Source organism: Emys orbicularis, chromosome 11 (genome assembly GCF_028017835.1).
Source record: "Emys orbicularis isolate rEmyOrb1 chromosome 11, rEmyOrb1.hap1, whole genome shotgun sequence".
In the NCBI taxonomy this organism is placed as follows: Eukaryota; Metazoa; Chordata; order Testudines; family Emydidae; genus Emys; species Emys orbicularis.
Genome location: NC_088693.1, coordinates 43,978,308 through 44,050,396, shown reverse-complemented (window position 1 = coordinate 44,050,396; position 72,089 = coordinate 43,978,308). Strand labels below are relative to the sequence as shown.

Here is a 72,089-nt window from a genome sequence, read left to right as displayed (position 1 = left end):
CAGAATTCCACTAGGAGTAATATATTATATAGAAGGCATATAAATTGAGAAGTGTTTTTATTTTATTTTTCTGAGTTTGGGTACTTTATGACCTATATCAGATCCTTATTATTATTTTCAAACAGTTTTTATATCCTATTTCCTTATTATTTCTGCCATGTAAGTATGCACCCAGGATGTGTGGTATCAGTAAGTATAGTAAATAAATAATGCTTATTCAACCAGACCCTAACTGATTGCCAAAATATTTATTTTTAGTAGATGCTGTTTATACAAAGACCTTTCCTTATATTTAGTGCCTTAAAATGACAATCAGTTTTTAATTAGATGAAATTCAGTGAAGTCAATGGCAAAGCTCCCATTCACGTCAATGGTGCCAGAACTTCACCACATATGTCCAAAGTTCATCTTAGAATTAGTTTTTACAACTATGTTTATAAAAGGCTTAAAACATTGACCAATTTTTCATGCTACCACATTAATAAGTTAGCCTGCATGTTCTCATTAGGAATTTTATTCACAAATAGAAAAAAATAAATCCAACTTTGAGAAGATAATGGAGCATGTACTGAAAAGTAGCATGGTTTATAGAGAATGGATCATGCTAGACAACATGATTTCATTTTTGACATAACTACACAATTAGAGCCACTCTCTTAATTCAAATTCCTCCTTAAAGGGTCTCGGTAAACTTGATTTTCCCACAAATTGATGCATTTCAATTATTTTAGTTTCTAATAAAGTACCTTTCATAGATTCATAGATTCTAGGCCTGGAAGGGACCTCGAGAGGTCATCGAGTCCAGTCCCCTGCCCTCATGGCAGGACCAAACACTGTCTAGACCAGTGTTTTTCAACCACTGTTCCGCGGCACACTAGTGTGCCGCGAGATGTTGCCTGGTGTGCCGTGGGAAAAAAATATTAAACCATGCTTGAATGTCGGAACTGGTTACTAAAATTTTTGAATCCCACCACTGATGTTAAGGACTATAAATAGCTCCGGTGTCACTGTTACACTAACAGGAGGAGGACAGGAGGAGACATCGCAGTAGATCGCCGATGAGCAGAAGAGCGCCAATGGATCTGGATTTGGAGGAAACATGAGCAGAAGAGCGCTGACTGATGGATCTGGATGGAGACATGCGCAGAAGAGTGCTGAGTGTGACGGACAGCGGCTATCTGGAGGAGACAAGCGCAGTAAGTACTGAGTGACAGTGAGATACTGCAGTGATGGACAAGTTTTTGAAAAGGAAAGAACTGGACTCTGAACAAAATTTGGAGCCAGATGAGAGCCCAAGTATGAGTGGGGATCAAAAGAAAGCAAAGATGGTTAGCTCAAGCAAATTCTCTGGCACAAGGCAATATAGCGAAAGCTATATTTCATTTGGATTTACTTTCACCGGAGATGCAAACAAACCAACTCCACTGTGCGTGGTGTGTGGTGAAAAGCTAGCTAACAGTGCTATGGTGCCAAGCAAACTTAAACGCCATCTCCAAACGAAACACCCTTCGCTTCAAAACAAGAATGCGGACTATTTTGTTCGCCTGCGTGAAAACACGGAGAAACAGGCAACTTTCATGAGAAAAACCACAAAGGTAAATGAAAGAGCTCTTAAAGCTAGCTATCAAGTTGCTGAACTTATAGCCAAGTCAAAAAAGTCGCACACTGTGGCAGAGACATTAATACTTCCCGCCTGCAAAGCTATTGTAGAGGAGATGCTCGGACCTGAAGCAGCTAAGGAAATAGCCAAAGTCCCTCTCTCAGACAACACAATTTCCAGACGTATTAATGACATGTCTGCAGACATCGAAAGTGTGGTTTTGGAAAAGATCCGTATCAGTGAGAAATTTGCATTGCAACTTGACGAGTCTACTGATATCAGTGGACATGCTCAACTCTTGGCCAATGTGCGTTTTGTTGATGGTGATGCAATTAGAGAAAACTTCTTTTTTTGCAAGGCATTGCCAGAAAAAACAACAGGAGAAGAAATTTTTCGGGTCACATCAGAATACCTTGAACAAGGAGGACTTAAGTGGGAAAACTGCACAAGTGTCTGCACCGATGGAGCTGCAGCCATGGTCGGGCGCACCAAAGGCTTTGTAAGCAGAGTGAAGGAAAGAAATTCAGATGTGATTGTTACGCATTGTTTTTTACACCGTGAGGCCCTCGTAGCCAAGACTTTACCAGCAGACCTAGTTCATGTGTTGGATGATGTTGTGCGCATGGTAAACTTTGTAAAGTCACGACCCGTGAAAAGTCGCATATTTGCAGCTTTGTGTGAGGAGATGGGAGCGAAGCATAAAACCTTGCAGTTTCATACGGAGGTCCGGTGGTTGTCGCGTGGCAAGGTCTTGGTTCGTGTGTATGAGCTGTGGGAGGAACTTAAAGTATTTCTGACAAATGAGAGGTCAGATTACGCAAAGCTGCTTGCAAGTGATGAGTGGTGTGCAAGGCTGGCATACCTGGCAGATATATTTCATCATCTGAATGAACTGAACACACGAATGCAAGGCCGAAATGAAAACCTGCTTACAAGTACAGATAAAATAAATGGATTCCGTTCAAAGGTGCAACTCTGGCATCAACACGTGGAAAGTGGCAATCTTGAAATGTTCACACTCACCAAGCAATGGCAAGGTGTTCACACTGCTGCACTGTGTGAGATAATAGTTAAACATTTAAAAACTCTCGAGGAGAAGTTGTCATTTTATTTCTCTTCAGTCTCCACTGAATGCCTTGACTGGGTTAGGGACCCTTAAAGCTCAGCATCAGTTGGTGGAAAGGACATGACTTTACAGGAGCAGGAGGAACTAACTGAACTGAGACAAAATCGTGGTTTCAAGCTAAGATTTGCTGATCTACCTTTGGACAGTTTTTGGTTGGATACTGCCAAGGAGTTCCCCCTTCTGGCAAACAAAGCTATTTTGACATTGCTCCCATTTTCCACTACATATCTGTGTGAGATGAGCTTTTCAAGCATGATTGCTATAAAAACTAAATACAGAGAGAGACTGAGAGCTGTTGACGAAGAGCTACGTGTGTGTCTTTCTTCGATTCCAGCCAGAATATCAGCTTTGTGTTCAGCCAAACAGGCCCAGGTTGCGCACTGAATAAAGTATTTTATAATTTTTCATATTTCTGTTTACTTACTATTTCATAATAAAGTAATTATAAAATACTTTCTTTGTGTTTATTTGATTCCTATTCAAGAGAATTACTTTATATATAGTCAATATAGGCACAGAGTTAAATTTTTTAACATTTTCTAATGGTGGTGTGCCTCGTGATTTTTTTCATGAAACAAGTGTGCCTTTGCCCAAAAAAAGGTTGAAAAACACTGGTCTAGACCATCCCTGATAGACATTTATCTAACCTACTCTTAAATATCTCCAGAGATGGAGATTCCACAACCTCCCTAGGTAATGTATTCCAGTGCTTAACCCCCCTGACAGTTAGGAACTTTTTCCTAATGTCCAACCTAAACCTCCCTTGCTGCAGTGTAAGCCCATTGCTTCTTGTTCTATCCTTAGAGGCTAAGGTGAACAAGTTTTCTCCCTCCTCCTTATGACACCCTCTTAGATACCTGAAAACTGCTGTCATGTCCCCTCTCAGTCTTCTCTTTTCCAAACTAAACAAACCCAATTCTTTCAGCCTTCCTTCATAGGTCATGTTCTCAAGACCTTTAATCATTCTTGTTGCTCTTCTCTGGACCCTCTCCAAATTCTCCACATCTTTCTTGAAATGCGGTGCCCAGAACTGAACACAATACTCCAGTTGAGGCCTAACCAGCACAGAGTAGAGCGGAAGAATGACTTCTCGTGTCTTGCTCACAACACACCTGTTAATGCATCCCAGAATTATGTTTGCTTTTTTTTGCAACAGCATCACACTGTTGACTCATATTTAGCTTGTGGTCCACTATAACCCCTATATCCCTTTCTGCCGTACTCCTTCCTAGACAGTCTCTTCCCATTCTGTATGTGTGAAACTGATTGTTCCTTCCTAAGTGGAGCACTTTGCATTTGTCTTTGTTAAACTTCATCCTGTTTACCTCAGACCATTTCTCCAATTTGTCCAGATCATTTTGAATTATGACCCTGTCCTCCAAAGCAGTTGCAATCCCTCCCAGCTTGGTATCATCTGCAAACTTAATAAGCGTACTTTCTATGCCAATATCTAAGTCGTTGATGAAGATATTGAACAGAGTCGGTCCCAAAACAGACCCCTGCGGAACCCCACTTGTTATACCTTTCCAGCAGGATTGAGAACCATTAATAACTACTCTCTGAGTACGGTTATCCAGCCAGTTATGCACCCACCTTATAGTAGCCCGATCTAAATTGTATTTGCCTAGTTTATCGATAAGAATATCATGCGAGACCATATCAAATGCCTTACTAAAGTCTAGGTATACCACATCCACCGCTTCTCCCTTATCCACAAGACTTGTTATCCTATCAAAGAAAGCTATCAGATTGGTTTGACATGATTTGTTCTTTACAAATCCATGCTGGCTATTCCCTATCACCTTACCACCTTCCAAGTGTTTGCAGATGATTTCCTTAATTACTTGCTCCATTATCTTCCTTGGCACAGAAGTTAAACTAACTGGTCTGTAGTTCCCTAGGTTGTTTTTATTTCCCTTTTTATAGATGGGCACTATATTTGCCCTTTTCCAGTCTTCTGGAATCTCTCCCGTCTCCCATGATTTTCCAAAGATAATAGCTAGAGGCTCAGATACCTCCTCTATTAGCTCCTTGAGTATTCTAGGATGCATTTCATCAGGCCCTGGTGACTTGCAGGCATCTAACTTTTCTAAATGATTTTTAACTTGTTCTTTTTTTATTTTATATTCTAAACCTACCCCCTTCCCATTAGCATTCACTATGTTAGGCATTCCTTCAGACTTCTCGGTAAAGACCAAAACAAAGAAGTCATTAAGCATCTCTGCCATTTCCAAGTTTCCTGTTACTGTTTCTCCCTCCTCACTGAGCAGTGGGCCTACCCTGTCCTTGGTCTTCCTCTTGCTTCTAATGTATTGATAAAAAGTCTTCTTGTTTCCCTTTATTCCTGTAGCTAGTTTGAGCTCATTTTGTGCCTTTGCCTTTCTAATCTTGCCCCTGCATTCCTGTGTTGTTTGCCTATATTCATCCTTTGTAATCTGTCCTAGTTTCCATTTTTTATATGACTCCTTTTTATTTTTTAGATCATACAAGATCTCGTGGTTAAGCCAAGGTGGTCTTTTGCCACATTTTCTATCTTTCCTACCCAGCGGAATAGCTTGCTTTTGGGCCCTTAATAGCGTCCCTTTGAAAAACTGCCAACTCTCCTCAGTTGTTTTTCCCCTCAGTCTTGATTCCCATGGGACCTTACCTATCAGCTCTCTGAGCTTACCAAAATCCTCCTTCCTGAAATCCATTGTCTCTATTTTGCTGTACTCCCTTCTACCCTTCCTTAGAATTGCAAACTCTATGATTTCATGATCACTTTCACCCAAGCTGCCTTCTACTTTCAAATTCTCAACGAGTTCCTCCCTATTTGTTAAAATCAAGTCTAGAACAGCTTCCCCCCCAATAGCTTTTTCAACCTTCTGAAATAAAAAGTTGTCTGCAATGCAGTCCAAGAACTTATTGGATAGTCTGTGCCCCGCCTCATCCACCTCTTCCACCTGGTTAGGTGGCCTGTAGTAGACTCCTAGCATGACATCACCCTTGTTTTTTACCCCTTTTAGCCTAACCCAGAGACTCTCAACACTTCTGTCTCCTATGTCCATCTCCACCTCAGTCCAGTCATGTCATTATATTTTTAGTAATTCCTTATAAATGGTGTTCAGGGTTTTTCTGCTCCCCTGTTGATGTTTATACGGGTCTTTTTAGCAAGTGAGAAAATGATTATACAGAGGAACAGTGAAACCAAATTACAAACAAACTGCTGCCAAACGTACAAAGTACATAAACTAAAAAAAGAGTGGAAAAATATTATTTCCCCACTAATATTTTTCATAATCTTAAGTATTACTTGTAAATGCAGTAGGTACAAAATAAATTATTATAATGCTAGTGGATTATTAGAATGCAGTAGTTAATATATTTTAGTAAAGAATAGTATATCTCAGCGGTTCTCAAACTTTGGTACCGGTGACCCCTTTCACACAGCAAGTCTCTGAGTGTGACTCCCCCCCCCCCCCCATGAATTAAAAACACTTTTTTATATTTAACACTATTATAAATGTTGGAGGCGAAGCATGGTTTGGGGTGGAGGCTGACAGCTCGCGACCCCCATTGAATAACCTCACAACCCCCTGAGGGGTCCTGACCCCCCAGTTTGAGAACCCCTGGTATATCTTATCAATTTTTTAAAAATTAATGCAAGCTGGTTGTAGTAGGAACATTGGCTTAAGGACAATAAAGAGTAATGTAAAGTGATAATATATTAATTGGGGGAATACAGTAAAGATTGGTATTTGATCTGATTTAACATCTTTATTTATGATGATCTGAAGGAAGGAGTTAACAACATAGTGATGAACTTCAGAGGATATTAATTTGAGAAGAGCGGCAAACCCCAAACCACACCTCCCAGAGGAAGACTAAACAGTTTTAAATAAGGGGGAGAAACCTGGAAAACAATTATGCCAGAAGAGATGTGTGGTGACAGTAGATAGCAAGTTATGAGTGAATATGCAATATGAGATGGCAGCTATAAAGGCCAGGGCAATTTTGAACTGCATAGTCACAGGCATTACATCACATAGCAGGAATATAACAGTCCCTTTGTAAACTGAATTCATACACTGAATAACACTCTTGAAGGATGTAAACACTAAGTAGGGAGAGTAATTATTTAGAATTGTAAAGGAGCTCCAACTAGGAACAACAGGAGGAAATTAGAAAGGGCTGAATATCAGGAAGGTTCCTTTCAGTGAGTTCTATTATAAGCCGTGGAAAAGCCTTTAGAGAAGCAGAGGAGGCATTCATATTTGGGACCTTTAAAACTGGAGTGGACAAAATTAGAAAAGGTACTGTAGGCTTTTGAAAAGGATCAAGTGATTAACAAAATCCCATCCACCAGCTCCTTCACCTAAATGACATATATATTACTGTTCCATGAATCTGACAAACTCAGGAAAATACTCCAAAATAAATAAAATCATGACGTGGAATTTGTGAACTTTAAAGCCATAGATTTTGCCTCCTCCTATTGCAAGTACACTATTAGTAATAGAAATAAACATTTAAAACTGGTAGTGCATATTCTTTCTTTCCACGGGTGGATGGACAGCAGCCATTATGCATATACAAGCTGTCTCCTTTGCATTCATTCTGGCAACTGACAAGAGTGACCAACCATTTTACAAATTTCAAAAGCAGTTTTTGAATCACTGGAGGGAAGAAATAGAAGTCAGTTGGTAATAACTAACCTTGTATCATAGCTGCAGCTTAAAACTATTTCTATATCCCTAAACTCAATTATAATACGTACATAGGCAGATTTATCAAAGTCTTGTGAATGTCTCAGGGTTAGCCAGTTCGGTTGATTCTAGCCCTAATCTTTTGATTAGATTTCAGTCTATCCTAGTAGTCTTGAAGTTACATTTAATGAGAAAATGTAACAAGAGCAGTATTAATTAGAGGAATACAAGAAGTCACTCAGTCTCTTTTTCTTTAGAAGAATCTTATACACAACTGTTTGTGGTGGTCACGAGTTTGGGCTCCACCCCCACAGTATAATGTGCAATTGCCACCAAACTATGTCTCCAAAAACTCATGGTAAAAAATGATAAATTATTTTGCATTATGTATCACTTCTGCAAATGACATGCTGTATATAGACAATGTGGTAACAGAGCAGTGATTTTACATGCGGATTACATCAGCAACAGTAGCAGAGATGGAGAAAAACCTGCTACAGTAAACTGTCATTTGTGTCTGTACATACAGGGTAAGTGTCTGTGCAATTTGCATAGTCAGACAGATGCAGTGTAGAGCCTTAGACTGTTACAGAAATGCTACAATTTTCAACCAGAGAACAGCCTGGTTTTGCCCATGTCCTTCGCCCCAAAGAAAACTAAAAGAGGTTGGCGGCTAATACCAAGCAGGAGTTATGTGTGAAAGAAGCAGAGGTCTCAGATATAAATGAATTTGGAAAATTAGACTTCATTTAGCTGAAAGGAACAGAGAAATGAAAAGAAGTGGGATCTCATGCAGGAACAACCATTACATTAGACAAACGGAATTTTTAAAAGTATGGAACCAGTCTTCCAAAAGTGATGGTATTGTGGATCAGAATCATTGTGTGATTTCACCTGTTTCTGTATTTCATATTGAACCCTTATTTCTGTTTTTATTGACTATGATATTGTAATTTCTTTCAGAATATTTGTAAAAAAGCAAAAACAAGGATGTAAGCATCTTTTGAAAAAAAATGTTTATATAGTAAAACATAGATTAAGAAACAAAAAACACAGACCCGATGTAAGCAAAACACAGTTACTCTCCTTAAGGATAGATATGCGATGCTGGTACATCACACCTTGACCCTAATGATTGGGTCCTCACCAACGTCAGCTAGAGCTGTGTTCTCAGTGACAGTCAGATTCCAACTAACTGCTTTACATCTAAGCTCCCACCTTTTATCTAGTGCCTTTACATCACCGGTCCCCACCTTCTCTGGCAGCTGGCCCATCAGCTGCTATTGTACGTAGACCGTTTTGGAATCTGCAGGTTGTGCCTTCTTTTCTTGTATCTAGTACATTTTTGTTAATTTCTATGCCCCCCCATCTCCACAGTTTTAGCTTCCTTGTTTCCCCAGTGCTGCTAGCCACCCTAACTGGTAGTAATCTGCTAGTTAGTACCAATAGGAAAGGGAAAGCAGCTTCCACCTGCCATTTTGCTAGGGTTCCCCTCCTCAGGACTCAAAACTGGAGAAGCTTTTATTGTGCAGGTGGAAACCCAAACCTCAGCACAGCCTGATTAGTGCCATTCTCCTGAGAAAGAAGAGCAAGCCATTCTCTATCTGAATCCTTTTCTCTCACACCTGCGGCAGTACTACATCCTCAAAGTAGCACCATTACCTTTATGTGAGATGAAATTTTACTCACTACAGTATTTTGGGGAAGGAGTAGGAGGGGAAGCAGGGACTGTGAATTGTTTGTGTGAATGAGATCATAGGGATTCATAAACTAACTATTCAGTAAGCCCTGAATAAGTCACGGGAAAGAGTTCTCATGCACCTGCTAGGTCATCTTTTCCTCCTCACATTCCCCAAGCCCCACTCTCTAAAGGCCAAATTCATCAGACATCAACTACCAGAGGCTATGAGAGATGGAGTCCCTAAGCAGTGCCCAGGGACAGCACTCTGGTAGGAATACCAACACTCTCCAGCTGAGGATGACAAGAGGGCTGAGTTTCTCACCAGGGCAATATCTACCTCTGGTTATTAAACTTATTCCTCTAGCTAGCAGGGCCTGATTCAAGCTCCAATAATAATAATTCTCTACAACATCAGTTACTTTAAGAAGGCTTAAGTCTTCCAACTCTGGCTAGAGGTCTTGTTTAAGTCACATTTTATTTTTATCTTACTATAAGTTAAAAGATATATTATTTCTTCAGGAAACAAAATTAATTTTGTGTTTAAAAAAATAGTAATCTCTTAAGATTTAAAATAGACCTAGCTCTAGAGAATTCAAAACAAGAGGCAAATAATTGAATTTGGTTTCTAAAACTACAGCTATTCTATTTGCTATATTGGGGCACTTCTAAAAGGCTGTTATACAAATCCTCCTGATCTTTAATAAAATATAAATGTAATTTCCTCACAGGACTTGAGCTTCACATTAAAGATAAGAGGTTAAGTATCTGGTGGTTTTTAAAGCTGAACCTTCCAATTCCCTCCCTGCTCCCATTTTCTCTTTTAGTAGCAGTAAGGCTTTAAGCATTAGAACTCAAGCAAGAAAGTTTTTACAAAATTGAAAGGGAGGGGTCCTAAAAACTCACCAGCTCCATCTTCTGGACAGTCACTTTGCCCAGGCTTTCCTCCAAAGCCCTGTCCTTAACTGTATTTGACCTGTTGCAGCCCTTTTCCTGAAAGCTTCCTCTGCCTTTAATTTTATCTAATAGTGCACACACACAAAAAAGTCCCAAATACCTTACTTCTTAATTGGCCATTGTGGAACTCACATTGAGATCATTTGATGACCTTCCCTTAATCCTTCCCTCAGAGAGAAATTTCAAAACCCATTCCCTTCAGCCCCTTGCTGCTGCCATCACTGTAACAAACCTCCCTAGTGGAGGGACATAACAGAATTTCCATTCACCAGAATTTATGAACTACTATATAGTAATGAGTCACAATTGCCTCAAAGTCTATATGGAAGGTAGCTGGACATTGCAAGTTCATATTTACAAACTGGAAAATTATCCCAATCTGAAGATAGTACAATTAAATGCAAATCTTAAAGAAACTGTTAATAAAAATCAGATTTCTGTAACTTCTATTTGTGTTTTTCATTTTTGTCTAAACATAGTCACCATCAAACCCACATTCTGAATTGTCAATAATTCAACACCATTACAGCCCCTGTGCACATGTATTTAGGTTTGCACATTGATGTAGGACCTTTGCTACGAACTTAGTGGACTAGAACCTTGCTGTAGCCAAACATGCTCAACCAAAGAAAGAGGTTGGGTACACTCATTCTATTATTGCAGTGGGTAGGAATCTTTAAGTAAGTGAGGCAAATCAAATTCAGATAAAGAACCACAACCCCTTAGGAACTTTAGGGGGAAAATACCCAAGAGAACCATTAGGGAACAAGAGTGGAATCCCCCATATCAGAATAGCATCCCCCTAAACTTCATCTCCAGGAACAACCATCTCTCCCCACTCCAGTAGGGGAGCAGACTTCAAATTTAGCAGATAACTAGTATACAGGACACGTTTGGGCTCTGCAGGAATTCCACCCACAATCTTTCATAATGATCTCTCAGAAAAAGGTGTCTAGAAAACATTAAAATTCAGGAGAGATAGGAATGCTAAAACAGTTTATCCCCTTCTCTGTATATAAGGCACAGTCCCCTGATTAGGACAGACTTAGTCTACACAACAGTAGTAAAGTTTTAAGAAGTGAGCTGCATGCAGTTTCCCTACCTGAACCAGACGCTAGCCTTCCACAGAGAAACAATCTCTAGTGAGATAAAAATGTTCTGTAGAACTAAAAGCACAGACACTTAGAAACCTTAAGCTATATATATATATAACAGAATTATTTGAGAAAACCTCCTACACACCCAAGAATTGAATCTGAAGGCACCCTGAGAAACCAAAGGAAAGCAAAGATATAAGCCTCCCCCAAACCTAGAAACCAATCTGAAGTGAATCAGAAGCCCTCACTCCCCAAGAAATCTGAAGGTACTGAAGCAAATCACCAGTCTTCCAAGAGTGGATGTAGAACTTTCTCTATAGAAATACACCAAGATTAAGAAACTAAAGGAAAGTGAATTAGGTACAATTAGCATTATGAATGTATTCTGCCTTCATCGGACATCAAGCACTGGGGCTGGAGTAAGGAAGTGACAATGGAGATTAGCAATGCTGTCTCTAGGGGAAAACTCGTGAAAAGAAGGGGCAAGGCTTCCTATGTTGCCGGACTATAACATTAGAATTCACTTCCCTTTAATAAATACTACAGTTCAGTGTGGCATCCTATCAGGGAGAAACTAAAGAACTGTATTTCCTTTTTAGTTGAGGTTAGTTGGTGGGGAATATTCATTATAATTAGGTCTGGCGGGTTATTAAGTTTACTTTTACATTAGTTCTAGTATTTGTCTGTGGACAACGTTGTATTTTTAAAAGTTTCTGAAATATTTGATTATATACTCTGGTAAGCAGAACCCTTCAGGTATCAGCATCTAAAATTAAAATTTATTGCTACAAGAACAGATGAGCAATGGTCTGCCATGGTACAACAATTCCTAAGCTTAAAGAAGATAAAAGGAATGGAGCCAAGATAAAATCAGAAGTCTAGAAAAGTTGTACCAGAACCTTTGAGCATCAGAGGACTTGAGAATAAAAGTCAGTTCCATGAGGCAACTGACCACAAAAGGCCAAATGGTAAATGAGGCAGCCAATACCATAAAGAGCCAGGAGTGTGTTAAGGAAACTGGTGAAAGCTAGGAGAGATACTGAGAGGAGAGAAAGAGAGTTTTTCCAACTACAGTAGAACCTTCAGAGTTACGAATACCAGAATTGACCAGTCAACCAAACAGCTTATCTGGAACCGGAACTACGCAATCAGGCAGCAGCAAAGACCAAAAATATATATAGAGTACAGTACAGTGTTAAATGTAAACTATTAAAAAAATAAAGGAAAGTTTAAAAAAAGATTTGACAAGGTAGGAAACTGTATCTGCTTGTTTCATTTAAATTAAGATGGTTAAAAGCAGCATTTTCCTTCTGCATAGTAAAGTTTCAAAGCTGTATTAAATCAACATTCAGCTGTAAACTTTTGAAAGAACTACCATACCATTTTGTTCTGAGTTACAAACATTTCAGAGTTATGAACATCCTCCATTCCCGAGGTGTTCGTAACTGAGGTTCTACTATACTTTTCAACCACAAGTACTATAGTATGTTCCAATTATGTATTCACATGGGGAAAATTATTTTTTTCAGATATATATTTACCATTTATTTATATTGGGAAGATGTTGATTAAAAATATATTCTAAAGAAATATGCAAATACTAAACCTCATACTTGATACTTTAAATAAATCAATACAAATATATGTAATTTAAGGGGGTATGAGAGAAGTAGTAAGTCTTCTGCCTGTGTCAACTTTTAATAAATGAAAAGAAAAATCTCTGGACATTAACTCTTCAAGTAACACTAAACTGAACTTCACCATTTCATCTTATTGAATTTCTGAAATATTACAGTTGTTTCAGATTATACTAGCCACCTTTGGGTAACCTCTAAAAGTCAAGGTCATGTTATTTATATAAAGTTTAAAAGTTTAATTGTGGTAGGTATGGATATAAGAACAAAGGCTAGTTATTATATATGATAAATATTACAATCCAACCAGGACTACATTATAAAGAAAATATTATATATTTGATGAGACTTTAATCTTTGAGACAGTGTCATATTGCAAGTTACTCATCTAGTGAATAGAAAATCTGTTAGTCATGCAGTGAAAAAAACTAGTTCCACTGAAACTCAGCTATAGATATTTGGGGAATAAATTTAATCAGTTTATTGCACCTTAACTAAGTAATACATAATTTAGAGTATACACTAGTAGCAGAAGAAGAATATTCTATTTTTTTAAAAGCCTACCTAAGCAGGACTTTTCTCTTTAGTCCTCCAATGAGGTTCATGAATATTTCTGTACCAGTATGTTAACATATAAAAGTTACACTGCAGTTTGTTTTTCGACCTTGGAAACGTAATTCACTTTGAGAGCACAGCAAGGTCTTCTGTTTCATTTGCTATTAGTCCATAATATCTGCATTGCTGTTTTATTTGATAGGAATATCAACAGTGCAGACTTCCAGACTATTAAGGTGGGGGTTATAAAATACAACTAAAGGGGAGGAACAGTGACAAAACCCAAGCCAGATGATCATGTTAAGCATTAGAACTTCAGAGGGTGTGGGGGGGGGAGGGGGTGATTTCCAAAACACTGTTTTAAATAATCTACACAAACTCAAGAAGCTTGTTATGATTTTGCAGCACTCCTCACAGATTAAAAATACAGGGCATTCTTTTACTTTTGTAAACCAGTAGGAAAAAAATGAAAAGGTACTGTAATAGTGTAGCAACTTCCTGAGTAAAATTTGATTTACAATTCATGTTAACAAAAACACACACAATTTATGAAGAAACATTTTAAATGGCTCTGCCTGGGGGGGAAATCATGACTTTTCTTGATGGAAAAAATAAATTTAGCTATCAAAAGGGTTTCACTCCATTTCATTTCCACTAAGTCAGTTATATAATATCATGCCCCACTGCCAGTTCCAGATGTTTAAGCTTCATGTAGAGGTTTATCCCAGCCAGTATCAGATCACAACTTTTAAAGCATCCACATCCAGCTCCTTTTATTATATACAAGGATAGTATCTTTCTTCATTCCAAGCTTTGCTGGTGGTATACTGCATGCAGTGAGACAACTTGCTCTATGCAGGAAACATATCTTGACTGCAATGCAAACCCTATTCCTATCATCATCCTTTCCAGCGTCAGCTGGGAAATGCAGACATATAATCCTGCGTGTGTACGCACCCCACCAACAGAAACTGGGAAAGTCAGGCTTTATCCATTGTGATGTATCTATCTCCCACCAATTTGAAATAGACTTGTCCCTATGTACGTGAATGATTGTGTGTGCGTCCCAACCAGTGCGAGATGGAAAACATAGACATGCCCTTGGCTGTGTGTGGCCCTCTCAGTCATCAGTGTGAGCTGAGAAATTCAAGTGAGTGTGTGTGTGTGTGTGTCAGTCCCAGCCTATACATGCAGCCATGGCCTGTATGTGTGCACGCGCATGTCTGCCTGTCTGTCCCAGTCTGAGCCGGCAAATGCAGCCTGGGCCCCATCTCTGCGTCTCTCTGTCCCAGTATGTGCTGATTAAAAAAAATGCATCCATGGCCCCCTCTGTTGTGCGCATCATGCCAGGAGGCGACAATGCAGAACTTCAGAGGCTCAGTCACCTGGATCCCTGGTAGATTTTGTGTTGAAGTCCAGGCAATGAAGCTAACCGGCTCCTTTCCGCTTTTCCGGTAACATGCATCAGTTATTCCCATCCAGCTGCAATTCCCGGCCAGCCTGACATCGACGGGGGGGAGGGGGGAGGACTGCTGCTGCAGCATCCCCTTACCTCAGGCGCACCCTCCTGCTCCCCCCCCAGGCTATGCAGTCACCCGAAATGTGCCCCCCCCCGGCCCCTCCACGCGCACACCCCCAGCCCCTGGCCGAGGAGCCCCAGGCGGCGCGCTGTGCAGGCTGCAGCCCTCGCTGCCCATTGCAGGCACCCACCTGGTAGCGCGGCGAGCTGGAGTCGCTACAGCCGGGGGATGCCGGCGGCGGGCTGGATGGGGATGGGCCCCCTCACGCACGGAGAAGCTGGGGTCGGGGGTCCCCCTCCCTCGAGCTGTGTGCAGGGGGGCGCTGCTGCAGCGGGCTCCTCCGCCGGGCCGTGCTCGCCGACTGCCGGGCGTCTCTGCCTCCCTGCACAGGGCAGCGGAGAGACGAGCTGGGCTCTGCCAAGACGCGGACGCCTGGAGTGCAGCGGCCACGGAGCGGGATTCAGAGCCAAGCCCTTCTCCCTGCCCAGCTGGCGGGAGGCGCGGCCAATCCGGTGACCCTGCCCCCCGCCTGCAGCCCAGCCGCGGGCCACAGGAGGAGGAGTCAGCAGCAGCGACCTGGCCGGCCGGCCGGCAGACAGGCCTGGGCGCGTGCAAGCGGCTTGGCAGGCTGAGACACAGCAAGGCTCGGCTCCTGCCCCGAGGCACAGGTTGTGCAGCGCCACAGCTGTTCCTGCAGGGGTGCGGGGTAATGGCTGGTATTGTAACCACAATAGTCAGAGCGCTTTCACCCCCTGTAACATATTCCCCTTCAGCCACAGCTGGACCATTCCCAGGGGCGGCTCTATGTATTTTGCCACCCCAAGCACGGCAGTCAGGCGGCTTTCGGGGCATGCCTGCGGGAGGTCTGGCTGGTAACGTGGATTCGGCGGCATGCCTGCAGGAGGTCCGCTGGTCCCGTGGCTTCAGCGTACCCGCCGCCGAAGCCAAATTGCCGCCGAAGGCTCCCTAACTGCCGCCCCCAGAGCGACTGTCAGGCCACCCCCCGCGGCTTGCCGCCCCAAGCACGCACTTGGTGCGCTGGTGCCTGGAGCCGCCCCTGACCATTCCAAAGCACCTTTACACGTCACTGCTCCCCACTAGGGGGGTTTTGCCCCTTCAACCCTACTGTGCAGACTAGGCCTGATCCTAGTTAGCTCCACCACAGACCAGACCATTGCAGCCACAAAGTTCCTTCAAGTGAATGATGCTCAACACAGATACCGGGGTCAATCACAGGGATTCAGTTATAGGACGTGGCCTTCCACCTTTTTGCTATCTCCCTTGGTGTTCCATGAACAGGTGTAAAACTCACCTTTTCACTCCTGATCTCCCTCAGCTTTCATTCATTTATAGTTGGGTATGTCTTAGTCCCTCGCTGGTGGCTGGTCCATGTAAGAGGATATGCATCTACTACTGCTAACAGCAACAGGAGTCACTCTTTTACATCGTCACAAAAGTTCATTCTCTCAGCGCTCTAGGTCCTTGGTTCAAACTCCACTGTCACTTCTTGGTTAGTTATAGATCCATCTCTGAGAACATGAGATCAGAGTGACTCAGCTGGGAAATTATCAGAGGGGTAGCCCTGTTCGTCTGTATCGACAAAAACAATGAGGAGTCCGGTGGCACCTTAAAGCCTAACATTTATTTGGGCATAAGCTATCATGGGTAAAAAACCCACTTCTTCAGATGCATGGAGTGAAAATTACAGATGCAGGCGTAAATATACTGCCACATGAAGAGAAGGGAGTTACCTTACAAGTGGAGAACTACTGTAATCAGGGTGGATGTAATCCACTCCCAATTGATGAGGAGGTGTCGATACCAAGAGAGGGAAAATTGCTTTTGTAGTGAGCCAGCCACTCCCAGTCCCTATTCAAACCCAAATTAATAGTGTTAACTTTGCAAATGAATTGTAGCTCTGCAGTTTCTCTTTGAAGTCTGTTTTTGAAGTTTTTTTGTTGAAGGATGGCTACTTTTAAATCTGTTGTAGAATGTCCAGGGAGATTGAAGTGTTCTCCTACTGGGTTTTGTATGTTACCGTTCCTGATGTCTGATTTGTGTCCATTTATTCTTTTACGTAGAGACGGTCCGGTTTGGCCAATGTACATGGCAGAGGGGCATTGCTGGCACATATCACATTAGTATATGTGCAGGTAAATGAGCCCCTGATGGTGTGGCTCATGTGGTTGGGTCCTCTAATAGTGTCACTTCTTAACTCATCATTTATTGGGAGTGGACCACATCCACTGACTGAATTGGCCCTGTCAACACTGGTTCTCCATTTGTAAGGTAACTCCCTTCTCTTCATGTGTCAGTATATTTATGCCTGGATCTGTAATTTTCACTCCATGCATCTGACGTGGGTTTTTTACCCACGAAAGCTTATGCCCAAATAAATCCGTTAGTCTTTAAGGAGCCACCAGACTCCTTGTTGTTTCAGCTGGGAAAGACACCTACTAGACTAAGAAGTAACCCTCACACTCTTAGCCCCCACTGTTGTCCTTATGGTGATTTGTGTTGTCATGTGGAGGATAATGGATTGTAAACTCAAATACTTGGTTGTTTCCTTACCTCAGGTTCCCTAATCCTTCTCTTGTAGCCTGCTTCAGTGGGTCATCACCCTACCTCCCTGACCTCCAAGTAGCCCAAGGTCACCAACCTACACATCTGGGTTTGCCCACTCCTTATCTGTAAACTAGATTCTGGCTGTCCCATACCCTGCTGTCTGCCTCAATGGAACAGTGCAGGCAGTAGGTACTTTAACTTGACTATGCCCGTGAGGAAACCTGGAGGGCAAGATGCAGCTATAGACAAGTTCCAGCAGGGCACGGAGCCAAAAAACAAAATGCTAGGCTATAGCAAAATGGCAAATTCTATGTCAAAAAAATGTTAAATTATGCATCTTAGAAAATTTCCACATTCCATAACTGTGAACCATGGATACCACAGAGCTCTGTTGAATGGGGCAATTCACACCTCTTAAAACTGTTGTTTCAGGCTGTCTGCAGACTCAGGTGGGCTGTACTGCATTGATTTACAGTCCGTTCACATTTATCATCATCTCCACAGTCATAAGAGCCAGAGAAATAGTTTTTTGTTCTGTTTTTTAATTAAAGCTCAGATTCTGGAGCATAATAGTGCTGCCAGGGGTGAATTTCACTGAAAATCCACGGCTGGGAAGGCACTGGGTCCTGCCTATTTTCCTATTTCAGCAGGCCCTAGAGCAGCACCCTTCACCCAGTCCCTCCCAGCCTCCTGCTGGGATAAGGTGTCTCAGAACCAGCTCTTTAGTTCTGCAGCTGAACCTGCAAGTCTCATTGTGAATTCAAGTGAAGAAAGTCAGTGAAATAATTAACAAATATTTTTGTTCTATTTTCTCCTTTCAACATTTGAGGTTGGAAGAATGTTAAGCAGGATTGTTGGGTGGGGGTGCGGTGAGAAGTTAATTAAAGAGAGAAGACGACTCAGCACTCATGATTAGTCATAATTAGGACAGTAACTTTGTCATGTAAATCTAAGAAAAATAACAGATAAGCCATGGTAAGGTAATGGAATTATTCAGTTTTTACCTCCAGCGGGAATGAGTGTGGAGGCAGGGAGATATGGGACCAGCAGCACCATTTCTAACTCTTAAACTCCACCCCACTACCATTTCTAGTCCCAACAAGGGAACTAGTGGGACAAAGAAACTAAAGCAAACTGTATGTAAATTGGCTGAATTTACAACCTTCCCTCTGAACGCTGACTTCTCTAATGATCTTGAAATCAGTCTCAAGGGAGCTTCTCTGCACACTGTTTTTGTACTGATTTAACTATGCCAAAAAACAAACAAAAAATATGCAGAAGGGTATAACAACTCATTTTTATAAAAATGATAGTTATCAACATCTTGTGATCTAGAAAGTACTGTAACTCCTCACTTAATGTTGTAGTTATGTTCCTGAAAATGCGACTTTAAGCGAAACGATGTTAAGCAAATCCAATTTCCCCATAAGAATTAATGTAAATGAGGGGGTTAGGTTCCAGGGAATTCCCCCCCCCCCAACACACACACACACACACACACACACACACACACACACACACACACACACACACTATAAGTTTTAAACAATTTAATACTGGTACACAGTGATGATGATTCTGAAGCTTGGTTGACATGGAGGAATCAGAGGGTGGGATATTTCCCAGGGAATGCCTTACTGCTAAATGATGAACTAGCATTTGGCTGAGCCTTCCAGGGTTAACTCTCACACTCTACAAGTTAGCAGGAATGGAGGGAAGGGAGACAGCATCGCAGACAGAAACACACACCGTGTGTGTGTGTGTGTTTGTTTGAGAGAGATGCGCATTTCCCCTTTAAGTACACTGCCTTGTTAATTAGATCAGCTTACTGAGACTGCAGCCAGCAAGCTCCCTCCATCCTAAGCCCTGTGGTGTGTGTCCCCTGCTTTATGGAAGATGAGGTAAGTGGGGTGCAGGAGCAGGGGGACACCCTGACATTAGCCCCCCCCCTCTTCCTCCGCTCCCCCCGCACAGCAAGCAGGAGTCTCGGGGAGCAGCTCCAAGGCAGAGGGCAGGAGCAGCACATGGCAGTGGGGGGGCGGGGAGGGACAGCTGCAATTGCTAGCCTACTGGGCAGCTGCTGCACAGGGAATTTAGGGGAGCAGGGAGCTGTCGGTCCACCCTGGTTCCAAGCCCCCACCAGCTAGCTGCAACAGGCTGCTCTTCCTGCAAGCAGTGGACAAAGCAGGCGGCTGCCAAATGACGTTGGAAGGGAGCATTGCTCAACTTTAAACGAGTATGTTCCCTAATTGATCAGCAATGAAACAACGTTAACCGGGACGACTTTAAGTGAGGAGTTACTGTATATAAAATAAGGCGCGCGCACACACACACACACACACACTTCTCAGACTTCGGGTACGTCTACACTGCAATGTAAGCCCAAAGGTTCAGGCCCTAATTGCTTTGCAATGTAGATGTAGCCCAACTGGACTCATGCTCTGGAAGTCCATTAAAATTATCCCACCATCCCATAGACTGACTTTTTTTGTCCTCTGGACAATCCGTTTTGGTGGACAGTCGAGTTTTCACGCACTGCATCACAAAGAACTAGAGTGGTCACATTTTAGAAGGGTGCTAGGGATATGAGTGGTTGGACTCAGGCCCACATAATGCAGAGTAGACGCTGGAGCCCCATATTGGGACCCAGGGTTCAACAATTCCTAACCTCAGGTTACGAACAAGTGCAGACACTCAAACCATAGGTTAACAAATGCAGTGTCTTCTAACTCAAGTTCTACTAAACCTGGGCTTACATTACAGTGTAGACATACTCTTAGAGGACTTGTCTACACAAAATTTTTGTACTGATGCAACCATTAGGGTGGATGCAGTTATACAAACATCAGTTTATGTATAGCCTATTTCAGGGAGTGATATAAATATCTTCTATCAGTATAACTGCATCCTCAGGAGGAGGTTACATCAATTTAACTGTATCGGTTTAGAAATCAATGTAGTTTAGAAACTAATGTAGTTAAATTAGCACAAAATCTAGGTAGACCAGCCTAAAACAACCTTATAAACTACTTGAAAATCTGTCTGGTGGTTACCTGATGCCATAAGGATGTATTTTTACTGAGGTTTTCTGCTTATAATTCAAAACACCAACTGCAAAGGTTTAAATATATTATCTATATTCTTATCTCAAGATTGTAACATCTGAAACAAGGAAAATTATACTCTATGTATTGTCCATACAGGAATACGACTGGAGTCTCTAGACATCCTGAAAAAACGGTTACCTACCTTTCGTAACTGTTGCTCTTCGAGATGTGTTGCTCATGTCCATTCCATTGTAGGTGTGCGCACGCCCACGTGTGCAGTTGTCGGAGACTTTTGCCTTAGTGGTATCCGTAGGGACGGCCGTGGCGCCCCCTGGAGTGCCGCACTCATGGCGCGGCATATCAGGCGCCGCCATCACTGCACCCTCTCAGTTCCTTCTTGTCAACAACTCCGACAGAGGGGTAGGAGGGCAGGTAATGGAATGAGCAACACATCTCGAAGGACAACTGTTACGAAAGGTAGGTAACCGTTTTTTTGGAGTGCTTGTTCATGTCAATTCCATTGTAGGTGACTCACAAGCAGAATCCTTGGAGATGGGTTCGGAGTTTACAGCTTTGCAGATTGGAGCACTGCTCTGCCGAAGCCAGTGTCATTTCGAGCTTCCTGGATCAGCGCATAATATGAAGCAAACGTGTGGACAGACGACCAGGTTGCAGCCCGACAAATTTCCTGGATTGGCACCTGCGCAAGGAAGGCTGCAGAGGAAGCTATAACCCTAGTTGAGTGAGCCATCATGACTGCTGGTAGGGGCATATTCGCCAGCTCGTAGCAATAGTGGATGCAGGCTGTGATAAAGAATGAGAGTCTCTGGGCTGACACCGCGCAACCTTTCATCCTGTCAGCTACAGCCACGAACAACTGTGTTGACTTAAGGAACAGCTTTGTTCTATCATTGTAGAAGGCCAGTGCCCGCCTGATGTCCAGGGTATGCAGCCTGCGCCCCTCATCCGTCGCATTAGGTTTCAGACATAGGACCAGTAAGTAGATATCTTGGCCCATGTGGAATTGGGAAACAACCTTGGGCAGAAAGACCGGGTGCGGATGCAGTTGGACCTTGTCCTTATAGAAGACCATATAAGGGGGCTCTGACGTGAGTGCCCCGATCTCCGACACGCGATGGGCCAAAGTTATAGCAACCAAGAAGGCGACCTTCCAGGAGAGAAGCAAAAGGGAACAGGATGCCAAGGGCTCGAAGGGGGAGCCCCATGAGCTTTGACAACACGAGACTGAGGTCCCAAGGGGGGACCGGGTCCCTGATATGCGGGTAAAGGCGCACCAGCACCTTCAGGAACCATGCTGTCATGGGATGAGCAAAGACCGACCTGCCTTGAAATGGAGGGTGGAATGCAGAAATGACTGCCAGGTGAACCTTGACCAAAGACAATGACAAGCCCTGGAGCTTGAGGTGGAGCAGAGAGTCCAGGACGGCCTGCAGCGAGGCCTCCTCTGCACGAATGAGCTGATCCAAGGCTCAACATGTGAAGCGTTTCCACTTCACCACGTAGGTAGCCCTAGTGGAGGGTTTTCTGCAGCCCAACAGAACCCACTGGAAAGCAGCAGAGCACTGCTGCTCCTCCCCACTCAGCCACGCAGCAGCCAGGCTGTCAAGTGCAGCGCCGTGAGGTTCGGGTGCAGCAGGCTGCCATGGTTCTGGGACAACAGATCTGGTTGAAGAGGCAGCTGCAGCGGGGCGGCTGCTGACAGGCTCAGCAGCACACCGAACCAGTGTTGCTGAGGCCACACTGGGACAACGAGGATGATCATTGCGCTGTCTTGCTTCACCTTGAGCAGGACCCTATGGATCAACGGCACTGGCAACTAACTTCAACTATCTAACTACAAAGAAACAAATAAAACTATTTACAAAGCCCTAAGGCTGAAGAGCTCTTAACAAGGTGAGAACAACCGTTAACCACTTGCGAAGCAAGGGAGAGAGGCGCTCCGACCAGCCACCACAGGCAGTAAGAAGGAACTGAGAGGGTGCAGGCACCATGGTGCCTGATATACCGTGCGCCAGGAGCACGGCACTCCAGGGGGCACCATGGCTGTCCCTATGGATACCGCTAAGGCAAAAGTCTCCAACGACCACGCACATGGGCGTGCGCACACCTACAATGGAATCAACATGAGCGAGCACTCGAAGAAGAAATAACAGTTCTAAGGGAAGTATCAATTTCTCCCATTCCTCTCAAGCTTCTAATAAAACTTAAATATTAACATCATTAACTCTTCACTTGCTGATCACTTTAGTAGAAATGTTGAGTTACACTGGGATTGTGGACTGAATTTAACTACAGTAGAACCTCAGAGTTAAGAATACCTCAGGAATGGAGGTTGTTCGTAACTCTGAACATAACATTATGATTGTTCTTTCAAAAGTTTACAACTGAACATTGACTTAATACAGCTTTGAAACTTTACTATGCAGAAGAAAAATGTTGCTTTTAACCATCTTAATTTAAATGAAACAAGCACAGAAACAGTTTCCTACTTTGTCAAATCTTTTTTTAAACTTCCCTTAGTTTTTTTTTTTAGTAGTTTACATTTAACACAGTGCTGTACTGTATTTGCTTTTCTTTCTTTTTTTTGTCTCTGCTGCTTCCTGATTGCATATGTCCAGTTCCAAATGAGGTGTGTGGTCGACCATCAGTTCGTAACTCTGGTGTTCATAACTCGGAGGTTCTAGTGTAGGTTACTGTAATTCCATAGTCCAACCGAACCTGACCCCAGTCTTATCCAGTAAGGCAAACCATGTGTTCCTAAGTAACCTAAACTTAGCAAGAAAATTGATTTTCCTTTATATGTTCAGTCCTTGTTCCAGACCTTTACAGGTTGGATTAACTAGTTTCAAAAGACAGCTAAAAGGACAAAAAATAGTTTCCATTAATATTTAAGGTTAGATTTCATATTTAGAGGCATGTTTTCCAAAGCATAGCTGTAAAATATAATGTAATTATCCATGCAAAGACAATATCAGCATGGGTAGACCATACAATAATGTTAACCGTTTCCATCAACAGATGTCTGCTGACCAAAATTAAAAGTGAGCCTTGTCTCTATCAGGCCTGGGATACCTCCTATTGCCCATCCTTTGTCTCCCCTCATTGCAGCCACCCTGTCTTAGCTGCAGCTCCTTTAAAGCACATCAGCACCACTCCACACCTCTGTGAGAAGGAAAGTTTGTGTCATTCTTGAGTAAAGCGCTTGCTTCCCATCCACATGGTAGGGACCTGTAATGGTCTCCACTCAGGGCCTGGTTAGGAAGTGTGGCCTAGTGATCACAGCCACAACTCCGGACTGCCAAGGGGGTTGTGGGGAGGGGAGCCCGGGCCCTCCCATTCCACTGGGCTCCGACCCAGGGCCCTTTGGGCTACCAGTAACTTGGCAACCAAAATTATTTAAAGCTATCCTCCCTGGGCCTCTTTCTCTCATCTCCACTCCTGGGGTCACCTCAGTCCAAGACCTTCGCCTGGTGGGAAAATCCAAATCACAAGGAAGGAAAAGGGAGTGGCCACTGTCCAGGGCCACAGGATACTTCCCTCTCTGCTTGTCTCTGCAGAGGGTCCTCCCTTTCCTCATGGAGGGCCTCTTTGGGCAGCTGCGTCAGAGCCTTTAGGTTTCCCCGCTGTTCTGCTCTGCTAGAGCTGTGGGCTGCAGGTCTGCTCACCTTTAGCACTGCTTCCCAACTGAGCTAATTTGCTTCCTTTTAATTCCGCCAGCAGATGGAGCATTTGCCGCAGGTGTGGCGGGGCGGGGCTGGCTGAGTACAAAATGAGCCCTTAAGCCCTTGTGGCTTAGTGTGGGGTTTGTTCACCCCATCACAGGACCAAACATATATAGGGATGTTTGAAGTATTTTACTCTGTAGTACTTTCTGATTCTACAAAAAATATATATATCCTAAAACTGAGATTCTGTGCTGTTTTCCTCTGGTGTTATCCATTATATTTTCTTTTGGTTTATATCTTTGTTTGGCATCCATTGCCCCTTATGTGAAACAGAGTCAAGTCCCAGGTTCTTAGAGACAAGCTTTTACTGGAGGTTTTGCAGAGTACTCCTTTTCAAGGTATGCAACACTGTAAGATCACAGCAGCAGTAACAATTCTGAGATGTTGAAAGGATGAAAAAAAAAGCAGACAACAGAGCATAAAGTGGCAATGATTTCAGCAGAGTGAGAATTCAGGAGGCTGAGTCACAGCAAACTAACTGGTAGAACCTGATCACCCAGATTCTCTACTTTACCATGTATCTGCTGGATACAAGATGCGGAAGGAGGGCCACAAAAGAATCTGTTGTAGTTCTGTGCCAGCCTCTTGTTCTTTCAGGGAGCCTGGGAGCTGCTCAAAGTACATATGCTGGCTCCAGCCCCAAAGAGGCCATCTGCCATCAGACTCCCCAATTCTAGCTGAGGAGAGCCAACTGGTTTCTAGTCCCTTTGGGCCAGATCTCAATAAACAGAAGATGGTATTTCTGAAATTCCAGAATCCACTTCATTCTGCACTGCACTATAGGTGGAAATCCATTGAACAGATTGCCCTAAAGCCTTTCTGAAACACACAAATTGTCTGTCTGTCAATAACATCTTACCACAAGCACTATCTGAAAACACTGGAGACCTTTCTCTATAAACTTATTGCTTTGATGTCCAACACTGTATTTCCCCAAATTCTTCTTGATAAATTAAAGGGGATCTATCCCGAGCCATTTCCTTAGGTGGTCTAAAGCTCTTCTTGGGCCCCCAAAAAGGGATTAATGGGCCTTAATATCAGATCTTTGGAACTAGTGCTGGGACTCACCTTGTCCTTTCTGATACCTGTACCCTCTTAACATTAACATTTAATTTATTTATCTTATCCCAGAGCTGATTTACCTGAAAATACAAGCAAAACATCTATAAAAATTACCATTAGATCACTCACAGTTCCAAAAATACCTTCCTTTTAATCTGTTTTTTTGCTTGTTTTTGTTTTTTTCATTCTTGACTGTGTCCAGTAAGTCCTGATGAGAATTTTCTGCTGGTTAAGTTTGACTCTGAGATCATAAATGTGTAAATTTATTAATTTTTTCACATAGCTGTTTCCACCCACTGCCATTAAACGTGTCTGTGCTCCAAGCATTTCTTATATCCTCTATTGAGCATTTCAAGGGCATTAAAAGGAAGCTGTATGGATACTGTTTCTGATATTAGCAAGAATGAACAAACAAGGGTTCCTAAATTCTCTCATAGTCTGGTCCACATCTTAGTAGAACAATTGCTTCATGGACCATTTCATTTCTCATTCACTATCACACAGATCACCTTCCAATCCAACCACAATTGGATAACATCCCTGTAGCAATTATGGCAATTGATTCTGCATAAAATTAAGGAATAAAGTATTTATTGTATTTTTTTCTGAATTTGAATATGATTTAGTAGTGGAAAGGTAGCATCATGTGATCAGCCAACTCTTTATAGTTCATGGATCAAAGCTTGAGAAATTCTGGTGTAGGTGGTCTCAGAAAGGTGATAGTGTATTTCTAAATCAATGCCCAATATCTAATTACTAATTATTCACACATCTGAGCTGCAGATATTGAGTTATAAGTATTATTTTACTTTTTTCTCTCTAGACTAACAGATTCTTTGAGCTGTGAGAATGACGCACATACCAGTCTTAAAAGACTAGATAAACATATGACTCTTGCAGATCCATTATGACCAGATATTATTTTTGAGATTCTATTTTTGAAAGGTAGGCTTAGATCACCACAATTTAAAAGAAAGATGACCCAATATTTATTTTTTCTTGTATTCTGGCAAGATTTATAGTCACAAATAGCAGAATTTCTCATACACTACCCTCATTTTATTACATTTATTCCGTTAATCTTCCATTTGGTTTAATTAAATAGGTTCCAAATTATCTATGATTTTGTTATTTAGAGCTATGATTTAATATTCAGATTTATCATTTTTTTCAGAATCCAGTTTAATTTCCATAGAAAAAAGAGCTATGTAACACACCTTTAACAATGGCAGCATATTTATACTTGTAACCAACTTTACTAGTTACCTGAAACGTTTCTAAACTCTTCCTTTTTGTTGAATGTTGACAGTATTGTTTTGTTTATCAGCAATGTTATTTACATTTATATTTTAGGCCTCTTACTGACTTGTATGTTTGTTTCTATTGTTTATGGAAATCACCAAAGGTTACATTAGTAGATCCAACAAATATTGGGACACGGTAACCCTACTGAGATGAAAACATGCATGGTATATTTAAAATGTTCTTCTGTATATTTAATTTAATCGGTTTCACATCTTCCACTCTTTTGGATAAATGTACTACTACAGCTTCTGCATTTGTTGAGACATGAGTATGCAAAAATTCTCTGGTTCATTCATACCATAGTTTATAAATTGGAAAACTGTTTTCCAGTTTAGCTGTTTTAATATAAAATCCATGTTTTAATAAAATATATAGTTCAAGTCACCAGTTTCACCATCTACAAAATAAATTATTTATACATATTGAAATGTAATTGTCCAGCTCTCATTAATGACATTTATAATGCACCAAGGCCAGAACGGCTGTGCCCTCCACACGCAGCTGCTTTGCGACTTCACTTTAAAGCATTTATAACTGCAGTATATGAAGGAGCAGTTAAATACCAGGCTTGACTGACTTTTATGTACATATAATTCTCTACAATTAAGTCAATTGATCCCTGATTTCCTTTTATTTTGTCTTCCACTACGCTAGTGATCAGAATTCAGACATTTGTAATTGTTTTATTTTATATTTTTTAAGTATTTGAAGATCAAGCTGATTTCCACAAGACTTCATTCTAGTTTGTAACTTGAGCTACTCCTGCTGCATTTGTCCCTTCCAAAATTTGAGGTTGTGGACATGACATCTGATCCACCTGTAATGTACTTGTGCTAATGTACTAAATCCATCCCCCAGCCTGGGTTGTGACTAGTGCTCACTGTGAAAGGAACAAAATCTTCACAAAGTAAGTACCCGAGGAACAAGATTTTACTATGCCTAACAAACAGCTCTCTACTTCGGATATGCTATAGCGTCCACAAAAGGGGATGCTGCCATAATTTTTAATTATGCACATATGAAAAGCACACTCTACAAGATTTCATGATTTGTAAGACAGCTCCTCTGATAGCTGCAGACTCAAAAATGAAACAGGGGAAAAGAGAGAATGGAAAAGATGTCAAAGAATAGAGCTTGGGTTTACTGAAGGCTCTGAGTCATAAACCTGGGTGGTTTGCCAATGGCAGGGTCCACCCCAAATGATTTTTCAATAAATAAATACAGCCCAGCAGAATTTGATTCCAAAAGAACACAGCACCATCTCTGTCATTTCCTTTAAGTTTTGCTACCCTGGGACCGGTGACTTGTTCCTTCCCTACCACCCCTGCATTTCCCAATAGCTGAACTGACTCTTTTTGAGGAAGTAGCTCATGTCTCTGACTGATAAAAGGCACTGATTAGATTGCCTCAGGCAAGCAGGCAAATGACTGACAAACACACGGGATGGGTTTAAATGAAAGGCCACAACTTTATTAATTATAGGTTGGGGGAGGGGCAGTACATCGCCTGCCCCAGCTCTCACAAAGCAGGCAAAGCCTTTACCATGATCCACACAGTAACTTGGGGTGGACCCACCCCTTACCCCACGTAAGGGAGGTGGACAGACAGAGGCCACAAGGCTGGGGTGGGGTGGGAAATCTCAGTCCATGAAGATTTCAAGCTCCTCACTCCCCAAGAGCACAAGGTCCAACTGCACAATCCCAGCCTTTCCCGCTCTGGACAACAGCTGCAAATAGCAAGTTAGCTATCATACCAGCATTATATGCACCTCAATTTCTATTGCTTCCAACCCACCTGTGCTACCAGGAAGCTGTGAGGAAGGCAACCTCCTACCCCACCAGGTTACATGCCAATTTGGCTGAATGGGAAAAATTCCTTCTTGACCCTCTAAACAGGAGACTGGGTAAACCCGCAGCACCATGAATGGCACAGCTCATGATCTATAAGGGAGGGAAGGTGAGGCAGCTAACTGGAGAGCAAAAGGTTACATTGACACTGGAAAAAACACAACAAAACACAGCAGTGAGTTTCAGAGCCTGGGTGAACTGACTCTGCATCATGGGGCTAAAAATAGCAATGTAGACATTCAGACTTGGGCTGGCGCCTGGGCTCTGAAAAACCTCCCCCTCACAGGGTCATAGAGCCTGGGCCTGAATGTCTACATCCCCAATTTTTAACCCCACAGCCTGCATCCCACAAGTTCAAGTCAATTGACCTGGGCTCTGAGCCTTAGTGCTGTGGGCATCCTTAGGATACATCTACACTGCAATAAAAAAAACCCCATGACACGGCTGCAGCTGGTCTGGGTCAGCTGACTCAAGCTTGCAGGGCTATAAAATTGCAGTGTAGATGTTCGGGATTTGGGTGCAGCCTGCGCTCTGAGACCCCATGAATGGTGGTTTCAAAGCCTGGGCTCCAGCAGAAGCCCACACCTTTACACCACAATTTTATAGCCCAGCAGACCAAGCCCAAGTCTGCTGAGCCAGGCTCTGAGACTCGGTGCTGTGGGGTTTTATTCCAGTGTACACATACCCAAAAGAGGCTTATGCAAAGCCCTGCCTTAGCTCAACTAGGCATTGGGGATGGTGAGTGAGGGGATACCCACAGCAGCCAATCAGATAACCCCATCTCCCTTTACCCAACCAATGCCTAAGCAGAGAACCATGGGGGGAAAGAGGGAGGGGCGGACATAGGGTGGTGGCTCTCTCTCATTCCCTGCTGTCCAGTCAAAGGTCTTCCCCACTAAAGGTGGTGAGAGAGCATCATATCAAATTTTTTTTCTACCTCTTCTGTACCTCTCTTTACTTTCCACTTTTCCTTCCCTCCCCCTCTTGTTTCTCTCCCTCTCCTGCTCACTCTGGTCCTCTATCTTATTTCAACTCTTGTCCCCATCATCCCTTTCCTGCTCATTCTAGTCCCTTTTAATGGATAGTTAGTCTATTGAGATTGCTGTCATGAAACAGAATAGCGTACTTTTTTAGTCATGTGTCACGTAACAAGATCTCATTCCAGGTGGAAGCAGAATTATTTTCTACAAGTAATTTACTCAAATTATTCTTTTATGAGAGTTATGAGAAGCCATTCCAGACATTCAAAGTAGTTCAGAAACTGAAGAAACCCTACTTAATTGTTACTATTTGTGGATATTTTCGCAAATCAAGCAACTAATTTGCTCCCAGTATACCAGAGATATTCCCCAGAAATGAGTCAACTAAGTTAATTCATTTATATAGTTGACCTTAACTTTTGTAAACAAAGATAGATGAACTCATAGCTACAAGTAAATCGTTGTGGATTTAAAATAATGAAGCACCATTTGTTTTTCAAAACCACATAAGTTATTGTTAAAACACTAGTGGACCATGAGAGTCTACCAAAAGGGCTCTTGGTTTAAAGAGATTAAATGTATGTAGTCAGTTGCCTGTAGAAACTGTTCTGGATTTTCAAATATAATGTCCCTTGTGAAGTGACTAGTATTGTGAACAGCCTGGATATCAGTGACCTCTGCTGGAGTTATGAGGGAGCTCCTTACAGTAATGTAGCCACACGCTAGTAAAAACTGAAGTGAACATTCCATTATAAAACCCTCTTTCAACCCTTCATAACTTTCCAAAAAGCTTACCTTTCAAATGAAAAATGTCTCATACTCAACTATGAACATTTCTGAAAAGTCTGAACAGAATCTTTGATAAGATTTTTAAAAGGTTTACATATGAAGTTAGCAAGTTTAGAAAATAACTGAAAATATCCTGTATATTATTTTCTGTAACAACTTAAATGCATTTAATTAAATGTGAGCTGGTCAAATATGCATCACATTATGCATATACACAGCTATCCACCTCAGGACCTTCCATCAACATTTATATAAAACTTTTCTTATTTGAGAATTTATTTAATAGGGGCTCAATTCTGCACCATTGACATCAAGGGAGGTATTGCAATTTACATCAATGGAGCAGAAACAGGCCTCATATGTTATTTCAACAGAACTCCACTTTTCTCGGAAAGTGTGTTTCTGGTGTATAAAAGGGCACAACTGCCCTTTAGCACCCTCTGCTAGCCAGAAGTTGCCCTGCAGCATCCTGCCTCATCTTCCCCTTCTGTTTGGGAATCTCTTATAAAGTCCAGATATTCAAAACATTCCCCTTCTGGAGTCCAATTTATTAAGCCTAGCATAGAGTCTTTCAAAACATAAATCAAATGTGGAATCTTCGCCCAGTCTCAAGCTGGGCACAGTCCCTCCTCCCTCAAGGTCTGTCTTCCTACTCACCCAGCACTTCTTAACTGGGATTTGGTCATTACAGGTCTCCTACCCCACTGAGGTGTTCCCTTCTCTCCCCTCAACTCAGTACTCCGCAGGAGCCTTCTTACTCTCTACAATGTCTACAGGTGCTCACCAACACCCAGCTGCTGCTGTCTCCCCCTTTATAAGGCTCAAGTGCCTTCCCTTAATCAGCCACAGGTGTACTGGACCGTGCTCCCTCTTAAAAGGGGTTAGTCACCCTGTGACAGTGTAGTTATAGCTTTGTCTCTTTTTAAAAATTTATCTACTTTTGAAATGCTGAGGTTTCTTCCCCCCACATTCCTCATTTCCCCCCCATCTTTCTTCAGCTGAAAGAGAATTAATACAATCCATACACACTGCAATGAACTGTTGACCTTATTAAATTTTCCCTGTGTGCATGTAGATTATTCTCTAATGCTTTATGACAACAAACAAAAGCACTGTTTTGATTAATAACCTCTCCTGAGAATGGAGCCATGTAAGGTTCCAGGATGTAAGATCACTTTGCACCTGCTGGATAGAAGCTGTTACATTATATCTTGAAAGTATGAATAGTTTATGCCTAGCATGGAAAATCGTCCAGTACAATTTTTTTAAACAAAACCTATCTTATGTAAATATTTTAGTAATCATCCATATGAAAAGTGTGCAGTTTCATAGAAGTGAGCAAATGAAACATTAAAATAGATTAAAAATCTTATTACTTCATAAAATAACTTTTCAACATTTATTGGACAGATTTGACTTTTAAGATCTTTTTAATATGCCCTGTTCATTGTTTTAGGACAATACTAATAAAAAATAAACCGGTTTCCCCATAAATCCCTAATGAAAGAAATAAACCCAGTAAGAGTAATTTTACAAGCAAACACACTCCTTGGGGTGAGATCACGGTGATTGCTAAAAGGACCAGCTATTAACTGGTGCTTAAAACGTATCCAAGACATCCATCTCTTGTGTAACTTACAATGCCTTTGTTCCTCATATTCATAATTACATTTTAATGCATGCATTGTATTAAGGCAGAAACTCTTTTGTGACATTACTGTATATCTTTTTATGGGATTTAGGTAAACAATATTGCATGAGTGAACTTAATGAAAGGAAAAGTTTATTACACAGATATGAAAATGAAATTGTTGGTAACCTTCCAAACATGCTTATTTAGGACACCTTGCAGAATTAGGCCTAAAAGCATTCCTTGTACAGTGTAGTGGATTTCTCTTTAATCAGAGTGAGAGTTGTAAAGTTCTGTATTAACATCTCATCCCCAAGGTACAAAATATTTTCAGTCCTATGTATATAGGGAGAAATTTTCCCTTGAATTTATATTTTAAATTATACATTTTGCAAAAATACTTCACAACATTTGAACAAGAGTAAATTGTTAATTGTTCTTTTATTTCTGGGGCTATTAAAAAGCAACACTATCAATTACATATTCAGCATTCATCAGAATTCACTGCTTTTCTAAGTGAAAAACATTCTGTAAAAAATGTTATCTTCAATTGTCATGGACTTTCTCAGTCTCCCCAGAGAGGCCAATCTCAATGTTAGAGAAACGTTCAACTAGCATTTTAATATTTAGAAATGTCTCTTTTCTTATATAATAGGTTCCCATCCCCAGCCTTCCCTCAGGATTTTGTTTGCCTAAGACTAAAATATGGAAGCAGTAAAATGTACATAAGATTCAGCCAGTGACACTATACAGAGAATTCTTTGCATTCCAAATTGGATGTAGCAGAAAGGAGAATTGTGGAATATGTGGTTTCCATCAGGTTAAATCCTTCCTGTTTGATAAACAGAAGACTGTTCTGCCTGTCAAGCAAATATGGCTCAATAAATTGATAAAATTATGCTTTCTATTTAACATTTTAATTTATAGTATCGGTATTGCCTGATTTTCAAACGAAGCTGAACACCCACTACCCCATTTAGTCAAAGGGAGTTGTGGCTGCTCCGCACCTTTGAAAATCAGGCCCCTTACATACAAATATAGTAAATTTTAGTCGCTAGCATTAATACAATGTTATGGTTGAGAACTACAACATGCAAGACACAGGAAATTCAAGAAATGTAAACTGTCTCTCAACATTAACTCCACCTCATTGCACGTCCTATCTATTTTATGATGTACATCAACAAAGTTCCTGTATTTAATTTTTGTTTTGATATAATAGAAAGATAAAAAGGAAAAAAATCTAAAGCTATTTGACCTGAAGAATCTGCCAACTTTGATAATTAAAAGTGGACAATGCAATATCAAATCACAGCAACTTCCGATCCAGGATCCTAACATTCTTACATTCTCTCTGTGGACCCACCTGTATGTGCAAACATACTCACTTGAACCACCAGTGAAGCCAAACCACATATGGAGAGGAATAGGACAGTAATGCTACACAATAGTTCAGGGGGGTAAGTGAAGAGTATCATATCCATTTGAATATAGGCAGGCAGAATGTAGTTACCCAAATGAGGGATCTGGAAGGAGAAGATGACTTTTACCCATAAATATTGCAATAGGTGCCAGGGGAAGCTTAATGAGTTCATCATTACCTTGGTTTTATTTCTTATCTGAAGGACAGTTAAGCAATTCAATATCTGCTGGAGGTGTTTGAAATATTGGTTCAGTGCTGACTAAAAGAATGCCACCTGCTTAAACATCATCATTTCCTGCAACACAAGGCCTGAAGACAAGGAGTTAATGTTTCTTGCTTAACTTTTTCCTGGATATTTGCTGGGTTGGTGGGAGAATATGCCAGGGCTGGTGCTCTCTCTACCCTCTAAGATCTGATGCTCCTTATGTACCCCCACAAAAAACCCCCATCATTCTAGCAGGGAGGGCTCTTGCTGGAGGGAGGGTTGCATATCATGGTACTGCTCCTCCCCTCTCTGGAAATCAGGCCTGCTTTCTAACTTATTCCTGTTCTTTAGCTCTTCTGTATTATGCACAGTTGAAAGGAAGGGCTTCAATAATTTAGGGTACCATAGCTCAGTTAATGCTACTGGACTATTTTCTTCAAGTAGTACTGCTCACCTGTGGCTCTGGCAGTCCGTCTGATCTCTGAAGCTTGTGTGCTCTGCGAACTACTGAATATTATTTGAAGCAGACCAGGCAGTGGCCTGTGCTCCTGCTGAGACACTCATCAGTAAAGTTAACATTAATCAAAATCCTCATTTTGCTTAGTCTTATTTTACCCAAATGTAATGTCACTACACAGATTTCATCACAAGTTGATGCTCTGATTTGTGCTGTTCAGGTCAGAGAATATGGGTTTGTAGCATCAGACTAACACAAGTAGTCTGACCAGCATAAATGAGCAAAGGATTTAAGAACTGCAGGATTGGACCACAGTTTGTGCACTAACCCTATCAACATCAAAAAACCCTACAGCAGCTGATGGGTTTTTCTCTCTCATCTTTCACTTCTGCAATAGTAACATTTAGACAAAATTATTGGGTAGACATCCATTCCCAATTCCTTACAATAAATAATTGTGTCTGTATACTATATTATAGGCAGGTCTATTCAAATTGCCCAACGCACTTCCCATTATAAGACCCTGTTATCAGCTGTCTATAACTCTGCAAAGCCTTAACCATTTGGGTTGAAATTTTGTGTGTCAGGTAATCTGCATGAGACAGATCAACCTCTCCCCTGGGAAAACTTTAGCCAACATGGTTCAGGTGTTTTCGAGAAAAAGGTTAGGGAAAAATACATTGTTTTGCCCATGTTAAAAAATTCTGGGGACTGTTTCTTTGAAATGCTCTAGACTAGAGCCACTATGCTTTGGAATAGGGACTTGAAATTTAGACAAAGCCTTTTATCTTCCCCATGAAAATTCACCAAAATCTGACCAGGTTATAAACCTTTGAAAAATCATTTTCCACATGCTTAGTAGACTTTGATTTTAGCAGTTAAAAATCACGCAGCATGCTCCATCCCCTCACAGTTCCTATCTGTGACCAGACTGCACATACGCCATCCCCACAGAGCGACTGAGCATGCCCCAGCCCTGGGCTATAGGATTTCCCTAGAATAGCTGCTCCAGGACAGGAACTGGAACAGAGCAGGAAGCATCTCTGTGCTATGAATTCCCACCTGCTCTCCCCGCCCCCCCTCTCCCCACTGGCACCCAACCTGTGTGGAGGAGGAAGCGGTCTGATTTGAATGCAGAGGGGGACAAAAACTGGAATGGGGAGGAGGGGAAGAGTAGATTGGGACAAGAAGTCGGATGAGACTGGGACTGAATGTTGCAGGGAGAACTTCTTTGGGACTAGAGGGAGAGATGGGGACTAGGAGGTGTGGGAGACAGTTACTGCATTAGCTCAAGTGGTAGAGATCTGCGATAGTTTTATCAAGAGGGTCAGTGCCTTTATTAAAAAAAAAAAAAGCAGCTTTGTGGTGTTACTATGATGCCATATGATGGAATTTCTTTTCTCAGTTTGCTTTCTTAAAAACCTAGGAAGTTACACACAAAAAGCTAAAAGCTACACTAAAAGAATATTAAGGTTGCAGATTCAAACACTCAAAAATTAGGAAATGTTGCCAGTGCAACCTTAATTCAGCCACCTTTTATGTTTGCATTATGATACAGTAATTTCATGATTACATATTATTTTTCCCACAGGGCCCTTTAAGATAGTTCTCTGAGTTTAATATATTTACACACATCTGCCAATAAAAAATAAACAAACAAAAAAGAGGAAGAACTTGCATCTCTGAACCAACCCTAAACCTTATGATCTCTTATTGCCTTTTTATACAATTAACATAATATTGCTTTTTGCTGATTTTCTTTTTAGAGACTAAGTTGTTCTGGTGTGCTTGTATCTAGCATGCTGTAGAGACAAATTCACACTGTCTGCATTCATCATATAATATTACACTCACATTTCATTGTAGAAGTGGACTCAGATTCAATGTGTTAAAATACTTGCTGCATAGGAAAATATTGAAAAGTATTAAAATAGACTGCATTGAAATATTAACTCTAATTACATCAATCAGAATTCTTTTTAAACTATCAATTAATGGATGACTACCCAGGCTTCTAATGCTGCATTTTAAAAAAGTTGAGTGGCATTTTTTAAGCACCACCTACTGGGAAATTAAGTACTGCTGCTTAAAAGCAGTAGTAAATGGTGAGCAAGTATGCTTCCAAATTAAAATTTTGGGGCACAAAACCACCACAGGTCTATCTTTGCCTTGATGTGTATAGGCCAGCAGCTATTCTTAACCCAACAGGATGCATTACAGATGGAGTTTCACCTTCAGCTGTTTCTGATCAGTAATGTTACTCCATATCTCTCTAATCATTTATTTTTAAACAAAAATGTTCAAGTGAACTAAGTGATCTGGAAAAAAAGAAGCTAACAACAGTGCACGAGCCTGATTTAGTGCATCTAGGTGCTGCCAAAACTTCTTCACACAAAGGTCAGCTAATGCACCCTTATCCAAATCTGGAACTCTCCCACTGAATCCAGTCTAGAGCGTTATTCTATATGCACACACAGGGAAACAAAGCAGCATTTTCCTTTATGTGACCCAAAATCTGAACTGCTCTAGAGGTGACAGACGAGTGCACTAACCCGGTGAACCATGCCTTTATATTTTTGTTCACATGGATCCTTTAACAAATATTACCATTGGAAGTGTATGGGAGTCGTCACATGTAGATACATGTGCAAATACTTATTTGAGCTATCTTTACTCAATATTTCAGCAGCAGCCACAACTGGAATACTGGGTTGCTTAATAAACCATTATAGTTCTTTGAAAAAGGAATGACTACAGTTGTTCAGATGGTATATATTTCATAGTTAACTAATGCACTTTAGAAAAAAACCAACCATGATATTAATGATCACAGCTACCAGTAACTAAAGTGGGCAATGGATAAATTTCAACAACACACATCTGACTCCCAGTCTAGTGCCCTGCACACTAGACAACAATAAATCAGCATTTCATACTTTTGGCCCTAACAAAGGAAAGCACTCAAGCAAGTGCTTAAGTCCCCTCCCTCAAGAGGAAAGTTTCCCTGAATCTGGGGCTGTCTGGACCAGGCTCAATCTTGGCAGAAACCGGTAGCAATCTTTGAAATATTCGGCACCATTTAAAAAAAAAAAAAAAAAATTATATATATATCTTTAGTTCTCATCCTAATTTGACTGTGTTAATGTCTGCACTTTCAATTACTCTTCAGTATGTACAGTCTGAGTCAGTAGCAATTAACCAGTGAAACCGTTAATATTGCCTCCTTTATTCCCCCCCCCCATCTTTAACGTGTTCATGTTAGAGGCAGGATTTAAACAAAAAAAATTTATTTCTCTAATATAGAATGACAGACTGCTACAACAAATATCAGTTTACAATTAAAAACGTTGGCTAATTGTAGATTTAAACTACATTCTGTATTTTGGGTTTTTTTTAAAATAAAGTGTTTTTTCCCCCACAAACATCAGCTAACAGTACAAAAAGCTGTCACTGTCCACAGGAACCGTGTCTAGTCATGGTTTTCAGTCAGTCAGCTGAGGGTCATGCCATTATTTAATCTCTGTTCTGTAGAAAGAACACAAGTATGAAGATAGTGTCAAAGATAAAATACCTATATTTATTTAAAAATACATATTATAATAAGGGTATTTCTTACAATGGCACTCCAACCCACACATAAAAGCCTGTCTATAATTAAAATATTTAGAGAAGCTAATACTCTATGTATTCTCTAACAAATTCTGTGTGAAAGCAAGCATTTTTTTCTAAAACATACTGTGTATTATCTTGTGAATTAAATTATGTTGTAGTTCTTTATTAACAGACTGCCTCTCTATTTTGGAGCACATTTGATTGCTTATACTGTAACCACTCTGAATGTTCATATAGAGAAAACAACATAAATACATGCATATTACTGTACTTCTCTCTTTTCCACAGATTTTTTTTAAACTTAAAAGCAAACAAAATCAAGGAAGCAAAATTATTCAGAACAAGGATGATATAACAGAGTAGGTTCCAAAGAGTTCTAGAAAAAACACATTATGGATTTCCACAACCTATTAAATTATTAGAGATTCCATTAAAAAAAGATTCTGGGAATCCAGCTAGGAAGACAGCAGAAGTAAATAACCAACATACATATACAGAGGTTGGGGAGGAGGGAATGCAATACCACCTCTCCATGCAGGGCTACTGAATTCAGAAAACCAGGGTTTATTTCATTCTGTAAAGACTAGTTCCAGAAGTCTTGACTTTATACGTTTTCAAGATGTTGCTATTATACAGCTCAGCTTTTCTAAATCACTTGTGCAACCCCACAAAAAGTGTTTGGTCAATGCTAATGGCTACAGTGAACAGAAAAAAATCCCACAACATATTCCTCTGGAAAGTGCTGGATTCTCCCCTCCATCTTTTAATTATGGCATATTAGAGAGATAAGGTGGGTGAAAAAAATATCTTATTGGACCAACTGTTTGCGAGAGACAAGCTTTCGAGCTTACACATGTCTGGGAAATGTACTCAGTGTCACAGCTAAACACAGGGTAGAACAGATTTTTTTAGCATGTTGAGTACATTTCCCAGACCTGAAGAAGAGCAAGCTCAAAAGCTTGTCTCTCTCACCAACAGAAGTTGGTCCAATAAAGGATATTACCTCACCCACCTTTTCTCTCTAATATTCTGGGACCAACATGGCTACAACAACACTGCATAGAAGTTATGGCATATGTCATTTTCATTACAGGAATCAGAAACCTTCAGCCAAACATGAAATGCTTAGGTAAAGCAATGAGATTAAGGTAGAAAAATGCCAAGGTGATGGTGGAGGAGAGGAAGATAGATGGTCAGTATCAAGAACTTGAGACATATAATCAATTTTAAAAAGTTTAGAAGTAGGAGAAGCCCTCTGTACTTTAATCAATCTGCTCAAACCTGGATTGATTTAAACCATGGTAATTTAAGTCACTAATTTTAACCTTAACATTTATTTGGACCAGTGTATAAACATAAGGAGAAACAACACCTACATCAAGAGCTTATGAGTTTAAATCAATAGTCAAAAGAAAGCCACCATTTTAATATTTTTTATTTCTTTTAGTTACTTCCCTAGACAATGTGAATATTCATTGGTCAGTATGAGAGCTGGAGCTTGTCAAATTGATGAGATGGACTGGTTTAGTAAATTATCATACATTTACTCAAATTCTTCGTAAATACAGGTTATATTCCTGATTATTATGATTTAAAAGCAGGGCTGTCAATCACAGTTAATGCATGCGATTAATGCAAAAGAAGTTAACTAGATTTTAAAAAAACGCCATGATTAATTGCAGTTTTAATTGCACCGTTAAACAATAATAGAATACCAATTTAAATTTATTATAAATATTTTGGATGTTTTTCTACATTCTCAAATATTCTGATTTCAATTACAAAGTGTACAGTGCTCACTTTATATTATTTTTATTACAAATATTTGCACTGTAAAAAAGATAAACAAAAGAAATAGTATTTTTCAATTCACCTCATAAATCCACTCAGTCCTACTTCTTGTTCAGCCAATCTCTAAGACAAACACATTTGTTTACATTTATGGGAGGTAATACTGCCTGCTTCTTATGTACAATGTCACCTGAAAGTGAGAACAGGCATTCGCAGGCACCGCTGTAGCCGGCATTGCAACATATTTATGTGCCAGATATGCTAAACATTTGTATGCCCCTTCATGCTTTGGCTTGTAGGTTCTAAAATTTTACATAGTTTTGTTTTCGACTGCAGTTGTAGAATTTTTTTTAACATTTGTTAATTGCACTTTCACGATAAAGAGATTGCATTATAGTACTTGTATGAGGTGAATTGAGCAAGGGACCACAATACATTTAACTAATTCAATTTTAACTGATTCAATTATTAGAAATTGTATGTATCCCCACTTAAAAAAATAAATAAAAACTAGGGATTTTTGCATTACAAATGCACACTTCTTGAGGAGATACCTAAAGGAAACAACCTCAAAAGAGCCAAAGAAGTAAAACTTTTACTTCATTCTGATAAAAGGTCAAAAAGATTATACAGTTAATCCTCTAATTTTTATACTAGTTAAGAGGACAAAGCATCTTCACTATCCCATGTTACAATATAGCTACAGGCAAAAGCAAGTCTACTTGCTTTCAGTCTTCTGGTGATTCATGGAGTATGGGCAGAAGGGACTGTTCTGATTATCTGATCTGACCTGCTGCATAATGCAGACCAGGGGTCGGCAACCGTTCAGAAGTGGTGTGCTGAGTCTTTATTTATTCACTCTGATTTAAGGTTTCACGTGCCAGTAATACATTTTAACGTTTTTAGAAGGTCTCTTTCTACAAGTCTAAAATATATAACTAAACTAAACTATTGTTGTATGTAAAGTAAATGAGGTTTTTAAAATATTTAAGAAGCTTCATTTAAAATTAAATTAAAATGCAGAGCCCCCCGGACCGGTGGCCAGGACCCGGGCAGTGTGAGTGCCACTGAAAATCGTCACGTGTACCATAGGTTGCCTACCCCGATACAGATCACAGAATTTCATGGAGTAATTCCTGCATCAAGCCCATAACTTCTGCTTGAGCAATAACATCTTTTTTAGAAGATACTCAATCTTAATTTAATACCTTAAAATGATGGAGAATCCAACATGTTCCTTGGTAAATTATAGAGTTTAAGGACAGAAGGGACCATCAGGTTAACACAGACCACCAACACTCACGCTAAACCCAATAACCTAAATTAGACCAAAGTATTACAGCCCACAGGAGACTAGACTGTTACATGCCATAGGCAGAGACTTGGCAGGACAGAGGTGTACCAGTGAAATGACAGGGAAATGATTAACTGAGACATACCAGCTAATCCTGGCAAGCGACTCGCACCCACACACAGGAGAGCAAGGTGAAAACGTCCTAAGGTCACTGCCAATCTGACCTGGGGGAAAGTTCTTCCCAACCCCACATATGGTGATCAGTTAGATCAGGGGTAGGCAACCAATGACACACGTGCCGAAGGCGGTACGCGAGGTGATTTTGAGTGGCACTCACACCGCCCGGGTCCTGGCCACTGGTCCAGGGGGCTCTGCATTTTAATTTAATTTTAAATGAAGCTTCTTAAATATTTTAAAAACCTCATTTACTTTACATACAACAATAGTTTAGTTATATATTATAGACTTATAGAAAGAGAACTTCTAAGAACGTTAAAATGTATTACTGGCACGCAAAACCTTAAATTAGAGTGAATAAATGAGGACTCGGCACACCACTTCTGAAAGGTTGCCGACCCCTGAGTTAGACCCTGAGCATGTGAGCAAGAATCAGCCAGCCGAGTACTGGAGAGAGAATGCTTGGTGCCACCTCAGAGCCCTGGCCCTTCTGGTCCAATGTCCCATATCCAGCTGTGGCCACCCCTGATGCTTCAGAGGAAGGAGATCAATAAACCAAAACACCCAGAACACACTGGGGGGAAGAAAGGGGAGAAAATCATTGCCCTCCAAGTGGCCAGCTGAAACCCTGAAGAATGAGCATTTAGGACATAAAACAAACCATAAGTGACTCCCCAGGGCTGCTAAACCCTTCCCCCCAATCAGATCCCTAAATTTGTCCATCTCTCTCTTAAAACTTAAGTTGTTTGCCCAAAACTCCTATTGAGTTTTCTGGAACCTCACCCCTCTGATGGTTAGAAACCTTCTAATTTCCAGTCTGAATTTGTTCGTGGGCAATTTATAGCCATTTTATTCTTGTGATAACGTTGTCCTTTAGCTTAAATGGCTCTTTACCCTCCCCCGTATTTACGAAAGCTATCATATCCCCTCTCAGCCTTCTTTTTGCTAAGCTAAACAAGCCAAGCTCTTCCAGTCTCCTTTTACAAGATAGGCACTCCATTCTCCAGATCATGCCAGTAACTCTTCTATACACCTATTTCTATTTAAAATTAATCTTTTTTCAACACAGGTGACAGGTTACACTGCTCTACAGCCAAAATGCTTCTGAAATAAATGTAATCAAACTTTACTAATTCTGGGTCACTGAGAACGAAAATGATGCTTAAAATTGTTGATTGGCTTTAGTTTTCAAGATATGCTATTGGGTCAGTATATACAACCCTTGACTTGGGAATGGCGGAGGATAAGAGTTATAAAGGGAAGGGATCTCAATTTAAACCAGAAATGACTAAAATACATCTTTGACTGGATCTATGAATAAATCTATGACTGGGTTTGGACAGTACTTGCTTTTTAGGCAAAACAATGAATGATGCAATCTGAAGCTGGTATTGCGTCATACATGATAAGAATTGCATCATGTTATTCCTAGAAGTCATGGATGATGCAATCATAACGAAGCTTACATCACTCTGATGAACAAATTGCCCTACATCAGCTCTAGAAATCATACAGTGTCGTGCTCTCTTATTTGTCAGTGTTTGATTTTGCAAAGGGACACATTTCTGTTTAGCCAAAGTGAGCAGAGATGCCTCGTACTTGTGTGAACAGTGCAGATAACTTCTGCTATGTTTGTGGTGAAGTGACTTTTGCATCACAAAAGCGCAGTATAACCACTATGGTTAAGAAAGCCTATCACCTTTATTTTGGCTGCAAAATTGGAGATCAGGACAAGAGGTGGGCCCCACACATATGCTGCAACATTTGTGCAACAACTCTTCGCCAGTGGTTGAAGAGGAAAAGGAAATCTATGCCTTTTGCAGTGCCAATGATTTGGAGAGAGCCAACAGATCATACCAGCAATTGTTACTTCTGCATGGTGCCTCCAGTTGGGAAAGGTGTGTCAAAGAAGAAAAAGTGGACTGTGCATTATCCAAACATTCCATCAGCTATACGCCCAGTACCCCACGGAGAAGGGCTGCCGGTTCCTGATGCACCAGAATCATTCTCACTTGAGTCAGACGAGGAAGAGGATGAAACTTCTGGTCCTGAACCATCAATGTCACAGGACCCACATTTTCTTCCATCCTCCTCCTCTGAACCACACCTCATAACACAAGGTGAGCTGAATGACCTTGTCAGGGATTTCGAACTACCCAAGAGTAAGGCAGAGCTGTTGGGCTCCAGACTACAGCAGTGGAATCTCCTGGCAGGTGATGTTAGGGTTTCCATGTTCCGCGATTGTCAAAAGGATCTTGTCCCATTCTTCTTCATGGAAGGTGATCTTGTAGCCTGCAACAACATCGATGGTGTGATGGCAGCCCTCAACATCGTTCACGATCCAGATGAGTGGAGACTGTTCATTGATTCATCGAAGACGAGTCTTAAAGCTGTTTTACTGCATAATGGCAATGTTTTGCCATCAATTCCAGTTGGTCATGCAGTCCATATGAAGGAAACCTATGACAACATGAAACAACTTTTGAGGTGCATAAACTATGACCAACATCAGTGGCAGCTTTGTGGCGATTTGAAGGTTGTTGCTCTCTTGCTTGGTCTGCAGACTGGATACACAAAGTACTGCTGTTTTCTCTGTGAATGGGATAGTCGTGCAAGAGATTCCCACTACATCAAGAAAGATTGGCCACTCCGACAGTCATTGGCGCCTGGGAGGAAAAGTGTTCAGCATCCACCACTTGTTGAATCAAGGAAGATTTTGTTACCACCCTTACACATCAAGCTGGGTCTGATGAAGAACTTTTTCAAGGCCATTGACAAAAACACAAGCAGCTTTCAAGTACCTCCGTGGAAAATTTCCAAGGTTAAGTGAAGCTAAGATAAAGGAAGGTGTCTTTGTTGGTCCTCAGATTCGTGAACTTCTTTGAGATGATGCATTTGACCATGCACTGCGTGGCAAGGAAAAGACGGCATGGAAAGCCTTCCAGTTAGTGGCAATAAATTTTCTCGGAAACAACAAGGCAGACAACTACAGGTTGTTGGTGGAAAACCTCCTCAAGGCATACAAAAGCCTTGGTTGCAACATGTCACTAAAGCTACATTTTTTGCACTCTCATCTAGATTTTTTTCCACCGAACTGCGGAGCAGTGAGCGACGAGCACGGCGAGCGATTTCACCAGGACATTGCAACAATGGAGAAACGCTATCAGGGCAAATGGAGCCCATCAATGCTTGCAGACTATTGCTGGACAGTGACAAGAGATGCTCCATTTAACGAATACAAGAGTCAAGCCAAGAAGCGCTGAGTAGACACTGAATAGGACTAAACTATGTACATAATAGTTTTTTGCCTTTTGTTTCATAATAAATTTTATTTATATAACCCTTTTGCTGATTTTTAAAGTGTTACATAAACAGGACAGGTGAAATATTATCATGTAAAGCAACCATAAACACATGAAAAGACCTAGGTTTACAATTTATGATTAAAACTCTACTATCTACACAATATACATAGACATAAAATGTAAAAACTTAAATATCTTAGAAACAGTAGCCAGTTGTTTTAATTGTCATATTTGAATTCAGCACATCAAAATACATAATAAATAGCACATTTTATCTCTGAAGCAGACGACTTCTCAAAAATTGTAGACCAGTGTTATCAGAATTAAAAATTTCATTAAAGTGAATGTTTAAAATGAAATATACACGAGTTAAGAGGCAAGGTACTGTACATCTGGGGTCAGGGGGTTACAGGTATCGTTATGGGGGGTTACAGGTATCGTTTGCAAGGATGTAAAGACACATACATATCACATAACCTGCATAGACCCAGATTGGGGTGCAAGAGTTTTTAAATTGTCAGTGGATAAGTGGGCTCAGGTACGCCACCCATGGAATGAATAAGGAGCCCAAGTCAGTATCGGTGTAGCAGGTAAGTACATGGGTGGGGTACCCTTGGTCTGTCAGGGAAGGAAGTGGGTTATTTCCCTGGTCGGCGGTCTCGGTTACTCAGTGTGGTATTGACGGTGTCCTGTGATGTGTTCCGTATAAATGTCTCTGGACCACCTGATGGTGTCGGACACCACAAGCTGTCTCATGAGCCGGGCGTAGCGTCGACCAACTCCGCACACTCTCAGAACTGGCTCGTTGTGGGGGTCCCAGGAGCCCAGGGCTCCCACGATCAGGGCGTGTATCTGGACCTCGTAGCCCTGGGCTCTCAGGGTCTCGGCCAGCAGAGTGTACTTCGACGTCTTCTGTGCTCGGGCCTCATGGAGGGCCGGTGACCGGTTTTCAAAAGGCACCGTGACGTCTACGATGAGGACCTTCTTTTCTGCCTCCATCACGACGATGTCGGGTCGCAGTCTGCTGTCTGTCCCGGGGATGGCGGAGTCGAGCGTGATCTTCCCCAGGGATGGCTTTCACCAGCCGGTTTTGGATGGTGTTGTGCCGCTGCCGCCAGGCTCCAGAGTGCTGTTTGCATCCACACAGGATGTGGGGCAGGGTCTCATTTGCATAGCTGCAGTTCCTGCAGCGCTTGTCCTGGTTGCCGTGGCAGACTGCTCTGTTGAGGGGAACACAGTTGAGTAGGGCCCTGTGGACGAACCGCCAGTCGGCGAACCTGGTGAAGCTGTCCCCGGGGAGGAAGTGGTTGCTGGCGTCCCACTTGCTGGACACCTCGAACACCTTGCCCTGGTCCGGCTTCCGCTTGAGGTTCTCGGCATAGTGGCAACAGATGGTGTCCTTCAGGGTCCGTTCCGGCATAGCTTTGGCGGTCGGGGTGACGATGGTGTGGTCCTGGGTCTTTAAGCATGGCACCAGTATTCCCAGCTCCTGGTGCTCCTCGCACCACTTCCAGCAGCAGCCGATCCTCTTACCCAGGCGTCTCAAGGCGTTGCGGGCGCGGGACCAGAGAGAGGACAGGTCTCCCCCCTCTCTTCTGAACTCAGCCTCCAGGGAGCCGCTGAGGTAGGTGGCGATGTACTGCTCAGAGGGGGCCTTGGCGATGCGTTTCCTGACCACGGCCCGTACGGCTTCCTGTGCGATGCTCCTCACTGTCGGGTCTGGGCACGTCAGGAGGCGGAAGGCATGGGTCATCACCGCCACGTCGCACAGGTCACCCATCCGAGGTACGTTGGCGCCACCCTGCAGTACACCATATTCTTGTACAATGAGTCTTACAAGTGCCTTGTACAATGGCATTAATACTCCTCTCTCTCTCTCCTGGAAATGCCTTGCCTGATACATCCTTGGATTGCATGTGCCTTTTTCACAGCCACATCACTTTGGTGGCTCAGTCATCCTGCAATTGACCCACAAACCCAGGTCTCTCTCCTCCTGTCACTTCCAATTGACGAGCCCCCAGCTTGTAGCAGAAATTCTGCTAATTTAGTTAATCCTAAATACATGAGTTTGCATTTTGTACTATTAAATTTCATCCCATTTCTGTCACTCCAATCTTCAAGGTCATCCAGATCTTCCTGTATAATATTCCGATCCTCCTCTGTATTGATAATGCCTCCCAACTTTGTATCATCAGCAAATGTCATTAGCACACTCCTACTTTTTGTGCCAGGGTCATTAATAAAAATATTGAATCAGACTTGTCCCAAAATTGATCTTTGAGGAATTCTAGTAACCTCCCTTCAGTCCAATAACTCACCTTTCAGCACAACCCACTGCCTGCTTCCCTTTAACCAGTTACAGTAACTCCTCACTTAAAGTCATCCCGGTTAACATTGTTTCATTGTTATGTTGCTGATCAATTAGGGAACATGCTCGTTTAAAGTTGTGTAAATCTCCCTTCTAACGTTGTTTGGCAGCCGCCTGCTTTGTCCACTACTTGCAGGAAAAGCAGCCCGTTGCAGCTAGCTGGTGGACCGGCAGCCCCTATCAGCTCCCCGTGCAGCAGCTGCCTGCAGTTCAGCTATGTCCCTCCCCCCACTGCCATGTGCTGCTCCTGCCCTCTGCCTTGGAGCTGCTCCCCGAGACTCCTGCTTGCTGTGCAGGAGGAGGGAAGGAAGAGGGGGGCTAATGTCAGGGTGTTCCCCTCCCTCCTGCACCCCGCTTACCCCATCTTCCATAAAGCAGGGCTCAGGACAGAGGGAGCTTGCTGGCAGCAGCTGCGGTCTCAGCAAGCTGATCTAATTAACAAGGCAGTGTACTTAAGGGAAATGCGCATATCTCTCTCTACACAAGGCAGCAGGAATGGAGGCAGAGGAATACTGTCATTTAGCAGTAAGGGAAATATCCCACCCTCTGACTCCTCCACCTCAACCAAGCTTCACAATCATCACCACTGCGTACCAGTATTAAATTGTTTGTTTAAACACGTGTGTGTGTGTGTGTGTGTGTGTGTGTGTGTGTGTGTGTGTGTGTGTTAGTCTTTTCCCTCATTTACATTAATTCTTATGAGGAAATTGGATTAGCTTAACATCGTTTCACTTAAAGTCACATTTTTCAGGAACATAACTACAACGTTAAGTGAGGAGTTACTGTACCTATCCACCTTACAATTCTTGTACTGCACCCCATCTTCCAATAAATTCCCATGTGGCACCATGTGAAATGTTTTACTGAAGTCCAAGTACACCAATTTATGGCACTTCCCTTATCTAAAAAAAATCAGTTATTTTCTCAAAGAATGAAATCATATTAGTATGGCATTATCTACCTTTGGTAATCACAGGCTGCATTACATTTCCTTTACCATTTACCTCAATGAATTTAATTATTCTTTCCTTCACAATTTGTTCTAAAGGCTTGCATACTGCTAAGATCAGATTAACAGGCCTGTAATTGCCTGGATCATTTTTTCCCCTTCCTTAAATAGAGGCCTGAAGTTAGCTATTCTTCAGTCATATGGTTCTACCCCAGACAGATGTATTGAATATCCTTGCTACTGGACTAGCAGTCTCATTAGCCAGTTCTTTCAGCATTCTGGGGCAGAAATTATTCAGTTCCCCTGATTGGAGTGCATTAAACACTAAGTTTTTCTTCCACCTCAGATGTGGTAATTTCCATTTCTAGACACTTTTTCATCAGCCGTACTCCTTCAGGCACATGTCCCATAGTATTATTCTTACTGAAATCAGAGGCAAAAATATTCATTTGGTTTTGGGGCCATACCTAGATTATCTCTAATTTCCTTTCCATCAACACTACAGTGCAGCCGAACCGCATCCTTCCTTATTCTCTCATTATATTTTTTTTAAAACGATTATTTTAATTTTCTTGGCAAGAGCTAATTCAGTTTGACTTTTAGCAATTCTCTCACTTTATTCCTACATTTTCTAACCTCCACAACTTAGCTTTCTTTGCTGATCAACCCCTTTTTTCATTCCCTATAAGCGCTCTGCTTACTCCTTTTTGAGCTGGTTATTCATCCAGCTTGGGCTGGTGCCTTTGCATATAAGATTTTTTCCTTTGCTTGGGATTAAAATTTCAGATAGTTTTTATATAGTTGATTTGAAGAAATTCCAAGCCTCTTCCACATTTAAGTTCTTGAGCTCTTTAGTCCAGTTGACTTCTTTAACTAACTCTCTTAAATTTCCCAAACTCTGACCTTTTGAATTAAAAAATGGTAGTTGATTACCTGATTTTGATTATCCTTCCATTTAAACTGAATCATTTCATAACCACTCAATCCAAAGTTACTTCCTACAGCTCTTCTAGGATGTCCTTGCTACTTATTAAAACAGAGTCTAAAATTGTATCACCTCTTGTTGGTTTGGTGACACTTTTATGAAGTTTTCATCGATCACATCTAGAAATAACTAGGCCCTACCAATACAAGTAGCATTTATTCTCCAACCTATATCCAGGAAATTAAAGTCTCCCATCATGACAATTCCCTCTATTTCTCTCTACTATTGAAGAGATCTCTATCCACATGTGAATCTGACCCTGGGGGGGTCTATAGCAGACCCCTAACACAATCCAAATACAATTCTTCCCCAAAGAGATTTGGACCCGAACAGGCTCTGTTTTGTCCATACTATCACTTCATATTCCTTTAGTTTACTGCTTCATTGATGTACAATGCTACCGCACCACTTTTACCTTTATTCCAGTCTCTAAACAGTACATACCATTCAATAGCTATATTCCAGTCACGAGTGCTATTCCACCATGTTTTTGTAATCCCTGTAATAGCTGTTCTAACCCTCCTGCTCAGATGTCCTATGGAAAAATAGTTAATGGCACTCCTATTTATTTTTGTGTGCAAAATTATGCTAAAGTTAACTCCAAACTTTCCCTACAAAGGTCAATGTACAGTGACTCAAAGGAAAACCTCACCATCATCTAAAAGATACTCTAAACAGTACTTCTAATTACAAACGTATAAATCACTCATAAAAGGTATCAATTACACAACAAGCCATTATCTTGATAATTTCATGACACAAAGACAGACAAAGAAACAGCTTTCTATTTTAAAGCATTGGAATTCGATCCATTTCAAAGTTCGTAGAAAGTTTCAGAGTTCAACCTTTTTCCAATGCTTTCTAATGGGAAAAATCATTAAAATGGCAGTCCTTATTGAAAGACAACCGCCTCAGTTATTCAGTGGAGAGAGAGAAATAAAACCACTACTTTTTCAAAGTTAGAAATTTCTTTTAAGAAGAACAGGAACTTGCACAGATATGCAGCATCTTCCTAGAACATCTATGCTAGTGTGCTAAACAAAGTTAAATAAACCAAAATGTCCACCACCCCCCCCCCCCCCAATATACATACATATATTTTTTTCAATAAAAAAGTTTTACACTTTTACACAAACTGTGACAGCAATGATCAAATTGTGCCTTGGATGCCTATTTTAGCCAGATTCCTAAACCTGCATGCCAGAAGTTCAACATTTTAGGAAAATCTATAGCTGCTGCTCAAAATCAAAGGATCAGGAAGCTAGAGTTACAGAACACTGAAAATGCAATCTGAGAGGCATAACAGTTTAAATGTTTTATATCGTCTGCTGTAAGAAAACAAAGAACTTGTTTCAGGCTGGGGGGCGGGGGAGAGAGAACAATGACCATATTTAATATATTAGAACAGGGGTGGCCAACCTGTATCTCTGGAACCACATGCGGCTCTTCAGAAGTTAATATGCGGCTCCTTGTATAGGCACCGACTCCGGGGCTGGAGCTACAGGTGCCAAATTTCCAAGGTGCCAGGCGGTGCTCACTGCTTATCCCCTGGCTCTGCCACAGGCCCTGCCTCCACTCCACGCCTTCCTGCGCCCTGCCAAGCCTGCCATGCCCTCTCAACAGACAGGACCCTGACCTCATCTGTGACACTTAGCTTCTTAACTCTGCCAAGCTCCATCAAAAAGGAGCCTGAAAGACAGATGGCTTTAAGCCCCAAACTTCTTTATGGAGCAATCTCTGCCTGAGGAATGGAATAAAAAGCTTCAGTAATAACCTCTAATAGTCACAATGTAAAACCATTAGACATAAGTAAAGTCGATTTATTATACCCTTTCCTTCTTTTAAATCCAAGCAACCCCAGATCCCTATTAAACCCTTTTTCAGAGGCACCCAATATTTACCTCCCTACTTGAGTCACGCACGTTGAAGACCAATGATCAGTGGCACTTTGCCAGTCTGTATTAGCTATCGCCAAATACTAGCTATCACACTCCACTCCTTCAACTCCAGTTATAAGTGGCATGAGTAATTTGACAATTTGATGGGCAATTAAGTATGGAATTGAATCTAGCACCTGAATTGTCTTGCCTTTGCTTAATTCATAATAGGAATTCATAATTTTAAATAGTATTCTGGCTGGTGTGCTACAGAATCTAGAGTGACAGACCTCTCACAATGTGCAACTCATCACCTGTTTTCCAGGTCTCATTCTTTGGTCTTCCAAAAGATCTTTCCTAAATGGATTTCCCATTTTACTAAACTACAGGAGCACTCAGATGCCCATTATCCCACAACTAAACTTTACTTCCATGGTCTTACTGATGATAACCCGTCCCTCCTACCTTCGGGGGAGGTGAGGAAGAGCCTTCACAGTCTTTATCTTATCTATATCTCTCACCAAATGATAGTGGAACACACACAATTTTGGTCTTCACAGATGCACATATGGAGAAATTCCTTTCCATTCCTTACCAGGAGAAATAACCTAGACCTACTGGGTAGGATTTTCAAAAAAAATACCTAAATGATTTTGGAGCACAAGTTCCATCAATTTTCAACAGGACTTGTGCCTTAAGTCAATTGGGTGCTTTTTAAAAGTCTCTTTCATTCTCCCTTTTCTGGGAAATACTACAAGACATATTTACACTATGGATTTCCCCTAGATGGCCCAGAAACTTTTGGGTTCTCACTTGTCTTTCTTCCTTCTTCTAAGATCCACTTTATTTACCACTTTCCTCTATTTCTTCTCTTTTCTCAGACCTCAGATCTTTGGACTTACCTACCACCATTGTGACAGGTGGTGTTCTTTAGTGAAAGAATGATAGAGACTGATCTCAATCATATCCTTTATTTTTCTATATTTTCCCCTCTTTAAAATGTTCAGCATTGATACATTATAAGTACATAAAGTTAATCATTTTCATATGGTTGTCCAGACTGATATTGATCAATTGGTTTATGTTTAACTGTATATATTTAAAAATAAACAAAAGTTTTATTTAAAAAAATACCTACTAAAAATTAAAAATATGCTTTTGGGCAGTGATCTTACATTCCAAATTTATCATGAAGCAAGTTTTTAAAGACAAGTTATAAATTGCTTAAAAACTGAGGTTAGAATTGAAATGTTACCAAAGAATAACAGAGGACCCACCATTTAAACTAGCTGAATTTTAGTTTACATCCAGACGAAGTACTTACCCATGAGGTCAGTAAGTTCTTTGACGTTTGTTAGATTCTTCTGCAGGTGAATCTGCCAACATTACTTTAAGCCTGACACCATTCACAATCTTGCCATGTAATGCAGTTATGGCATCGCTAGCACTTGTTCTGTCTGCAAACTTAGCATAGCCCACATTTTTTCCTAACACAAGGTAAACTTCTATAAGATGTCCAAACCGACTTAAAAAAAAAAAAAAAAAAAGGGAAGAAGATTGTTAGGCCACATTCTCTAAGCACTCCCTCAATAAAAATCACCCATATCAGTGCTTTACCCAACATTTAAAACAAAAAAAACAAGTAAACCTGATCGACATCATGATCACTACAGGTGGTGTGGAAGTGACACTTTGGTAGTCCTTCTGACAACTTCAGAAAGGATGTCTGTGGGCTAGTTTACTTATGTGAGTGGACTATATTTGTTCACTTGTGATTTACATTTGAGAAGACCTCAATAAAGTGCCTTAAAAATAAATATTAAAAACTTATCATAGAAAGTCCTACTCTCCCAAGTCACCTGAGGGCTCCAAGGCAGGGGCTGAGGCAGAGAGAGAAGAAAAGACAAAATGTACTTATATGTAATATAAGTTATGTCAGGTCATAATATAGGATGCAAAGACCATGAAGAATAGCTTCCTTTCCCTTCAGACTCTGACTAAGGTAGTCCAGTAGCCCAAGTAGGTACATTTCAAATTCCACACAAACTGGAACTGGGTTTTTCTTTTTGTCTGTTTTTAAAAGTGGCTTGACTTTTAAAAAGCGCTGTCCCTCAGTTACGCCAATAGAGCTGGCAGATATCAGAATGGGGGAATGTTGCCATGTCCCTTAATACATACAAAATAATCCAACAAAGTTGGTAGAGCAACTCTAAAACGAGTTTTAAAAAGGTGAAATGGGCAAAAATTGTCTCCCAAGTCTTTGATACCAATATGTTGGGTACCCTCAAATGACTTTTGGAGGCAGGCCAGTAGTACAAATAAGATTACATTACTTCAGGTCAGGTTTTAATTATACCAGAAGCAACTTCCTGAATCTATATTGTTATGCAGGTTTCCCACGATCTCTCAAATAATAAGCAGTTAAAATTTCAAGCTGAAATAGATATGTGATACCATAAGAGCATGAAGTACTAAAGCTTTCTGCAAATAAAGCGTATGAAACTGATAACTTGACTTCAGGGTTATCTGCACATCAGGTTTAATAACTGGCAGCACAATATTGACATTTGTTTGGAAATGGACCATAATTTATTGAACATAAGAATGGCCACAATGGGTCAGACCAATGGACTTAACTACCTTGAGTAATTTTGTATCATTTGCAAACTTTGCCACCTGTCTTCCAACAGTGGCCAATGCCAGATGCTATTAACAGAACAGGGCAATTATCAAGTGATCCATCCCACATCATCCAGTCCCAGCATCTGGTAATCAGAGGCTAATGTCACTCAGAGGATGGGGTTGCATCCCTGACCATCCTGGCTAATAGTCATTGATGGACCTATCCTCCATCAACTTAACTAATTCTTTGTTTGAACCCCATTATAGTTTTGGCCTTCAAAACCACCCTGGCAACAAGTTCCATAGCTTGACTGTGCATTGTGTGAAGAAGTACTTCCTTTTGTTTTAAAGCTGCTGCTTACTAATTACAGTAACTCCTCACTTAAAGTCGTCCCGGTTAACGTTGTTTCATTGCTGATCAATTAGGGAACATGCTCGTTTAAAGTTGTGCAATGCTCCCTTCTAACGTCGTTTGGCAGCCGCCTGCTTTGTCCACTGCTTGCAGGAAGAGCAGCCCGTTGCAGTTAGCTGGTGGGGGCTTGTAACCAGGGTGGACCAGCAGCCCCCTATCAGCTCCCCATTCCCGTAAGTTCCCTGTGCTGCAGCCGCCCAACAGGCTAGCAATTGCCTGGCAGTTCAGCTGTCCCTCCCCCTACTGCCACGTGCTGCTCCTGCCCTCTGCCTTGGCGCTGCTCCCAGAGACTCCTGCTTGCTGTGCGGGAGGGGCTAATGTCAGGGTGTCACCTTCCCCCCCTGCTCCTGCACCCCACTTACCCCATCTCCATATAGAGCAGGGAGGGGACACAGACGGAGAGAGACAGAGAGAGCTTGGGGCAGCAGCTGTTGTCTCAACTTCCTGACCCACTTAAAAAGACAATGCACTTAAGAGTCGGTCAAGCTTACTCAAAGGGGCAGTGTGCATCTCTCTTTCTCTCCCCCACACAAGGTGTGTGTCTGTCTCTGTCTGCTATGCTGTCTCCCCTCCCTCGTGTTCGTGCCGCCTTGTGTGAAAGGCTACATTAACAACGTGTTAACCCTTGACGGCTCAGCCGAGTGCTAGTTCATCATTTAGCAGCAAGGCATTCCCTGGGAAATATCCCTCCCTCTTCTACCCTCTAACTTCACCACCTCAACCAAGCTTCACAATCATCATAGCTGTGAACAGTATTAAATTGTTTGTTTAAAACGTATACTGTGTGTATATCTATAGAATATATAGTTTTTTGTCTGGTGAAAAAATTTCCCCTGGAACCTAACCCCCCCTATTTACATTAATTCTTATGGGGAAATTGGATTTGCTTAACATTGTTTCGCTTAAAGTCGCATTTTTCAGGAACATAACTACAACGTTAAGCGAGGCGTTACTGTATATTGGGTAACCCCTGGATCTTGTGTTATGTGAAGCAATAAAACACTTCCTTATTCACTTTGTCCATACCTTTCAAGATTTTATAGGCCTCTATCATATCCCCTCTTAGTCCTCTTTTTTCCAAGCTGAAAAGTCCCAGTCTTTTTAATCTCTCCTCATATGGAAGCTGTTCAATACCCCATATCATTTTTGTTGCCCTTCTCTGTACCTTCTCAAATTCTAATATATCTTTTTTGAGATGGTGCGATGAGAACAGCACACAGTATTCAAGGTGTGGGCATACCATATAGTGGCATTATGATATTTATTATGCCTTTCCTAATGGTTCCTAACATTGTTAGCTTTTTTTGACTGCCACTGCATATTGAGCAAATGCTTTCAGAGAACTATCCACAAGGATTCCAAAATGTCTTTCTTGAATGGTAACAGCTAATTTAGACACCATCATTTTGTATGTATAGTTGGAATTATGTTTTCCCAATGTGCACAACATTGCATTTATCAATATTGAATTTCATCTACCATTTTGTTTCCCAACCACCCAGTTTTGTGAGATCCCTTTGTAACTCTTCAATGCCAGCTTTGGACTTAACTATCTTGAGTAATTTTGTATCATCTGCAAACTTTGCCACCTGTTTACTCCTTTTTCCAGATCATTTATGAATATGCTGAACAGTACTGACCCCAGTACAGATCCCTGGGGGACCCCGCTATATCTCTCTCCACTGTGATCATTTCTTCTGACCCTTTGTTTCCTTTCTTTTAACCAGTTTTTGATCCATGAGAAGACCTTCCCTCTTGTCCCATGATTGTTTACTTTGCTTAAGAGTTGTCTTGAGGGACCTTGTGAAAGACTTTCTGAAAGTCCAATTACACTACATCAACTGGATCACCCTTCTCCATGTTTGTTGACCCCCTCAAAGAATTCTAAAAAGATTGGTGAGGCATGATTTCCCTTTACAAAAGCCATGTTGACTCTTCCCCAACAAATGTTGTTCATTTATGTGTCTGATAATTCTGTTCTTTACTATAGTTTCAACCAATTTGCGTGGTACTAAAATTAGGCTTACCAGCCTGTAATTGCAAGGATCGCCTCTGGAGTCTTTTTTTAAAAACTGGCATTACATTAACTATCCTCCAGTCATCTGGTACAGAAGCGGACTTAAGTGAGTGATAGGTTACATATCACAGTTAGTAGTTCTGCAATTTCATATACGAGTTTCTTCAGAATTCTTCGGTGAATACCATCTGCTCCTGGTGACTTTCTACTGTTTAATTTATCAGTTGATCACTTGTATTTGCTGTGGGCTGTCTCACGATTATGACCTGGTTTGATTTCAGTGTTTATTCTAAATTTTTCAAAATTTATTCTACTACTATTGAAGTTATTTTAATCACTAAATGGTACCTTACCAGAATACATCCTCCAACACATTTACAGGTAAGGGACGAGGATAAAACACTATGAAAAGCCTTTCCTTCATAGAAGTCTCAGGTGGAACCTTTTTTTTGCGTGATGGAAGTACAGCATCTGTTTGGGGCTGAGATAACGGAGAGCTAGGACTTCCGCTGTAAGGTTGCTGAAACAAAAATAAAATGTAACGAAAAACGTAACTGATGAAAATAAAGTGAAAATTTCCATTTTATCTGATTTAGTACTCTGTTACTGTTGTAGGACATTAAAGTCCTGGATTACATATGGGCTCTCTGACAGCCACATGATTAACTGATGTGTTTTTCTTGGCTACCTCCCTGACAGTATTTTTCCTGGGCAATAAATCCAGTTAAGATCATACCACCTTTAAAGAGTACAGAAAAGCACAAATCAACCCACCACACTTCAAACAAACAAAGTCAGCTCCTAAAGCAGTCACAAGGGTAAGAGAAAAAAAGATGGGACACGATTGCTTATTGCACATTTCAAGGTTCTGTAACAACTGAGGAGAAACAACATCAAAAGTATAGAGTGTAGTTACTTACAGAAGATGTACGTTGCTGACCAACTAGATTATTATGTGACACCATTGATGACACCTGTGAAGTCACCAGCTGTGTTGCCATTTTTCTGATGTGGCTGCAAGCAGAAATAATCAGACTGTCTTTACAGCAAAAAGTAACATTACTATAATCTTAAGAAATTCACATGACAATTCGTTTAAAATCAAAGTTTTCAGAGAAAGAACTGATCAAGAAAACATCTATTCAGTTTTCCTTGATATGTGCTGAGAACATCCAGGAATAAGTAAATTGTTGCAAATTTATGTGAGTACTCTTGTTAGACCCGGAATACACTGAGGCCTGGTCTACACTAACCCCCCAATTCGAACTAAGGTACGCAACTTCAGCTACGTGAATAACGTAGCTGAAGTCGACGTACCTTAGTTCGAACTTACCGCGGTCCAGACGCGGCAGGCAGGCTCCCCCGTCGACTCCGCGTACTGCTCTCGCCGAGCAGGATTACCGGAGTCGACGGCGAGCACTTCTGGGTTCGATTTATCGCGTCCAGACAAGACGCGATAAATCGAACCCGGAAGTTCGATTGCCAGCCGCCGAACTACCGCGTAAGTGTAGCCAAGCCCTGAGATACCTGTATCCCAATGTTCTATACTCTTTTCCTATAACATAGCCTTTCAGTTATCACTGTTGCTTTAATAGACAGACAGAATATACAAACCCAGCTCATGGAGTTAAACTCAGCTCTTTACGTTGCCTGAGAGAAGTAAAAATGAGTTTGCTGGAAACATTATTTCTTCCCTATAATTTTCTTATCCATTTTAGACTCATAGACTTTAAGGTCAGAAGGGACCATTATGATCATCTAGTCTGACCTCCCGCATGATGCAGGCCACAAAAGCTGACCCACCCACTCCTGGAATAATTCTCTCCCTTGACTCAGCTGTTGAAGTCCCCGAATCATGATTTAAAGACTTCAAGTCGCAGAGAATCCTCCAGCAAGCGATCCCTGCCCCATGCTGCGGAGGAAGGTGAAAAACCTCCAGGGCCTCTGCCAATCTACCCTGGAGGAAAATTCCTTCCCGACCCCAAATATGGCGATCAGCAGAACCCCGAGCATGTGGGCAAGATTCTCCAGCCAGACCCGCATTGACCATTGATACTAATTACCTGCGATGGCACGTTATTGACCTATTGACTAAAATCACGTTATCCCATCAAACCATCCCCTCCATAAACTTATCAAGCTTAATCTTAAAGCCAGAGAGGTCTATTTTGATAGTGAAGGTAAAACAATTACATTTTTTGCTTGGACTAGCAAGATTTTATATTTTGCAAAGCTAGAATAAGGCAAACCTCTTCACATTTTACAATTGTGCGACTCTTGGAATTAGGTATTAACAGAAGCATTAGAATGGCTTTACAATATGGCATGCTGGCTCAAACTACATGCACTTCCAAACACCCAAGTTATGTATTTTCTCTTAAAGAGGACATGCTGACGAAAAAATATTGGGCTATGCTTACTTTGGGGGTTTTGTTTTCTTGCTTCTTATGATACATAAACAATTTTTATTCTACTTTTTTTAACCTTATAAATATCAAGAGTATTAAATCACTGGCCTCCCAGGTTTGGCCGAAAGTCTCCTGGAAGAATTTGAGCAAAAATAGCTCCCCCATCACTTAACTGAGCAAGAAATTACTCCTGGGGGAATTCTGCGCCACTAGTATACATGCGCAGAATTTATGTCCCCCACAGATTTCTTTGCTTCCCCGCAGAAAAGTTACTTCCCACCTCTGTGCAGCCAGTGGCCTGTGCTCCCCAATGCCATGCTGAAGCCTCCACATTTATTTGACAAATAAAATTTGCATAATTTTGCAGAATTTTAAGATATTGTGTGCAGAATTTTTAATATTTTGGCACAGAATTTTTAGGAGCAGAATGCCCTCAGGAGTAAGAAATGGTGTTGAATCTTTAACAATGATTTTTCATTCTTTGTCAGGTGTTTTGGTCAGGTCATTATCCATCTTCAATTCCCTTCCCCTGATCTGCGCAGGTCCCACTTCCTTGGTACTCACGCTGCCAATATCCTATTAGCTCTACAGTCACCCAGAGTCTTCCAGGAAACAATAGACAAAAACCTGCTTCTAATATAAAACCCACCACCCCATTCTCAGACTTCTTTATACATCGCAATCTGGTAAAAAAGGTTTGGTCACATTTTACAAGTCATCTTAAAATAAAAGGAATGTTTTATCTTTTCTTTTCCCTCTGTCTCTTGAAAAGTAGCAGCAATGTTTGGTGTCTCAAAAGGCCTTTTCTGGGATTGTGCCCTGTGTGGTGTAGTGAAACCCCACTGTGGCCTGGAAAGGGGTTAATAGTCAACTAATTACAGTACAGGTACAACAGATTACCTAATTAGTTGCTTCCCAGCCAAAGGGGCAGGATGGGAGGCATCAGGTAATAATTTAATGGACACCTGGGCCTCATAAAAGGGGAGAGAATTCAATCTGAAGGGAGGAACCACAAAGACTCTCATGAAGAAGCCTAAGCTAGACTCAGCAAGAGAATAGACACCTCAAAGAAATATTTACCTCGCCTTCCTTGTCTACCTCAAGGAGACACTTTGAGGGGCCAGTGCTCGAGGCCAAATCTGGAGAGAAGACTCCACAGTAACTAAGGAAGAGACAGAAGAGACAGCCCAGGAGAAGAGCAGATTGATTGAGAGTGTTTTGGGACATTAGTTTGAGCTTTAGCTACCCCAAAGGGATTGGACTTCTGGAGGGCTGAGTTGTGCATGTGACATTGCACTCCATATGATTTTATAAAAATATGCTAATGAGCATGAATATAATTTAACTGGAATATGCTTCATGCAAAAGGTCTCTTGTAAGGTATCATTACAAAGCTTATAATCTGAGTGTGGTCATCCTATTTGTATAAATGTATCATTCTTGTATCTGAAACTAGAAATATGAAATATAACTGAGGTCCTATTGTAATTATGCAAAAAGTGTGGGCCATTAATGGTGGTTTGGAATCTTGATGGCTCCCATCAACTTGGACAATTGGTGTAAATGGCTCTGTTTACTTTCAAGCCTTCCTGTGAGTCAGGCCAGGAAGAATGAAGGCTTGGGGTCTCACAGGACATGTGACCATATCACCTAGTACTGGAATCCATCTAAAACCTGGGGCTTTTCCATTTAGAAGGAGGGGTGGGGACCCAGAAAGACAAAAGATTCTCGCCTTGTGCCAAAGCTTTAAAAGGGAGTGGACCAGAACAAAGGAGAATCCAGTCATGAGAAATCTCCAAGCTACCACCTGAGCTGGAACAAGGACTGTCCCAGAGGAAAGGATTGGGCCCAGACTAGGAAGGAGTCCAGTCTGTGAAAGAAGCTTATTGGAACATCTCTGAGGGTGAGATTTTATCTGTAATCAGTTTCTTAATGTATTAGGCTTAGACTTGCGTGTTTGTTTTATGTTGCTTGGTAACTTACTTTGTTCTGTCTGTTATTACTTGGAACCACTTAAATCCTACTTTTTATATTTAATAAAATCACTTTTGCTTATTATTGAACCCAGAGTTAGTGACTAATACCTGGGGGAGCAAACAGCTGTGCATATCTCTCTATCAGTGTTATAGAGGGTGGACAATTTATGAGTTTATTCTGTATAAGCTTTATACAGAGTAAAACAGATTTATTTGGGGTTCGGATCCCATTGGGAGTTGGGTGTCTGGGTGCTAGAGACAGGAGCACTTCTTAAGCTGTTTTCAGTTAAGTCTGCAGCTTTGGGGCACGTGGTTCAGACCCTGGGTCTGTGTTGGAGCAGACTGGTGTGTCTGGCTCGACAAGGCAGGGTTCTGAAGGCCCAAACTGGCAGAGAAAATGGGCTCAGAGGTAGTCTCAGCACATCAGGTGGCAGTCCCAAGGGGGTCTCTGTGACCCAACCCGTCACAGTGCACAAAGCAGAGGGGGGGAGGGATAGCTCAGTGGTTTGAGCATTCGCCTGCTAAACCCAGGGTTGTGAGTTCAATCCTTGAGGGGGCCATTTAGGGAACTGAGGTAAAAATCTGTCTGGGGATTGGTCCTGCTTTGAGCAGGGGGTTGGACTAGATGACCTCCTGAGGTCCCTTCCAACCCTGATATTCTATGACCATCAAGGGACATAGGAGACAAAGATTCCTGTAACTTTGCCCCCTGATACCAGGAGGCATTGTAGTGGTGAGTGCACACCATAGCACCCTGAAATATCTTACATTTCAGAAGCATCCACTATAGAAACAATGTTGTACAGTGGTAGGTTTCATTTTCTTGATTTTTCCTTTTCCCCTTGCCTTTATAACAATTTTTCAAAGAGAAACACTGCTCTCCAGAACACAGAATTACAGCTTTTCACCTATGTGGGTTGGTACTTACTCCAGTCCGTTGCTCCCATCTTCAAGGAAAGCAACACCTAGACGATTTCCAGGAGGATATTCAAAACCATGTAGCTTGTATTTGGCATATATAGCTGATGCTGCAGTAGTATACTGAATCACAGCATGCCCTAAAGATGGATGAAACATACCAAGATAATGTAGAAAGAGTGTAAGTTGAAATCCTCAAAAGCACTACTAAGAACAAAGTGTACTCAAACAACACAGCAGGGTACAACACCAAATTAGTCATAGGCACTCAAATACAATGAAGTCTTTTTACTTCATCATCCAACTCATCTTTAGCAAAATCCAAAAACTGGGTGACTGAACAAATCTTTACAGCTGAACCTGAAAATCATCTGATATTACTTCCTTTATAGAATGCCTATAAAAAAAACCTCCAAAAGTTAACAGATATTTGTAACCACTAATTTGTACACAAATATTTTCCTTTTTAAGTGTAGTTATTTTCTGAAATAAGTGATTAAAATGTAGGGTTCCTGTTTGTTGTATCAATGATTTCCATATCAAATTTGTCAGCTTAAAAGCAGAGGTAGTTCTTGTAACCAGCAATTTAAGCCACTATGTTCTTTTGGATCATGCATCATCAATACTAATAATTCTGTACCAGCAATTTAGTTAACAATACTATTGATTATAATATAATCCAGCTCATTCTCCCATAGCTAGCCCCACAGAGCCAGTATAGCTAACAGGCTTAAAATTGTAAAACCTTATTTTAAGATGGAATCCATACATTACTTTGAGGGCATGATGAGAATTCAACAAAGCAGATGCATGTTTTTTTTCCTTAACAGAAATCCTACCCATCTTTGATAACATCACATCTGATGCAGAATCTATTAAGAAATAGCTTTCATTTGATTTTTGACTTCTGAGCATATGAAATGTAGAGATGCTGTGGGTTGCTTCCCCACTTTGTAAATATTAGGACCCCTCAGGGATCTAGTTAGGGATAGGATGTAACTGTTCAGTCTAATAGGTCTGTTCAGAGGAGATGTAGAGTAGAACAGCAGCGTGCAGGACCAAATATATGTATCTTCCACTGCCAAAGGGCTACATCATTCTGTATTGAGAAGGAAGAGGAAGGGAAAATAAAATATTTTAGAGTTAAAACAGTAGAAAGAAAGAGGTTCTTTTTGTTTTGTTATTTACCATGGTTAGTATGCGGATCTTGCTGAACATCACAATACTCCAGTCCTGGGACTAGATCAAAGAGGAAGAACAGCTGCTCTTGTTCGAAGGGGAGTCGCGATACCACTGACAGGCGTTTGGAAACGGATTCTCGAACTCTCGTCTGACTCTTTTCAAAACTACCAAATTCTGGCTGCCCTTCTCAAGAACCAAAATAAGACACATTACACGTCACTATACTATTTACCTTGACCATTTCAATAAAATTTTTCTAAAACATTTCTAGGACCTAAGTCATGTTATAAAAAAAAAAAAAAAAAAAAAAAAAAAAAGGACATATTTATTTCAGACAACCAATGCAAAGGCCAAATGTAAAAAAACCCTGAACAATATAGAAACTAAATGTCTGAGTTAGAACCAACAACCAAAAACCTGGACCTACTATTTTAAATGTGTCTCCATTTTGCCTCTCTCTGAATATACCTCTATTTCCATAACACTCTTTCCAGTTTCTGTGTGATCTTATCCAGAATTACCAGTCACTGTTAATGTGAAAAGTTATTACTTACCAAAGGGAAACACACTCCCTCTAGGTTCATGCCCCATTGGCTCCTGCCTCATACTACTGCTACTACTGTAATATTCACATTCAGAGGATTCAGACGGCTTGTTTTTAGGTTCAGCCAAAATGGCCCTGTAACCTGGAACAAGTAACCACATATTTCAAATTTCATCATGTATTTTTCAAACATCTGTGACTAGAAAATGTTCTTTAAGCATTGTATTGAAAAGCATTACAGACAGCAAAATCAGTTACTGTTTCTTTAAAAAAAACAACAACAACAGCTATCCTATCACTCATGAAGACTCATACAATTAGAAGATTGGAAGCAACATAACCCATTATCTATTCCATTCAGAAGTACAGTACCCAAAGATCATCTTGGAAATACTTGACAGAGAGGCAAGAAGTAGCTGGACATCTATGCAGCCTCAGCCTACCTTTGCCTACCAAGATCTGTGCTGAATTAGGCACTTCACCTGTGTAAGCTATTTGGTCTGGTCTCAGACCATCTAACTCCTTTCATTCTGACCTCATGGACCCAGGATTAAAGAAAAATACTAAATTTGTTAACAGGCTGATATAACCTTAATTCTCATTAAATGAAGTTTTTGTGTGTCCTAATTTTAGTTAGGAATAAGATATTTAAGACAATTATAAAAAATAGGTGCTTAATTGATATTTGTGATTAATTGGGCACTACATAGTCCAAGACTACACAATTCATTTATTTCACTATATTAAAAACATACCAGTCCACTGTTTTGGGCACATCTTTATAAAGTATTATACAGCTTTTAGATACTGGTTTTAACTGTTAACTCTAGACCACAACTCTCTCAGAACTAAACTTTACCACACCTTGTTTATATTAATTTGTTTGCAAATTTGTTCTCTAGCTTTTTGAAGGCCCATATAGGAAGATTTGAAGAACATTCTTTATTGAAACCACAGTAACCACGTCAGCACTACTGATCATCTAATATGTTCAATAAGGCTTTATGCAGAATATTGGTGTTTCCTCTTGGCTGTGTGTGTAAAAGGATAAAAAGAAAAACATTGCAGATCATCTGAGGAGCATGAAGCACTACAGAAAGGTGTATTTTATTATTCCCATTTTACAGAGGGAGAAACTAGGGCATGAGAGGTTATATTAATTGCCAATGTCACAGGAATTCTAGTTCTGTCAATCCTGTGCTCGAAGCACTAGACAACAACTTTAACTGCAACAAATGTTAAATCATAAGACTAAGTGTGCTATATTCTGAAAATAGTGAAACATGGTATTATTAGTATCAAATGCAGTTTTGTTTAAATAGCTGTAGTCACAATACATTTTACTGTTGTGTTTGTGCATTATTATATATTCCTTTTATTTTGAGCATCCCCTGAGAACTTCATAAAAGTTCATCTGCATAAAAAAATGTGTGTGTGTGTATATACACGTACATGTATGTGCTGCACTACAGTCAGGCTATTTTACATCAACAGAAGTCACTGTAGTTCATTCCCAAAGCCCTTTCACTGTTATTACTTTAAATCTAAGACCTTAATCCTGCAAGTACTTTCACAGGTGACTAGTCCCACTGAACTTAATGGTACTACCTGCATGCATTGTTTGCAGTACTAGGTTCTGCAACGTCTGGCCACCAATGCATTTACACCATAAATAATTTTGCTCCTAATAAAACCGAAGCCAGAGGCTGCCGTACTTGAACCTACACTAATGAGTTCACAGTTTCTCATAATAAATGAGTGGGGGGGGGGGGGGGAAATCAGTCACATTCTTACTTCGATCACACTCTTCTATTGCAAGGGCAGCTTGGGATGGTTTTAAATACCTCACATAGCCCAAACCTTTACTTTCTCCTGTGGTCTTCTTCTTAATAATGCTACAATATTCAATGTCTCCATACACCTAGGAGATTTAAAAATTGTAAAAACAATTTTATCCAACATTTCTGAAGTTCATAAAAATTTTACATTTTAATCTACTGTCAAAAATAACCTGAGAAAATGCAGTTGGATATAATGAATAACTAAAACTCAACTAGTACCTTAAACTTATTCCTCAGATCTTCCTCTGTATAGGACTTCGGTATCTTAACAAAGATGCGTGTAAGCTCTTCATCTTCAACATCTCGGTGGCTTCCGGAAGCTCTGGACTGGGCAATGAACACCTAACAGAGTTAAACACAATGTTAATTACTTGAGAAAAGTGTAAATATACATGAATAGTCAGGAAAAATAATGTCTTCAAATAGCTTTGTGTTTATATTTGCATTCTCTGACTACTCCTGTGGCAAAAAAGAAAAAAGTTGCCTTTCACTGTAGATATACTCTGACAAAAGACCTGCCTGCTGCAAACATGTACATCTGTACACAATCAGGGACCCAGATGGAAGACCAGCCCACATGCTCCCACATGAAGAATTATGGTTCATTCTTCAGTTATTATAACCCATCTTCCAAAAGCCTGTCACAAGTTAAGCACTTGGGAGCAGTGTAACTGGCTGGTCAATGAGTTGCACCAGTGTTGTCTGGCTACCCTGCCTCATTCACAAGACCTGGGAGGGCAGGAAATTTTGAAAGGGCACCTACGCATGGTGGAGGAGGAAGGACATGAATACCTAGGCTGGCCTACTATTAGCAGCATTAATGCTGGCATAGCTGGCTCTTAAAGCATGCACTGATGTACACTGTAGCAAAAGGATGGACTACTTCATAGCAGATCCATGATTGTAGCCATTTTGTTTAAAAAAAAACAAACATGGATCACTTAACGATTGCCTGCTCTGTTCGTTTCCTCTGAAGCACCTGGCATTGGCCACTGTCGGAAGACAGGATACTGGACTAGATGGATCAGATGGGTCTAACCAAGTATGGTCATTCTCAGGTTCTAAAGAAAATAAAAAAGTCTAACAAGTAGCATACTAAAGCCCTGATACTGCAGTGTGTACTAACTTGAATGGGAATCCACTTATGTGGGGCTCAGCATAGGTCAAGACCTAACTTCTCAGTCATAATTATACTCAGAATATAGTTTTCATGTATATTGCACCTCTCTTCAGAGGATTACAAGACACACAAAAACTAGTTGGAAAGTAACCTCGCTTTAGAGATGGGGAAACTCAATCACAGCTGTTAAATGACTTGCCTAAGGCCATACAGCCTGTGGCAGAATAAAGAATAGAGTCCTAAGCTTTTAACTCTCAGGGTTTGTCTACACTACAAAATTAAGTCGACTTTATCTAATTTGACCTTGAACCTCCGAATTAATTAAGTTGATTGTGCGTGTCCACACCATGTTCATTGTCTCAAAGGAGTGCGTCCTCACTAGCAGTGCCTACATCGATGCACAAAGCAGTGCATCGTGGGTAGCTATCCCAAAGTGCAACTTGCCGCAGTGTGTTTTGGGAAGTTTGTGCAATGCCTCATGGGACCAAAACATTGCTGCAGGGGAGAATGGGAACATTGCGTTGGCACCCCATGATGCACTGTGCTCCCTCCCTCATATCAACGGCAAACAACCCAGTGGTTTTCATGCCTTAAAATCGCCACGCATACGCCATAACCCCAGAAGCATGGAGCCTGCTCAGTTGTGCACGCTTGCTGTGAGCATCTCAAACACCTCGCGCCTTCTCCTGCAATATTTACAGAACCGAAGTAGGGTCTGCCACGCAGAATGTAGCGATGTCCTGCAAGCAGCCCTGCTGCAAGCCATTGGGAAAAAAACAAAACAAAACAAACAAACAAACAAACACCACACAATTCAAAGTTGCTGCTGGAAGTCACAGAGCAGCTGCACTCTGTTGAGTGCCATTTCTGGTCCCGTGAAGCAAGCACTGACTGGTGAGACCGCATCGCTTTGCAGGTATGGAATGACGAGCAGTGGCTGCAGAACTTTCGAATGCAGAAGGCCGCCTTCCAGGAACTTTGTACAGAGCTTTCCCCTGCCCTGCAGTTCAGCAACACAAAATGAGAGCTGCTCTGACAGTGGAGAAGCAAGTGGTGATCGCTATTTGGAAGCTTGCAATGTCAGACAGTTACCAGTCAGTGGGGAATCAATTCGGAGTAGGTAAATCAACCATGGGAGCTGCTGTGCTCCAAGTGTGCAGGGCCATTAAATCGACTTCTGCTACAAAGGGTAGTGAGTCTGGGAAATGTGCAGGACATAGTGGATGGTTTTGCCACGATGGGGTTCCCTAATTACGGTGGGGCAATAGATGGCACGCATATCCCCATCTTGGCACTAGACCACCTTGCCAAAGAGTACATAAACTGAAAGGGATACTTTTCAATTGTGTTACAAGCACTGTTGGATCACAGGGGGCATTTCACTGACATCACGCACATCTTTAGAAACTCGGGTCTGTTCAAAAAGCTGCAATCCGGGACTTTCCTTCCAGATCACAAAATGAACATTAACGATGTTGAGATGCCTATAGTTATCCTGGGGGACCCAGACTACTCCTTGCTCCTATGGCTCATGAAGCCATACACCGGCCATCTGGACAGCAGTAAGGAACGGTTCAACTATAGGCTCAGCAAGTGCAGAATGGTGGTTGAATGTGCCTTTGGTCGTTTGAAAGGGCGCTGGAGAAGTTTATTAACAATGTTGGACCTTATTGAAGAGAACATCCCCATGGTTATAGCTGCCTGCTGTGTGCTCCATATCATCTGTGGGGAAAAAAAAGGTGGGGAGGGAGGAGGGATTTTCCACAGAGGTGGGCAGTTGAGACAGATCGCATGGCAGCCATTTTTGAGCAGCTAGACACCAGAGCAATAAGAAAAACACAGCAAGGGGCGCTGTGTATCCGCGAGGCTTTGAAAAGCTGCTTCTACTCAATAAAAGAACATTTATTTCTCGAATCCATTTACTTTATTTAACTAACATAAGTAAAGAGGGAGAACAGAAAAAAAGGTAACCTTGGGGATCGCGGTTCGCCGTTCCAGGCCAATGGGGACAGCGGGAAGCGGCGGCCAGCACATCCCTCAGCGCGCGTCACTTCCCGCGGCCCCCACTGGCCTGGGACGGCAAACCGCGGCCAGTGGGAGCCGCGATCGGCCGAACCTGCGGACGCGGCAGGTAAACAAATGTGCAAAGGTTGCCAATCCCTGGAGTAAATACTAATTCCAGGGACTATATCTTCCCCTAAGCCTCCTGTTGTGGTTTTATGATCACACTTCCCTTTATCTAAAGGTTTCTCTCTCCCTCCTGTCGCTGTGGGGAAAACTCACACAAACAAGGGAAAGCTGCGGCCCACCTATAAATGCGGCTGCACTAAGTGCTGCCAAGTACCCTAAACAGACAAACGAAAGAGAGTCGAGGTTTGTGTCTCTTGTTCTGGAGATGAGGAGACGCAGACAGAAGCGGATTTGCCATGGCACCACTGGCGCCATGGCACCAGGCCCACACTCCAGGGGGGCCCCGGCCAGGGCCACACTTCTCCGCCCCCCGCTCTCTCCTGCAGGGGGCAGAAGCTTGGTGCTCCTGGCACTGAGGCTCCTGCTGCAGTAGGGAAGCCAGACTCCCCTTCCCCTGCCTCCTCTCACAGCTTGCTCCCTTCCCGCCCTCCCGCTCCCTGCTGCCGATCAGCTGTTTCGATCAGCTGTTTGCCGGCAGGAGGGCGGGCTGCAGCATGCTCACCTGGGGAGAGGAGGCAGAGAAGAGGAGGGGTGGGATCTTGGGGAGGGGGGGTGGAACGAGCATACCTACTCTGACTGCAGAGCTGCACAGCCAGGCTGAAAAAAGAAGGTGCTGCTCAGCTCCCGGGACTTTGCAGTTGGACACCACCTTCTGGGTCCTAGTGCTGGTTGAGCTCCCTTCTGTGTGCTGGGAGCCATCCTTCATCTTGTACAACAGAGTGCCTGTGGTGGGGCAGGCAGGGCAGGGGGACAGAGGCACTGGGGAAGGAAGGGGCATGGGATGGGGAAGAGAAGGGGGATAGGACAGGGATCTGCAACCTTCGGCCCGCGGCCCGCCAGGGTAAGCCCCCAGTGGGCTGGGCCGTTTTGTTTACCTGCCGTGTCTGCAGGTTCGGCCGATCGCGGATCCCACTGGCCGTGGTTCGCCGCTCCAGGCCAATGGGGGGGGGGGCTGAAGGATGAGGGATGTGCTGGCCGAGGCTTCTCGCAGCCCCCATTGCCCTGGAGCAGCAAACCACGGCCAGTGGGAGCCGCAATTGGCCGAACCTGCAGACGCGGCAAGTAAACAAACCGGCACGGCCCACCAGGGGGCTTACCCTGGTGGGCCACATGCCGAAGGTTGCCGATCCCTGGGATAAGGGAAACAGGGGCCCAGCATGCGGATCCCCTTGGCAGCAGCTGGGGCTCCCCTGTTAAGCAGGCCCATCAAACCCTCACCCTGACAAGCCCCACCTCCCCTGCATCTGTACCACCCCGATTAGCCCCCCCCAGACACCCTCCCTACTGAGCCCCAACCACCTACACCTAGACCCCCACCCAAATGAACCCTGTAGATAAATCTCTGTATTAAGCATCTTCACATAACTTTCATATGACTTTGTACTATGCCTCTTCATATAACTCTGTATTAAGCTATTTTCATACAACTTTGTATCAAGTCCTTTGATATAGGAACTTTGTATCAGATCTCTATGTAGAAAAACTTATAGCAAACTTTGTGTTAAGCCTTGGTATAATGTTATAGCCCCTAAGGATAGTTAAAGTAGAAGAAAAATGTCTTTTTGCTAGGTCTAGAATAAGATCTCTCCCATCCTCCCTCCATCCCTTAATCAATTGCCCTGTTGAATGAATGAGGTGTGAATGAGCAAGGCATGGAAGGCAAGCACCTCCAGACAGCTAGTTGGAGAGGGGATGGAAGCCAGACCCAAGGACAATAAAACTCATCAAGTGGGCTCACTAAAAAAGAGCAGACATATTGACAGCCTGGGGGTTGGAGGGGGGGGTTAGAAGCAAGCACCTTCTTTTGGAAACACCCTCTTTGAACAGCAGTGGGACAACACCCAGAAGGAAGCAGCACAAAGGACCAACTGACACACACACAGATTTTGAATCTGGCACAGATTTGCATGAGAGGGAAGCTGCTATAAATGTGAAGTGTCTTGCAGAGGACCCTGGGTCTCGTCAACATCGGAGCATCGATCCGGATCGGCAGAAGCCCGGCTCCATCCCTAACTCACCTGGCCAGTGAAGTTAAGGGGAGCAACTAGCTGGTAACAACAAGACAGAGTGAGTGTAATATAGATCATATGCATATGATACAGTGTTGATTGATGCATGTATTACCAATGAATGCGACGTTTACCTTATTCCCCCTGAAAAGATCCTGTGCAGTACTTTAAGTACAACAACCCAACCTCCCCTGCACCCAGACTCCCCCCCGCCGAGCTCCAACCACTTTCACTTGGTCTCCCCTGCAGACTCCCATTGCCCCTGCACGTGGCACCTCCCTGTGCATCCAGATCCCCCACTGAGCTGCCTGCACCCAGACTGCCCCCTACAGAACCCTCTTACCCCCCACACAGAACCCTCTTACCCCCATCTGGATACCCCCACATTAAGTCCCTCTGCACTTGGATCCTGCTGCCGGGCTGAGCCTCCCTGCCCACATCTGGTGTGCCTGGCGCAAAAGGAGCAGGGCCCCAGGGTGTTTCTGTGGCGGGCCTGGCCCTTGTGCTGTGTCAGGTTCAGTCTCACTGCCAAGTCCCTGTCACACAGGGGCAGGGGAGGCTGCAGGGTATTCTCCCACCTCCATGCAGCCAGTGGCCTGTGCTCCCCACTGCTGTGGTGGAGCTTCCACATGTATTTATTATAAAAAAAAATTCAGAATTTTAAAATATTATGCACAGAATTTGATGCAGAATTCCCTCAGGAATATGGAGCACTGTACAGCTGTGATGGTGGGACTGTGAAGGGGGTGATGGACAGTAGGGGATCTGTGGGTGCGAGAGCTGGGCAGGGTGCTTGGTGTGCAGGGTGCTGTGCAATTGCGGTGGGAGGTCAGCGGGAGGGGTCTCTAGGCAGGGGGTGCTGGGCATAGGGATCTGTGGGGGAAGTCTCTGGGTGAGGGGGCGCTGGCATAAGGGCAGGGCACTGGGCAGGGGGGCAGTGTGGAAGGGGCACGCTGACAGTACAGGGCTGGGTGGGCCACTCCCAGTTTTGGGTTTGTAAACAGTGCCCTTGTGCTGGGCTGAGTGGGGCCATTCCCACTGTGCCTCATTGGCCCCAACCGGCATCTCGCTCTGCAGACTGCCCCCCATCACATGCCCTATTTCCCCAATGGGGGCCCACAAATATGTTTGGTGCCGGGCCCACAAAAAGTTAATCCAGCCCTAGACGCAGACTGAAGTGTGAGTTTCTCCGGGCGTTTAGCTAAAGCATCTTGCTCCCCGCAGCAGAGACTATGCCTGGCTGTGGGGGAAGGAGGCACCGCTGGGTTAAGGCCGAGGTGACTGATCCCCTTTCCGCACCATGCTGTGGCGCCCGGCTCTGCGCTGGGACCGGCAGGAGGGGAGAGGCAATGGCAGGTGGGGGCTCTCGTCACCCCCACAGCCCGATCAGACAAGTCCTGGGCAGCTCGCACCGCGAGGCCGGAGCGGGGGCGGCTGCGCTGGGCCAGGCCCCGCCGAACCAAGGCAAGAAGGGGAGGAATCCGCGCCTCGCTGCCCCCCGCCACCACCTGCGCCCAGGACCAGCCTGCGCCCTGGGGGTACAGGGGGAGAAGCGGCTGCGCGGCGGGCGGCAGTCGGGCCGCGAGGGCCGGTACCTTGATGGCCTTGGTGTCGGGCGCCAGGCTCCGGCCGTGCATCTCCTCCATGGCCCGGCAGGCCTGCGAGCTGCGGGCGAACTTGACGAAGGCGATGCCGCGGGACTCGTGGGTGCGCTTGTCCCGCACCAGCCAGATGTCCTGGATCTCCCCGAACGGGGCGAAGCGCTCCCGGATCAGCGCCTCCCCCGTGTCCTTCCCCAGCACCAGGAACACGCGGCTGTTGGGGGGCTCGTCCAGGCACACGGCTGACACGCGGAACCCGCAGTACTCCTCCATGGCGAAGCCGCCTGCCCCGAGACTAGTCCGGAGCCTTCAGCGCCGGTGTAACGACACGAACAGCTCGAGAGCAGTAGCCAAGGCGGTCATGTTTGCCTGGCGGAAACTGAACCCAGTTGCAAAAGGGGAGGATCGCTATTTGTGTCGTCACACCGGGTCAGCCAGCAACAACGTCCTTCCCGGCGCCTGGGTGTTACTGTGCATGCGCAGTAACAGCGGCTGAAGCCGCCTGCTGCCCACACTGTGCCCTCAGAAAGTTATTCCCTGCTGTGAGCGGGGATGGAGCTTGAGCAAGGGCCAAACCGGTCCACGGGCTTGTTTCGCACTGCGCGGGGAGGGGCAGGAGCCGGCCTTATGCAAGGGGGAGATGCGCTGCCAGACAGTGGCGGAGGCCAGGAAGGGTAACGCGGGATGAGAGAGTCGCTAAAGCAGGGAGCCAGCTGCACAGGTGCCAAAACAGGGTGTGGGTGGCACAGGGGCTTGCATAACTGCTGGATAGTCCATCTCAACATCCCTTTCCCTGGGTGTGGTGATAAAGGCAGCCCAGTGACTAGACACAGCCACTCTTCTCGAGCTGAGACAATGTATTGCCCTGCCAAAGGAGATGTGCTGCAGTTAAAACATTTTACACATCCACCCTCCTAAAAATTTTCATATGTGGTTTTTGGTGGTTAAAAGAATTGTGAGTTTGTGTAGGTGTAAAATGTCTG

General features: G+C 42.3%; 1 protein-coding gene across 2 annotated transcripts; it reads right to left on the bottom strand.

Annotated features, from left to right (window-relative positions):
• Nucleotides 1-37,198: 37,198 nt before the first annotated feature.
• RBM45 (RNA binding motif protein 45) lies at nt 37,199-71,492 on the bottom strand. Of its 2 annotated transcripts, none has more exons than XM_065413472.1 (10): nt 71,101-71,492; nt 64,406-64,528; nt 64,140-64,266; nt 62,356-62,487; nt 61,808-61,987; nt 60,630-60,759; nt 56,238-56,331; nt 55,671-55,837; nt 51,591-51,791; nt 37,199-37,433 (listed from the first exon to the last, which is right to left on the bottom strand). In XM_065413472.1, exons 1-9 carry the CDS (start codon nt 71,377-71,379, stop codon nt 51,599-51,601), a joined length of 1,425 nt encoding a protein of 474 aa, XP_065269544.1. In that variant the 5' UTR covers nt 71,380-71,492; the 3' UTR covers nt 37,199-37,433; nt 51,591-51,598. The 2 variants fall into 2 exon arrangements, with proteins under 2 accessions (XP_065269544.1, XP_065269545.1); XM_065413473.1 differs by having other exon boundaries at nt 61,808-61,984.
• Between the last annotated feature and the right edge of the window lie 597 nt (nt 71,493-72,089).

Excerpts from the sequence above, each read along its gene's own strand:
- RBM45 (XM_065413472.1), bottom strand. The coding sequence starts at position 71,379 with ATGGAGGAGTACTGCGGGTTCCGCGTGTCAGCCGTGTGCCTGGACGAG. Across the intron at positions 64,529-71,100 it reads CCGACACCAAGGCCATCAAG|GTGTTCATTGCCCAGTCCAG; the intron begins GTACCGGCCCTC and ends TAACTCTGTTAG. Across the intron at positions 60,760-61,807 it reads AGATCCGCATACTAACCATG|GGCATGCTGTGATTCAGTAT; the intron begins GTAAATAACAAA and ends ATCCATCTTTAG.